Here is a 72,089-nt window from a genome sequence, read left to right as displayed (position 1 = left end):
GTGACAATCTTTAACAAGTCAGTATCGACCTTTCCTGTTTTTGTTGGAACAGGTATTACTACCCTGCTCTCATGTCTTATTGCAGACAGCGCCAAGATCGCAGAGAGTGCAGGCCTTTAAAACTCACCTAGACTAAGTGAGTGTGTGGTAGCCTTTACATATCTTAGGCTGTGTTTATAGTCCCTGGTTTTACATGAATTCTTAGATGCTTGCTTGTCTATTGAGGAGGATATTTACTTACCTCTTTCCGGTTTGGGAACTAAGATCCATCAACAATTTTGGAGTTTACCAACGCTCTAAAGCATGGTCATTTACGATCACACTGAGGATCCCTTGAGATCTATCCTGACATAATCTTGCACTATGAAGTAAGTGGCAATATATCCTCTGGACAATTCAAAGCCCCCCCCCCTCCCCCTCAGCGCAAATGGTGATACATGTTCCCTTTTTGGTTTCAGCTCATTTTGAGCTCTCCTTTCTCGCCTTCTCTGACACAAGAGCCCAAGGGTCTACCATTCTTAAATTGTCCAGCCTCATTCATCCAGCTGGTCTTAATCAGTAAACATTCATTGTTATCACTCATCATTGTTTAGTTTAGCACTCTCCATCACCAGACTAACATGAGTCGATCTAATTGTGTTTAGGTCTCTCCCTTTCCGTCCTGATGAAGACCCCAGGTTAAGGAACAATTAACCTTCATCTTTCAAAGGGGTCGAAACGTCAATTGTCCTTTTTAATCTTTCAAGCACGGACAACAGAAATTAATTATCTATGTCAGAATAATGCTATGTTTGTTTTGTATTGATTTGCCTTCATATGGCTAGATAGGTTTCAGCGTTCTTTGATGTATATATTGCACATTGCCTTTCCTCTTCTACAACCCTCACAAGCGCACATTCTTTCCTGAGCACTCTATTTCCCCTTTTATAGACCCACACTCTTAGAAATGTACAGACAATCATGCTGTCCTCTATAATCATGCGATGATTAGATAATAAATTGTATTCATTTGATCTGTCATGGTGATGCTTTGATTCCTTTTCATGTTAAATTAATCTCCACTGGGACCATCTTTTTGTTGTACTGTACTTTACCCGGGTCCAGTGGTATTTCGGGGTCACCTCATTGTTGTATAACTCAGAGAAGAAGACCGGCAAGCAAAGCAGATTTTTTTGTTGTAATTATTTCAGCCCCCTTATTTCAGCCCCCTTGCACTGCCTCTCTGCTTTGCCCCGCCCACGTGCCTCCCATGCTGCCACATCCCATTTCCCTTACACAGCCTCTACTGGTGGTGAGGGTTTTTAAAAATTCAGGGATGGGTGGAATTTAAATGTAGAAAGGGGGTTTTAGGAATGAGTAGTTTAGGGTTATGAGGCGTTCTTATTTTTTATTTTATTTTTTGAAGAGTTTTATATAGCGCGAACTAGACCTGAGATATTGGGTATCAGAGCGCCTTACATGAGCACCCGTTTCGTTACAGATGGACACATACATTTTTGTTAGGCACAGGGACATTAAGTGATTTGCCCAGAATCACCGGATGTTGAGCGTCATTGCCAAGACTCGAACCCGGTTCCCCAAGCTTTAAGGTTGACTGCTTTAGCCATATGGCTACATCCTGGCTGGCGTTTAAGGGCGGTGAGGGTTTGGGTGGAGTTTGAGTGTGCTGACGTGTTTTAAGGGGTATGGTATGGGTGGGGTTTATAAGTAGAAAGGAGTTTTTATTGTTGAGGAATGGGTAGCGTTATGGGTAGAGAGTGATTTTATGGTCAAAGGATGGTGGATAAATGGGCTAAACTAGCTTTTAGGCTTTAAAGAAGAGTGTAGTTTAGTTGTGGTGACAGGTTTTTGGGGGCAGGGATTGATGGTGTTTAGAGGTTGTGAGAGGTCAGCGATGGATGGTGTTTATGGGTGGTCATAGGTCAGTGACTTAAAAGCATCCAAAGTAATTGTAAGCATCTGAAGTAATTGTTTGATAATGTAAAAAATATAAATATGAAAGAATGTCCCCTAAAGTAAAGCCCTAAAATGAAATGAAATGTCTCAAAATGTCACACAGTTGGTCATAGGATTACATGTGTGGGAAAAAGTGTGATGGACCAAATCAACCTCCTGTCTCCCTCTTTTTGTATAAGTGCCCTTGTTTCATCTGGTCTTTGGTGGCATGTAGGCAACAGCAGGTGACAAACCCCTTCACTTTCTACAGTTCCTAAACCATGCCTTTGTCGTTGTCCCTTAGCAAAAATAAAAGTGTTGAGCTAAGGTGGGGTGCAGCGGCCAGGGCAGCTGACTTCGGAGCACAGGGTTCACGGTTTGATCCCTTGTTCCGGTTGCAGCTCAGCTCAGCATCATGTGACTCTGGGCAATAGCTCACCTAATTTCCATGATAGCCCTCAGCCCCTTGAGACCCGTAAGGGTGAGTACTTTGCACATTATGAATATGAATTTACATTTACATTTTTTATAGTAGGTGAGTATGCGACCCTGTGATATCATTTGAGGTCAAGGGTGCGAGATGTCACTTTGATTGTTCCTGGTAACTTGGTAAATCCACTCACATGAATCAGTGACATATGTTTTAGAAAGAAAACGTCATCTTATGTTGTTGCACTGGTTTAGGTACACACCTGTTTATGGGAATTATTTGCAGATTCTTTTGAGTAGGGAAAACCAAAGCACCTTTGTTGTATGAAATCTGATTTTAACTGATATGGTAACTAATCATTTTAGGATTGTCAAGTACCTGTCTTCACACTATTTTGTATTATTCATGCACAATTATTGGAAGTATTTGACTTTCATTATTATCTGGTGCAATGTGTAAACTGAAACAAATCAATGAAAATACATTGACAAATGACAAGACTGGTGCCACGAGGACAGGTCATAGGGGTTAGGGAGTGGGCTGGATCTTGATTGAGTATGTTGGGTGTGCTGAAATACTTCCATAATCTTGTATAAACAACTCTGTTGATTGTAATGGGATAGGCTCTTCAAGGAGTAATTCTTTATTGTTTGATTATTTAAAATCTTACAATATTACAATTTCATAAAATGTGCTGGAATAATTAAAACCAATTAATAAAAACAGTTACACCATAAATTTCATTTGATTTCATTAAAAAATTACATTTTAAAAGTTACTCTCCTAGTTTTCTTTTTGCTATTAGTAGGAACCTTACAAAGGTAGCGTTCAAGCTTATATCATTCGATTGGAGACAACTTGTCAACGCATGCCTACATGTCCTTATTCCACGTGCATTAAACGGTAATTTGAGTAAGGATCTTCTTTCGTTTTGGAGTTCAGGACAAATACATAAAAGGTGGACAATATTCTCCTCACCCTTATTACAGAGTCTGCATAGTGTACAACTTTCAATGTTTTTCCACGGGGGAAGATGACAAAGTCCCGGAAAAATTCCAAATCTCGCTTTAAGAAGAACTTGTTTATTTTTTTCTGACCAGGGTGTTTCCAAGTATTGTTGTAATTCCTTTTTTTTGTAACCATTTATTATTGTCCAACCATGTTTTCTTTTTGTCAGGCTATCTTTGTCATTTACGAGGGATAGTTGGTTTGTAGTTCTATTGAATATTTTTTTGAACAATGCATTGCTGATCGTATTTTCCCAGATTGTAATAACCGCAAACTCCTCTATCGCTTCCTTAAGATAATTCCATGCAGTTGACTTTAAGTTATTATTTATTTATTTCCATAATAGCTGTGATATCTGGTTTTCATGATCATTTTTTATCCGATTCCAGGTTTTAATAAATTGTCCCTTTCTCGCATAGTATTGGTTGATTAAACCAAACTCCAGTCTAATTTGTGCAGGCGAGGCAGTAGTTGGGAGATGAAATAATGCCTTATATGTTTTAGATAGGGCTTTATTTATTATTTCAGTATCCTTTCCCATTAATCCTTCACTGCCATAGGTGATGGTTGGTAGCAGTCTTGCCATATAATCTTCAGAAGTGGCCCATATGTGAGGTTGCTAAGTGACTTCTGTAAGATTCTATACGCTGCAGTCAATGCGTTTGTCTTCCATTGTATGTCCCTTTTTTTGTGGCTGATAGTTACCCTTCTCATCAAAAAGCACACCCAAATACTTATATATTTCAACCTGTTCCAGTTGGGTGTTCTCCATGTACCATTTGCTTTTATGTCTTACGTTTTTATTCTTGGTGACTACCATGATCTTGGTTTTTGTTTCGTTTATCACCATCCCATTTTCCTTTGCGTACATGAATGTTCGATTGATTAGATGTTGTAATCCAACTTTAGTGTGGCTTAAAAGGATGGCATCGTCTGCATAAAACAGATTAGAGATATGCTTATCAGCTCTTCAAGGAGTACGCATGGGTGAGGGATTGTGTCGAGTTTGGATTGGATGGTGCCAGCTGTCGCGAGTTGGCTCTGAATCATATAAATTGTGAACAATGTTTGATCGCCAACACCCATGTAGAGCTGCTTTTAGACTTCTAAGTTCCATGTCCGCAGCTCAAGTTCTTCAAAATGTGTTGGGAAAGACATTCTTCCTTGTAAAGTAGCAATGATATCATATTCCACCTATTGTCCAATGCTTCTGCCCTATATGCCGAGCATTCATTAATTTCAACAAGGTTTCATGACAAATAACAGGGATAACCAAATAATTGCCAACATTCCTATTCAGTTTCTGGGCACTTGTACTGACTCTATACACTTCAAAATGGATCATCACTATTAAAACGGTCACGTTAGTATTTAAATTCAGATCGCGAGCATATGGAGGGAGACGGAGAGAGTGCGCTGTGGGTCCTGCGGCCACAACGTATCTCGCGAAATCAGTGCGGGTGGGATCGCTGGTGCTGGAGAGTTGGGCCTGCCCCTGGTAGTGACGGAGCGTCTGCTGAAGCGTTGGCAGCTGCCAGTGGCATCATCGGGAGGTTCCAACAGCCCGATCTCGCCCATCATCTAAGGTAACGGGCTAGGGCTGGGACGCGGCATCTCGGACGGCCGCCATCTTACCGCTCCTCCCACATCAGCCGGCCTTGTCTCCTCTGTGACTGTAGCCTCCTGCTCAGAAGGACGGATAATGATTGGCGGTGCCGGCGCCCCCCCCCCTGTTGTGCTCGGCCCCACACATACAAAGTCCACGATCCTGCTGCCATTCTGGGCGCCAATCATCAGTCGCAGCTGCCTGACTTCAAAATGGCGCCCGACGGACTCTCCATCTGACACGGGCCGAGTGAAAGGGGGTGGCCTCGGATCCAGACATCCTTGCCCACTCCACGGAGGTAGGCTGCCAAGCTCTAAGAAGACTGCTGCCACTGAAGGGAGAAAAGGGCACCATTAATCAGTGCCGGGTGGATGTCTCTGCCTCAGGGCATGCCTGACCTTTTCATGTCGGCTGTGGCGGTTTGAGCACCCAGCTCAGTCTCGTGCAGCTACCTTCCCCACACATCTAACTTGCATCCGGGATCCCCCGGTTCATATCTGACTCGGTGGGGGACTGAGGAATAACGGACACCGCGGAGAGAGGAGAGGAGAGGTGTATTGCAACTGGCCCTCTCCTGTTCACCCTTGCAGACCAGGCCCCCTCAGGTAAGACATGGTGCAGCATGCGAGGGAAGCCCTGAGCAGGAGTCCACAGTAGCCCAGTTTACTCCACGACGAAGTGGCCCAAATGGGAGTGGATGAGCGGCCGCTGGGATCACCTGTGAGAATCCTCCACTCTCTCCCATTGACATTGACATTGACACTGTCTCCTCTGCTTCTCCCTCCCCTCCAGCGAAGTTCAATTGACAGTGACCATCCATGGAGCTCCTTTGAGTTGGCCAGGGAGACTGGGAGGTTTGTTGGGCGCCAGGCCCTAATGTGATTATGAGGTGCCAGGAAATGTATCTCATGTAGTATGATCTACGCACACTGTCCTGATCACCTCTAAGTATGTTTTTTATGAGTATGTGACTATCTTGAATATTATGGTTTATGCTAGTGAGATTATGTTCCACCCTATGCTTTATGCCCCTAATGTTAGTGATGGACGAGGGGGACTGGGAGGCTTGTTGGGCGCCAGGCCCTAGTGTGATTATGTGGTGCTAGGAAATGTATTTCATGTAGTATGACCCATGCTCCTTGTCTTGGTTACCTCTAAATGTGGTTCTTATATTTATGAGATTATCTTGCATATTATGGTTTTTGCTAGTGAGATTTTTTTCCACCCTGTGCTTCATACTCCTAATGTTAGTGATACTCAGGAGGCTAGGGTCTAATATTAGACTGTTGAGATTATGGGCGTACATTGCGTTTGGCGCTGAATGTGTTGCTGTGCATAATGTGGTTTCTGTTACAGACTGATGCTAGGTACAATGTTTACCAGTGGTTACTGGTGGTACGTTTATGATCTGTTTTACTTTTACTAAGTTTGTTCTGTGATGGTTCTGACAGTGGTCCAGTTGGCCCTGTCATGTGTAAACAATTCCCTGGAAAATATGATCTAGTGCCAGGTGGCACCATGGATAATATGTGATTATGTAAGTAAAGGGCCCATCAAAATACTAACAGAATCATAGTGACTCCCAAGCAGTAAAGCTCTCTCAACTACTGGAATTTGTGCCCCCATCTTTTCCTGCTCAGGAGTAACAACCTGTTCCTAATCCCCTAACTTCCCGGGCTGCACATTAGTTCAGATATCTTCACCCGACATCTGGAATATGTGCCCCCTTTTTGACCTTATACTTCTCCTCACCACTGCCTTCCTGGTAACACCGCTCTCTTATCCCCACCTCCCCCTCCTCCTCATTCTCCCATCATGGCCTCCAATCGAGTTAAGTCTGGAATTAATTGCTACAAAATCATTGATCTTCCTAGCCTGCCTAAAGCTGCAGCAAAACGTTTCAAGCGTAACACCATGGAGTGTTTCCCTGATTCCCTTTCTGTCTATCAATTTTACAATGGTTGTCATGGGGGGGCTCAAGAACTATTTCATTTTCTTCACTCACGACATCCCCTCCTGGTCAACCAGCTTACACAACACCCTTAACGTCACCTCCTCCTCCTCTATCCCTAATGGGAAACAGCTAAAAATGTCCCCTTCTGTGTGTTTCAACAGCTCCCTCACTATCTAACTCTATAACAACGGTACAGTCATGATCCAAGCCAAAGACACCTGTCTCTCTCTTTTCGACCACCTCTTCCCTTCCCTACGGCCCTCCCCTGTTGTCCCTTGACTCTTCTTCTAACTCCATCCATTACTCCCTTTCTCCTCCCCTGACCCCCCTACACTCCAATAGGCTGCACCCTCGGGAGGCACAGGTCGACCCTCTTCCCTACCCCTCCCCTGTGCCCTCCTCTCCCATTTTCCCCCCTCACAGTATACCCCCCTTCATCACTTCAGCCAGACCTCTAGCTAATTTGCACTTAGGTCGATCTGCACCATCCAAACTCATTTCCTCCCCCCTATCCCTACCTGCAACCCTTCATTTTAGTCCACCTCTCCTCCAACCTTCCCCCTAGTTAACATTCCTTACGTCCCCCTTATTCCCTCCTCTTCACCTCTTCTTTTTTCCCCTCCTCCCCTTGCTATGCCCCCAGATTTCTCCACAAACCCATTGCATCTCTCTCCCTCCCACAACACTGTGCTACCTCCTTTCCCCCTTTCCCCCCTCTGTAACCCCTTTCTTTTCCCTCCCTCGGGCCTAGCAAAACCACTTCCTTTCTTCAACTTTCGAATCTCCCAACCCCCCTCACAGCCACCTCACCTAGCTTACAGGACCTCCTCAACCCCCTCCCCTTGCTTCCTCCCAAACCTCCTTCATTCCTATGTCTCCACACATTCCTCCCCTCTCCCTCCGCCCCACCGCCTCGCTCCTCACCTACCTCCCCTAGCTATGTCCTTAATTCCTATCCTTCTTGAAACGCCAACAAAGTCAACTCTCCTTTCACCTCTGATGCACCAACACCCACTCTCAACCACCACATTTCCCCACCTCTGAACCCTATACCCCAACTCACCTCCCGTCCCCAGACTTCCCTCTGCCTTCCACCGCCAATTACACCCCCTCCTGTTTCCATCGAGCCTCCCAACATGCCGTGCTCTGCCCTACTTTCTCTGGAAAATAAGCTAGGCTCACCTCCCTCTCCCAACTTGAAGCTACCACTTCACTTTTAAGCTCCAAGATTTCCATTTTTCCATACGCCTCAATTCCTTTGAAAAACACTCACCTTCCCACAAGATGCACCTTGCCCCGCACCCCATAATAGCCAAGCATAACCTGTTGTCTGCAAACATCGCAAACTCACACAAGCCCTCGAACGCCATCCTTCTTCCACTCTCATCTCCAAGTAACCCTACTATCTACACTATTCCGACTATCTCCTCTGTCAGAACCACTCATCCACCTAAACCCTCCCGAGCACCCTCGTATAAGTACAACATCCCTATCACCCCTCATAGCCCAAATGCATCCGTCACCAAAACAGTCTCGACAGAGCTGCGCTGTCTGCTCCACAACTGCAGATCTGCAATAAAACACAAACTTGAAATCTCCGACACCATCATACTTCACAACATTGACATGCTCTTCCTCACAGAGACCTGGTTTGATGATACCTCTCACTCTATGTTTGATCTCCTAGGACCCACAGGCTATTCTATACTTAGAAATGACAGAATTGACAAAGATGGGGGAGGTGTTGCAGTCATCTTTAGAAACTCCCTTCAACTTAAGGCTTTTCCTAACAGCTCCTTCCTCACTTTCGAATGCCTATCCCTTGAACTTCAACTGCACCACCGCTCACCCCTCAGATTCCATGCCATTTACCGCCCGCCTTGTAGCGGCCCCTCGATTATGGAGGAACTCACTGACTTCATTAGCGACCAATATTCGCAAAGTGACAATCAGATCTTCGTGGGTGACTTCAATCTCTACTGGGGCTCGTCTCAAGACTCTTCTGCAAATTTTCTGGCCACCTTCCTTTCTGCAAACAATCTTATTCAGCACTGCACAGAAACAACACACTCAAAAGGCTCAATCCTGGACCTTGTTATTTCGAAAACAGGCATGCTTACTACCGCTACCCCTATTCATGTAGACTGGTCTGACCACCTCCTCATCCCATTCTCCCTTCACCTGTCACACTCTATAACTCTCGGCCAACCTAAGAGGGCTACCTTCTGGTTCCGTGATACTAAAAATATTGACCTCGGTACCCTCTGTGAATCAGCTTTGATATCACTTCCAAGGCCAGACCCGAATCTAGATGTTAACAAACTCACCTCCCAATGCCTCACAGTCCTTGCAGTCGAAATCAATAACGTCGCTCTTCTCCAAAGCAAAAAGAAAAGGCCAACTCCCTCAGCACTTTGGTTTAACAAATCCCTCTATGAAAAAAGGAAGCACTTAAGACTCCTGGAGAAACAATGGAGACAAGCGCCCTCCACCGATAATTTGGCCACGCTACGTTCAGCTAGATCCGAATACCACAAGCACATCTTCATTGGAAAAGCAGCGCACTTCAGAACCCTCCTCGATCAGCCAAAAATAGACCCAAAAAACTATTCGATCTCAAGTATCCAAACGGCTCTCCCCCAACCTCCAACTTGGAGGATTATACAAAGAAAGCAGCGGAGTTCTCTTTATTCTTTGACGAAAAAGTGAACTCACTTGTGGATCAGGTCAGTCATCCTCCCCCCCCCCCCCCCCCCCCCCCGGAGGAGCGCAAATCCCTAGCTATTTGGCAGAACTTTGACCCCCATCTCCGAAGATGCCCTCCTCAAATGCATCCTCGAAACAAAGCCCTCCAACCATTCTCTTGACCCCATCCCTAGTGCCATTGCCATTGACTTCTGTACCCATTCTCTGTCCTATTGGACCACTCTGGTTAACTTCTCCTTCTGTCAAGGCTCCCTACCTGTTTCCTTCAAAACTGGGCAGGTCACCCCTTTGCTTAAAAAACCCACTGCTGATGCAAACGACCTCCACAACTTCCGCCCCATCACTAACCTACCTTTTCTTGTGAAAATCACAGAAAGATGTGTAGCGAAACAACTCTCTCGTCATATCAAGGACAATGATCTTCTTGACAATTTCCAGTCCGGCTTCATTCAAAACTGCAGCACTGAAACAGCCCTGCTGCAAGTGATTGATAACGCGCTGCGGATACTCGATTCTGGGGAGTCTTGTCTTCTTATTCTCCTTGACCTTTCCGCAGCCTTTAACACTGTCAATCACAACACTCTCCTTAACACTCTTCAACAGAGAATGGGCTTGGAGGGCACTGTGCTTAAATGGTTTGCTTCCTTCCTCTTTGATAGATCCCTAATGATCAAAATAGCGAATAGTCTTTCATCTACTTTGGCGGTAGGTCAAGGTGTTCCTCAAGGCTCTATACTTGCACCCACATTGTTCAATCTCTATTTAGAACCATTGGGAAATCTCCTAAGGAAATCCGGGATCCACTATCATCTCTATGTGGACGACACTCAAATCTACCTCAAGGTGACCTCCACCCACGATCTCTCCGTCCTAAGCTCTACTCTCGACTCCATTCAAAACTGGATGTTAAACCTGCAACAGGACGACTATCAATCCCATATGCGGGAGGCCATAGCCCACTACTGGGAGGACAATGAGAGGTCGGGCTCAGATGTGGTGTCCCTCTGGGAGGCCATGAAGCCTACACTCAGGGGAGTAGACATCGCCTGGTGCGCGAAGGCCCGTAGGACGCGGGGAGGGGATCTGGAGAAGGCGGCGGGACGGGTCCGCACCCTAGAGACACGTACCGCCGAAACCGGGGCGGAGGAGGATATACGACGGCTGCTGCAAGCGCAGCGGGAGGCGGCTTCCCTGCAACTTGAGGAGTCTTGCCACATATGGCTCGCAACGCAGAGTAGAATTTACCAATGGGGGGACAAATCCAGCTCAATGCTATATCGACTGTGACAGGGCGCGTTCCAGGCGCAGACGTTGCCGGCGCTAAGGGCGGAAATTCCTTCTCTGATCCAAGGGCCATTGCCGACAGCTTTGCGCATTACTACGAATCACAATACGCCCCTAGGGATTCTCTCCCTGCGGAAGACGTGGATAAATTCTTAGCGGATCTCCCGCCTCGGGGGATTTCCGATGAGGAGCGAGATCGTCTCGAGACTCCACTGTCCGCGGAGGAATTAGGTAAGGCACTCGGTGAACTAAATGCTGGGAAGGCCCCCGGGCCGAACGGTTTCCCCTGCGAGTTCTTAGGAAATATCATCTCCAGCTAGGGCCACATTTCAAGAAGGCACTGGATGCTGCCATAGAGCTGGGTCATCTGCCGCCTGATTGGAGACACGCCGAGATTGTGGTGTTCTGCAACCCGGGTAGGCCACCGGACATGCATGAATCGTATCGCCCTATTTCACTTCTGAATATCGAGGCGAAGATCCTGGCGAAGGCGCTCGCCAACCGTCTCCTTCCATTAATCACCACTCTGGTCCACCCGGACCAGGCCGGCTTCATGCCACACAGGGCCATCAGACACAATATCAGGCGGGCCCAGGTGGCCCTGGAAATGATGCGAGCCGCTGGCTCTCAGGTGGCGCTCTTGTTAGCAGATATTGATAGAGCCTTTGATTCGCTAAGCTGGGCCTACCTGCAGGCGCTCCTACCTCATCTAAATCTCAGCCCTCATTTCCTTTCGTATATACGACTGCTCTATACTGACTTGACTGCGTCTGTGCGGGTGGCTGGTGGCGGGTGCGGGTGGCTGGTGCGATTACCCGACAGGGGTGCCCACTATCGCCGTACTTTTTCGCTCTTGCGATGGAACCTCTTGCGGCGTGGGTGCGTATGGACGCGCAACTGAAGGGGGTTTAGTGGCAGGCGGGCCGTCGGACAGGATTGCGCTTTACGCGGACGATGTGCTCTTCTTTCTTACAGATCTTAATAGATCGGGCCCAAGAGTTCTTGACATCATGAGGATATTTGGTGAAGTCTCGGGGCTTAATCTCAATGTAAGGAAGTCCACCTTGTGGACCCTGGGCAGCGGAGTGGCTCTTGGCAATTGGGCATGAAGCGACAGGAGGCATTAAATATCTTGGAGTCTTCATAACAGACATCCCTAGCGTCTCGTGGGAGCGTAATGTTGTTCCGGTCTGGGACAGGGTCCGTTCAAATATGAAAACTTGGTCCCGCATGCCCTTGAACTTATATGGCCGGTCGGCCATCTTTAAGATGCTGGCTCTCCCTCGTCTGCTTTACCAACTGCAGAACCAACCCTATCCTATCACGCCGCAATGGTTCCGCCAGGTTAACTCGGCGCTGGGCCGCTTTCTCTGGGCAGGGGGGGCTGTACGCGTGGCCCTTCGCACCTGTTTCCTTTCAACGTACTGTGGTGGCCTAGCATCCTCGGACATCCTATCCTACTATCAAGCGTCCCACTTACTAATACTCAACGAATGGTGGTATGGGGATCGGGGTGACCCGGCGTACGCCCTGGAGCGCTATTTAATGGAGCCAGATACTTTGCACCCGCTATTGTATTCGGCGGAAAAGAGGAGGAGGCTCCCAGTGGTCACGCAGTTGGTCTTCCAGGTTTGGCATCGGGCCCTCAGGCGTATGGGATGGTGGAATAGGCTGACAGGGGTGACCCCGCTATGGCAGAATGGCCGCCTGCCGGCCCTGTTGACTTTGCAGGGATTTCGCGTCTGGGTCGCGATAGGGATCTCGGCGCTGGGGCATGTCATGAGGGGCACAACCCTTAAATCCTTTCAGGAACTGAGAGATGAATATGATATGCCGCATACCCAGTTCTTCCGATACCTGCAATTCCGCCACGCTATCTCCCCTGCCCTGGTGGGACTGGACTCCCTGCCGGAGTTCAGTCCGTTAGAAGCCAAGATATTTATGGGAGAATTGACAGAAAAGAAAATATCCTGCATCTACCAGTCACTGGTTATCCACTGTTCCTCCTCCCTAGATGGATTGCGGTCTACCTGGGAGCGGGATGTTGGAGAAATCGACGAGGAGGGATGGAGGGAGGCCCTCGCGGCCCCGAGGGAGGCGGCCATAGCCGCACGGCTGCGCTTTATCCAGTTTAAATACCTGCACAGGGCTTACTACACGAGAGAGAGGCTATGGCGAGCAGGATTGATTGCCTCCCCCGATTGTCTGAGATGTGGCAGGGAAGTGGGCACGTTCCTTCATACTGTGTGGTCTTGTGGGGCACTGGAGAGGTACTGGAGGCGTGTATGGGACTGCCTGGATAAGGTACTGGGTTGGCGGCTCCCGCGTACGTCGCAGCTGGGCCTCCTGCATGTCCTGGAACAGGTGGGTGGTAACATATACAAAAGACACATATTACTCCTGGGTCTTACGGTGGCCAAGAGAGATGTGGCCCGCGCCTGGAAGGACCCTAGGGCTCCCCCGATAGAGGTATGGAAACGGGGCTTGGACTACTACATGGGGCTGGAGCGTCCAGTGTGTGAAGCACGAGGCTGCCCTAGAAAGCACTATAAAATCTGGAAGAGGTGGGCGGACTACAGGGGCCTGTGGCTGGAGCCGCCGCCGCGACAGGATGCAACTGAAGACATATTGTCCTGAGAACCGGGGTGCGGGTGTGAGTGTACTATAACGTTTGCATTTACTATTTAGCTTGGATCAAGGTGACCGTCGTGAACAGGGCTAGGGTGGGACCCGGGAGGGGGTGGCATTCAGGGGTTGGGGGGATATGGGTAGTTTAAAGTACAACGTTGATCCTGCTTACTGTATTGATTGCAATGTTTTTCTTTCTTATTTTATGCTCACAGCCACTCCGGTGTTCGGAGTACTGTGGATATCATGCAATCATATTTGACTTATCAATAAAAACTGGTTCTGAAAAAAAAAAACTGGATGTTAACTCATCAACTGATTCTGAATCCCTCTAAAACTGAATTCCTCCTCCTCTCCTCCTCACTTTCTCCTCCCCCGTTCAATCATGGATGGATCAGATGAATCTACTTAACAATAAACCCATCATTGTCGACAGCGCAAAATCCCTTGGTGTCATACTCGACATAAAACTCAATCTGCTCTCCCACATTAATTCCCTTGCAAAGTCTGCTCGATACCAACTGTGCCTTCTTTGGGGGATTTGTCGCTTCTTCCCGGAGCATGACCTTAAAACCCTGGTCCAATCGCTGGTTCTCTCCAGACTGGACTACTGCAACTCTCTTCTTACTGGCCTCCCCAAATCCCACCTGTACCCCTTAAATCTGTTCTCCATTCAGCAGCTTGTTTCATACATGGGGCCAAAAGAAGCGACAGCTTCACACCCATTTTATCCACCCTTCCCATTGAGGCAAGATCTATCTACAAGACTGCCTGTATCACCCACAAAGCTTTGCACTCCTCCTCTCCTCGCTACCTGGCGAATAAACTGAAACTCTCTGAAGACTCTAGACCATCACGTAATGCGGAAAATCTTTTGCTTAAACCTCCCACTTTCAAGAAGGAAAGATCGATGGCCCAATCCTTTTCAGGCAACGCGGTGCGAATCTGGAACTCACTTCCCCCTCAGCTCCGGACCACCACCACTTCCCAGGCCTTCAAAACTGACCTCAAAGCTCTCCTCCTTCAAAGACACTTCCAAAGTTAATTCACGCCCTCTCTATTATCTGAAGGAAGTCCTTCCTTTATTGGAAATTCTGTTCTACATGACCATAGAAGTGCCTTACCAATGTGTTCTTATGGTTTGAGTGTCTGCCACTTATTGCAGTATTATACTTCGACTTGTATTGTGTACTCCTTTGTAACATGCACACATCACTTTCCCTCGTGTAAAGTATTGTTTGCTACCTCTTGTATTTTATTTTGTTTCCTTTTGATACATGCACAAGTGCCACCATTGCCTCCTGTAACGCAACGGTTGTTCTTGTGTTTTGAGTATCTGCCATTTAGTGCAGTATTATACCTCTACTTGTACTTTGTACGCTTTTGTAACATACACACATGACACTTTTTTTTCCTCCTGTAACGTTTCGTTTGCTACCTCTTGTATTTTGTTTGCTCTTGATACATGCACAATTGTCACTATTGCCTCATGTAACTTTTGCTTTTGTAACATGCTGACTTTTAACTGTTCCTCGTGTATCACTACTGTTCCTATTGTGAGGCGCTCTGACACCTTCGGGTAAAGTCCGCGCTATATAAAAACGCATTAAATAAATAAATAAAATATGGAGCCCACATTTATTTATTATTATTTTTGCCTTTTTCTATAGCGTAAAGGGAACTCGACCCGAATATATTAGAGCACGTTGTAGGAGCACCAGTACCATTAAAAAAAAATTCGGCGCGGGAAGATTAAATGATTTGCCCAGAATCACAGTGAGAGCGGACACCGAAACAGGTTCCCGTTTCGAAATCGGCAGCTCTCGCCGCAACGCCACGTCTCCTCTATGGGCAGCAACGTCTGGTTTTTGACACATTATTGCAATAAAAAAAAACAGAGAATAAATATTCCGGCAGCTTGCAAACAACAAACCTTTTGGCCTTGCCAATGCTTGTATTCTTTCTGACCACATGTAATTTCAATCGCTCCAATAGGCACTCGTGTCCGTCAATGCTCTGCACCCTCACCCATCCCCCTCCTCTCACTTTCCCGCGCCAAAACAGCGTGTCTTGTTCTATGATTATAAACCGCTTTTGTTTTCAGTAGCCCGAGTTTATTTTTCTGTCTCGTAGTCAGGGGTGAAACAGTATTTACCAAGTCGCTGTTTTTGACTCTGAATTCAGCATTTACAATTACAATGTTGTAATTCTTTTTCCCGAGCTATGCATGGTGTGTGTATATATTTCTTGTACAGCCTGTCTTGCAGCAACCACCTTCGTTTTCCTGTTAGTTGCTCCCTCTAGCGTCAGAAAGCCAGACACGACCTTAACATCTGAAATACTCTCGATCACTTAAGCCAACAAGCACTGGCAAAGCCAATAGTTCTTGGCTATTCGAGATCTATGGGTTCGCAATGTTTTTTAGCCATGTTGCAAATGGCTGAAAGTAAAGAAAATAAGCTTTATGACACATTCAACGTTGATTGCGTTACAGCATTTTTTAAATCACTTACAGCTATGCTGCACTGAAGCCAGTACTGCTGTATAATCTATACTATAACATCCTTGTAGATCTATAGTCTGGGTGCTGCAAGCTCACACCTGTTAACAGGCAAGCATGTATTTACAAGTTAATCGATGTGAAAGAAAGCAAGAAGCTAGGGTGTCCTGCACAGTTAACTTTTGGGCCACCTTCTTTTTAAAATACATTCTGCACAAACGTGTAAAATATGAAAAATTGTAAAATTCCAAAAATGTATTTTATCTACACGCAAAACTGTTTTATCTTATTTGTAATGGTACATCAGACTAAATCAGTGCAAGTATTTTTTTTAAGGAATAGTTTTCAAACATGAATTTTGAAATGTTCATGCTTCCACTCACCTTGACAATGTCAGTAGTGAACTAAGAGGCAAGTCAGTTATGTGCAATCGCGGCTCGTGCAAATAAGAGCGGTGGGGTGTGGTGGAGCAGGGGAAGTGACAAATGACGGAAAAGGCAAAATAAAATAAATTAATACATTAAATCACTTACCGTGCACCGCTCTTATCTGCACAGGCCACAACTGGTTATGTGCACCTTTCGGATGGCCTGGGTTCCTATTCTATATAGACAATATTGCAGCAAAACCAGACATTGGAGAAGTTTTCATACAGCGCACAGCCTGAAGTTATGTGTTTCAAAATCATATTATATGTAATAATAAAGAAAAAGCATTGGCAAAGCCAATAGGTTTTGTCAATACAAAATCTATTGTCTTTTTAAATGTTTTTTGTACATGTTACAGATGACAATAATTAAAGATGTGATATGATGGAAAGAGCTGCCGACTTTCGGTTCCGGGCTTGAGTCTCGACGCTGGCTCCAAATTCTGTGATCCTGGCCAAATCATGTAATCTCTTGAGTATCATAAAAAAGTGTCTATGAGCAATGTAAGGGCGCTCTTACAAAGTGCTGCATTTACTAGTAAAATATAGAAATATTCAGGGGGGGCATGGCCAACCGGGCTAAGATGGCGGATGCAAATTGAAGAAGCTACGCGTTGCTGCCCTGTTATCCGACTATCATACTGCCACAATGCCGGGTTTGTCCTGTGCCTGCTGGTGCCACTATTGAGCAAATTACGGCTGCCAGATGAGATGGTGGGGGATTACAATGCGCTGCCCAGTGGACGGGCTGGCCTGCTGCTGTAGGGGCTTGCTGGGCTGTGACATTGGCGGTGTTTGGCAGCCGCCTACCTCTCACGCTGTGTTCCCGGCCATACTCACCTTCCCTTGTGCTCCTACTATTCACTCCTAATAAAAGATGTGGCATAGATGAAGGCTGTGGGTGGCCTAGCGGGCCTAGAGATTACTGGGACAGATTGCAAGAGCTCAAGGGGAGTTCCGATGTGCTGTGTGGCCGGGGCCTTAATTCTTCTTTGACACTGGACTAGGGTTGTCTTTTTCATGGCGGTGAATACGGCTGCTGCTCCCTAGGAGGTGGACTGTTGGGCGGAGCTATCGGTGCCCCTGGGGCCATTGCTGCAGCCAGTGGAACATTTGTGACCTATGAATTAATTTGAATCTTAATTTCACAAATTCTACTGAGAGGATTTACACCAAATCACAATAAGCAATCTTTCAGGACCAAGATCTAGGTGTCTACCAAATTTGGTGTAGTTCTGTTTAGCAGTTTTTGTGGTATTGATGTTCAATTTTCCAATGGAAAAATGAATGTAGAGAAAAGCGTTTTGGGACCTCACCTCTTCCTCGGCCCCCGCTTGATGGATCACTCCAGAACCTTCCAGAGAGGAGATGAAGTGGGTGAGACTTTTTTTTGGAAAGTTTCATGAAGATTCGTCAAACAGTTCAAGTTCAAGTTCAAGAATTTATATAGCGCACTACTCACCCAGAGGGTCTCAAGGCGCTTGGGGGGGGGGTTATTATTTATCGAATAGCCAGGTTTTAAGTTCTTTTCTGGAGGAGATGTGGTTCTGTGTAAGGCGGAGGTGAGTGGGGAGTGAGTTCCAGGTCTTGGCAGCCAAGTAGGAGAAGGATCTACCTCCCATTGTGGATCTTTGGATACGCGAAACTGCGGCGAGGCCTTGATTGGAGGATCTTAGTTGGCGGGTGGGTGTGTAGAAGGATAGTCGAGTGTTGAGGCATTCGGGCCCTAGTTTGTAGAGGGCCTTGTGTGCGTGGGTGAGGAGACGGAATGTTATTCTCTTATTGACGGGAAGCCAGTGGAGGTCTTTCAGGTGGCCGGTAATGTGATCTTGGCGAGGGATTTCCAAAATGAGTCTCGCTGATGCGTTTTGGATGCGTTGGAGTTTTTTCTGTAATTTGGCTGTAATTCCGGCGTAGAGGGTGTTTCCGTAGTCTAGGCGACTCGCAACCAGTGCGTGGGTGACAGTCTTTCTTGTTTCGGCGGGGATCCAATGGAAGATTTTTTTGAGCATACGAAGTACGTTGAAGCAGGAGGATGAGACGGCGTTGACTTGTTTGGTCATCGAAAGTGAGGAGTCTAGGATGAAGCCAAGGTTACGTGCGTGGTCTGTGGGTATGGGTGCTGAGCCCAGATCCGAAGGCCACCATGAGTCGTCCCAGGCAGAGGGGGATGAACCTAGGATGAGCACTTCCATTTTGTCTGAGTTAAGTTTTAGGCGGCTGTTTTTCATCCATACGGCTACTTCTTTCATGCCTTCGTGAAGATTCCTTTTGGCGGTGTTGGGGACTTTGGTGAAGGAAAGTATCAGCTGGGTGTCGTCAGCGTAGGAGATGATGTTAAGGTTGTGTTGGCGTGCGATGGAAGCGAGTGGACTCATGTAAACGTTGAAGAGGGTGGGGCTGAGTGATGATCCTTGTGGTACACCGCAGATGACTTCGGTGGCTTCTGATTTGAACGGGGGAAGTCGGACTCTCTGAGTTCTCCCAGCTAGGAACGAGATGATCCAGTCCTGCCAACGTTAATACTAAACCCCACAAATCAATTTCATAGATGGCCATAGCACCTTATGGTGAGGTCATAGACTCCATTGAAAATATATATTTTGTTTTACTAATGTCTTTGCCACTATTAGACAATTCTGCAAAACACCTTTCAGAAAAAGTTCATCAACTTGGATTTTTCATTGCAAGTTTAGTGCAGATCTGTCAAGCAAGATCTAAAAAACAGGTGAAATTTCATTTTTTTTAAACAGATGTTATTCGCCAAATAGCACATATGCACCTATGAAGCAGAGCTCTGTAACCCAGAAATTTCTGCATAATAAACGTATATCATTATGACTTTAAGCATTTACATATTTAAATGCGACACGCTTCTCCGGTGATGCGACGGCAAAAAGTTGTGACGAAGACACGCTTATCTGGTGATGCGGCGGCGGCCTCTGCGGCGGCAACGTGCTTCTCCGGCGATGCGACGGGAACAACTGGGACACGCTTCTTCTCGTTGAGTCGCACTCCCAGCGACACGCAGGCTTCAGCAGACAGAAGTCCCAGCAAGAACATTCAGGGTGGAGCTGGTGGTGAAGTCTTGTAGCCCTGGGACTTCAGCAGGAGGCAAGCACAAGTTCAAGCCCTTGGAGAAATATACTGCAAGATGATGAAAGTTCTTTACAAGTTCCTTCTCCTTTCCTTGGCAATGAAGACACCGCTGCCGGCTAACCCAGCAAACTGGCAGAGGGGCAGTCCAAACTCCTGCAGTTTCCTTGGTCTTCTCCTTGACAAAGGTTTGTCTTGTTGTTCCGGTAGTGATCTAAAGTCCTGGGGTCTGGGCCAAACAAGTTCTGGGTGCATTCTGCCAGTGCACACCTTCTTCCTTTGTCAGTGTGGGCCAGGGGCATCAGACGCAGAAAGTGGAGCCAGCATTGTGGAAGGTAAGCACAGCCCTATTCAGGCCCAGGTGCTACTCCTCCCACCCCTCTTCATGCAGCCTTGTGCTGACTCACTCTGTCTCTTGGAGCCCCCCAGCCCCTATCACTCACAAAACGAGACATACAATACACAAGCTAGCAGAGGCAGGCTGGATGGTTAGGCATAAAAATACCTACTTTCTAAAAGTGGAATTTTCAAACACAGAATGTTAAAAACAACTTTACTAAAATATGTATTTTATTATTCTGAGTTCAGGCATACTAAACTCGAATTCCCACCATGTTCCCTGGGTCAGTTAGGATTATAAGATGTTATAATGAAACTGCCCATTCTGGCCTATGGGGACAGGTAGCCTTGCAATAGTGAAACACGAAATAGGCTGTAATTCACTATCAGGTCATGCAATAAACACATCAGGGCATGACCTACCTTTTACATACATTGCACCCTGCCTTAGGGCCTACCTTATGGGTGTCTGATATGTAGAAAGGGGAAGGTTTAGGGACTGGCAAGTGGGTGTACTTACCAAGTCGACATGGCAGTACTAGACTGCACACAGACTCTGCAATGGCAGGCCTGAGACACACTTTACAAGCTGCTTCTCTGGGTGGCACAATCAGTGCTGCAAGCCCACTAGCCACATTTGATCTACAGGCCCTGGGCACACATGGTGCACTGTACTAGGGTCTGACAAGTAAATCAAATAAGCCAATCATGGAGTCACTAATCCATTTTATCAATTTAACAGATTGAGCACTTGCACTGTGGCACTGAATAGGAGAGGCACAGTGCCCAAAGTATCTGTAGGAGAGTAGGGTCTGCAATCCTATGATCACCCCAGATTGTTTGCTTTTTGCTTCACTGGTTTACGACTTCTCTGGCTGTGGGCCTGCTAATCAGACCCACAGCCTTGCTGTTCTCTCACTAAATTGACACGTGTACCTTAGGTGCATTTACCAATTGGTACTGGGCCACCTTATCAGACCCTGTAACTCAGGGCATAGGAGTACCCAGGGCCTACCAGGGGCTGCAGCATGTATTATGCCACCCCTGGCTGGCCATCTAAATCTGACACAACTGGCTGCACGACAGCTGGGGCAAGGTGGTGTAATCACCCTTTGCTGCAGATATAGTATACCTATATCTAACCCTAAAATGGACACATAGATTCCTATCAGTCACTCCTATGGCAGGCCTTGACAATCCTGAAGGCAGAGTGCTTGGAATCATGTGAGATGGTGCTCTGGCATGAGCTGAGCCCGCTTGCAGCTTGCGGAACCAAGTCCTAATAGCTGTTCCATGATAACGCATACCATATACTCTTAAATGCATTATAATCCTCGGGGTTATATGCCAACTCTGGTATCGCTTTATCAAAGCATGTCGAGTAAGGTGTCATACGAATTGGAATACTAACCCCTCGCCAATTCTGGCGACGGGGTTAGCATTCCACCCTTCTAGAGGGACACGACATGTATGTAACTGTGAACCCCGGTTAAAGTTAACTCGAGCCTCAGCATCACAAAATGGATTCTGCCACCACAGACACAAGTCTGACCTCCTGCTGCTGGGAGTCCTTCCAGCGAGGGGAGCTTGGACAAAGGGTTTCCTGTCAGGGGCGGTGCAAGCACCATCCCAGACAGGGTTTTGTGTATCCTGGGTAGGCAGGGCTGAATAGGAAGGTGACTGCAAGTGGCACCCGGTGCTCACTATGCATCTGCCGGCTAGAACCAGTTCCAGGGGCACTCCAGCACCTGAGCTGGGGAAAGTCCGGCCTGGGAGAGGGGTGTAACCACCCCCCTTCCTGGTCCCACCCATGGGCAGGACCTAGTCCCGTACCAGCCCCTTTCTTTAGTATAAAGGCGGGAGCGGGGACCCTTCCAAATTAGATCATCTTTGAATCCTGAAACTACTTTCTATGAAAGGAACTCAAGACTTCTTCTTAATATTTCTCCCTTGTGACTAAGGAGTAGTCACCCTGCATCTGCGGGCACCAACTAAGAACACTGCGGTTTGCTGCACGTCCTTCCTCCGGAATCAGACCGACCAGCACGATGAGACCCGGCTTCCCTGGCACCTCTGACCTCTACCTACATCATCAGCCCAGCTGAGATCCGTGGGTGTGACGAGACCTCGAGGGACCGGCCATCTTCAGAACTGCACGACTCTTATCCAGCACGACCGCCGAGGGATCCTCGAGCGATTGCTTTGGGGTTTGAGAAGCCCTAACCCTGAGCAGCTCCAGCACCAAAGTCCAGCCCCCCAGCATCCACGAGATCTACGTGGGGCCCTTCTGCTCTTTGCTGCTCACCGTGTTGTCCGGCTACTTGCCTGCTGGCTTGTAGCCCTCTTGACGACGACTGACGACACTTTCATCGCTGGTCTGGTTGCTCCAGACTTGCCCTTGCTCCCCTCCAACAGAGGAGCACCCCGGACCCTCCTGGTTCACTCCAGACGCCATTTTGAGTCCACCGCCTGGGATTGCATTTGCCAAGAGTTGTTGCCCCAATCCTGGGTCTAGCGACGTCGACAGCAGATACCTTCGTGGGACAGCTCGCACCTCCATCCTGGTCGCTGACAACGCCTCCTGGTCCGAGAGACTGCAGAGCCCAGCGTCGCCCACTCACCTGGTCGAGGTGACTTCGTCCGGTGCCATCCTGGTGCCCATCTAATCACTGGCTAGTGATTCAGAACTTGGTCCCCTGTGCTTACAGGTATCCTCCATCACCAATCCAGGCTTGGATCACATCGAACTTCATCACTGGTCGCCTGCCAGCAACTTCTTCTTTCAGGCTCCATAGACTGCAACGAGGATTCCCGACGTCTTTTCAGCCCTATGCAGCCGCAGCTCCTGGGCTAGGTAACCTGACATTTCAGTGCTCCAGCATAGCTTAACTATCTAAGTGTCCAGATCCTTTTTCATTTCAGCTCTACCTAGTCGGATTCGTCCGATAACACTAACTTTACGAAATCTAGCATCCATAGACTTTGTCCCGCATCCCGCGCGAGAGTGCACACTGTGCACCCGATCTCCCTAGGCCTCCTGCTCGTAATCTGAAGGTTCAGTAGTCCAGTCCTAGCGATCCTAAAGCCTTTGAGACTAGTTACTTACCTGCTAGTATTTCGCATTCCACTTTTGTAGTATATGGTTTTTCGTGCCCCTCGGGCATTTGGGTAAATTGTGCAACTTTCAGAATGTCTTTAAGAGCTTTGTATTGTGCTTAGCGCCCTGTCCTCATAAAGAGTCCAGGGCTGTTGTGTTCTAAATAAATATACTTTTATTTTCATAACAACTTGTGTGGTGTCCTTTCACTTGGTGTTCAAGGGGTATATGTGATGGTATAACAGCTGGCTTAACACGCCCTCTAGAGTTTAGCCTAAAGACTGCTCTTGTCCATGCTACTAGGATAGCTGGTCGAAAAGGTTGACTTACAACCAATCATCAATAAGGGTCGTTTTGAATGATACACAGTGATCACTAGAATAGTGAACACTACATATCAGGCCAACTTCTCACAGTATCTAACCAGCAAAAACATGTCAAAAACAGAGGAGGCAATCAGTGAAAAATGGAAGGGAGACTCACGCCAATGGTACCAGGTCTAACACTGGGCTTATGAAGGACAAGGGTTGGACGTGGTCTTCAAACTTATTGACAAGGCAGACTATCGTTATGCAGAGGTTCTGTGTCTCCTCCAATGCTCAGCGATAGCACATCAGTATGGAAGAATAGAAAATGGGCAGAGGAGTAATTGAGTTGCTGGGCCTCCACACTAAAATAGAAGTGTGATGAGGGACAAATGTGTAAGGACTATGAATTAAAGATAAGGCAGCAAAGTGGACAGACAATGACCTAATGACTCAGGTTCTTTCATTCAGTGCTCGTATGTTTGCATGAGACTTGGATACGTTGATGTGTTCTGCTCATTCGGGTAATTGCACATTGACGAAATCACACTAATTATGTCCCCATGCAATTCACTGTATTCCCAGTGGAGACAGATCCAAATGTCATAATGAATTTCCTTATTAAACCAATAATAAATTCCATGAGGCTCTATTAACCTGTTCACCGCAATATTCTCCCGGTGGCATTCTCTCAGCAAATTAAATTGTCAGTCCACATGTATCCCTTGCGGGATCTTGTTATTGCTATAGGTACGACATTGCAGCAAAATTCGATACCCACTGTAATGAGTCGTGTGATCAAGAGAAAAACTGCATTTCACTTCATGACATATCCTGCTGTAACCTTCCCTGATCTGTGCCATTGTTGAGCCCCTGAGATAAGGTTGGGCAGCATCAGGAATTGCCCAGAGAGATACCAGTGGCAATTTTTAGAGCATTTTCTGTGTAAATTTACCTTGTCTCATGTATGCTATAGATGGGTTCTCGTTAGCGTGTCCCGGTAACCACCTATGGCATGATCCACCTTTCACTCACTTGCATAGTGCTTAAAATGTGCTTTTCCACTTTGAATATATTTCTGTTCACTAGATTGCATCTTTTTTTGTAAAGGACAGTCAAAACCGATTTTACTTGACAGTGAGAAGAAAATTGAATGTCTTAATGTGATACATTGTCAGAAGGAACCTTTTAAAAGCACCTGATGGAATTGGCTGATCACCGGGTGTCCTGGAGTAGATTGCAGTCATGTTAATTTTCGGCTAATGTGGCCTGGACAACAGGTGACCATACTAAACTCAAAGTGTGCCTTAGACAGCACACCTCCTGGGAAGTCCTGTTGAGATGTGGCTGGCACGAGCGCATTCCATATTGGTCAGAACTAGGAAAGAGTAAATGCACCCATGGCAGTGCCAGATAATTCACGAATTAAACTAGAAGACATCACAGACAGGGACTGGACATCACACGCCTGGTTGGTACTAGACGGTGATAAATGGGGTTTATCGTAACTGACACGGTGAAAATATAGGAAAAGCCAAAGTCATCCAGGAGCTGATTCATTCTACTGGATGACTGAAACTTCCAGTGGCAGTCATTAAGTGTAGCACAAATACGCTTTAGAGCAAAATCAGATGAAAGCACAGTAATTTATTTTATCCTAAAATCAAAATTCGATGGAATCAATCACTGTAAAAAAAAAGACCAGAAAGGTTCCCAAATTGAAAGAAGATATAAGGGTGTATTGGTAACTACCGATATCAGAGGATGAGCTCTTATCTTGGATGAGGTCATAGCACTGAGAGACACATAGACCAAAAATAATCACATAGGTTGGTTGACTACAAGGATCAGTCGTCAGTTACAGGTGGCGAATCACAGCCAAGGGCAGGCAGTTGTAGAGTATCTTAGGCTACAGTTCCTATGATGTGTGTGATTTAATGGAAAACGAAAACTGAGAAACCACATTGGAGGAAACCAAATCATAGAAAAACTATTTTAAGGAAAGACAATTTTAAGTAGATACAAAAAGAAAATTACATTTGAAGGAAACATTTTAAAGGAAAGATCATTATAAGGAAAAATCCAAAATTACATTAAAGTTGGGTGGAGTTTAGGACTACTGTTGGGTTTTTGGATTCAGGGATGGGTATTGTTTAGAGTGATGAGGGTGTTTAGAAGTCTGGAATAATTGGAGTTTGGGCATAGAAAGAGGTTTTTAGCCTTATCGCCGTGGGGCTAATTCCCCCGCGGCGCGTGGGGGAGGGGGCCTGCGTGCGGCGGCGAGGTGCTAATGACGCTCTCGGCTCGTCATGCAGCACGGTGGCCGTGTGCTGATGGCGAGCTGAGCTCGTCATGGCCACGCCCGCTCAATGGAACGCCCAGCACAGCGGGGTAATTATCCCCGCATGGGCGTTCTGCGGAGGTCATGACGAGCTCAGCTCGTCATCAGCACACGGCCACCGTGCTGCATGACGCGCTGAGCTCGTCATCAGCATGCAAGGAGTTAAGGTGCAGAAATGGGTGAAGTGTAGGGGTGGTGAGGGTTTTTTAGGGTTCATTGATAAGTGGTATTTAGGTGTGCGAGGTGTTTTGAGGTTTCAAAGATGGGTGGAGTGTAAGAGTTGAGGGGTTTTAGGATTTATGGATGGGTGGAGTTTAGGGTTTTTTTTTTTTTAAAACCTTTATTGTAGTATTCAGTAAAAATACAAGTATGGGCCTACAACCACGGGGGCCGGCCGCTAGACAAATGAAAATCTCCGATATCACAGCTGACACAGCTCATCGATTCAGAAAAGGGGGTGGTGATGAACAGAGTGTCTGAATTAAGCAGACCACTCTTACCCAGTCCAAAGATCAGGGCTTGATCCATCACCGTTATTTATCTCACTGCACCATCCCAGCTCAGAACCTGGCTATATGCAAATCAGTCTGTCCCTGGCCCAGTGCATCATGGGAACAGGGCAGACTAAACTACCAAGCCAATTCTTCACCAGAAAGGAGACAAGCTACCGGGGACCGGTTTCTGGCATTTCAGCCGTCTTCGGCCCGGCTTGCTTGAATCCTGATGGTGCAGTGAGAAAGGGACTCATGTCTGAGTATACCCTGCCACACCTATAGTGGCCAAAAACGATTCAGAAAAGGGGGTGGTGATGAACAGAGTGTCTGAATTAAGCAGACCACTCTTACCCAGTCCAAAGATCAGGGCTTGATCCATCACCGTTATTTATCTCACTGCACCATCCCAGCTCAGAACCTGGCTATATGCAAATCAGTCTGTCCCTGGCCCAGTGCATCATGGGAACAGGGCAGACTAAACTACCAAGCCAATTCTTCACCAGAAAGGAGACAAGCTACCGGGGACCGGTTTCTGGCATTTCAGCCGTCTTCGGCCCGGCTTGCTTGAATCCTGATGGTGCAGTGAGAAAGGGACTCATGTCTGAGTATACCCTGCCACACCTATAGTGGCCAAAAACGATTCAGAAAAGGGGGTGGTGATGAACAGAGTGTCTGAATTAAGCAGACCACTCTTACCCAGTCCAAAGATCAGGGCTTGATCCATCACCGTTATTTATCTCACTGCACCATCCCAGCTCAGAACCTGGCTATATGCAAATCAGTCTGTCCCTGGCCCAGTGCATCATGGGAACAGGGCAGACTAAACTACCAAGCCAATTCTTCACCAGAAAGGAGACAAGCTACCGGGGACCGGTTTCTGGCATTTCAGCCGTCTTCGGCCCGGCTTGCTTGAATCCTGATGGTGCAGTGAGAAAGGGACTCACGTCTGAGTATACCCTGCCACACCTATAGTGGCCAAAAACGATTCAGAAAAGGGGGTGGTGATGAACAGAGTGTCTGAATTAAGCAGACCACTCTTACCCAGTCCAAAGATCAGGGCTTGATCCATCACCGTTATTTATCTCACTGCACCATCCCAGCTCAGAACCTGGCTATATGCAAATCAGTCTGTCCCTGGCCCAGTGCATCATGGGAACAGGGCAGACTAAACTACCAAGCCAATTCTTCACCAGAAAGGAGACAAGCTACCGGGAACCGGTTTCTGGCATTTCAGCCGTCTTCGGCCCGGCTTGCTTGAATCCTGATGGTGCAGTGAGAAAGGGACTCATGTCTGAGTATACCCTGCCACACCTATAGTGGCCAAAAACGATTCAGAAAAGGGGGTGGTGATGAACAGAGTGTCTGAATTAAGCAGACCACTCTTACCCAGTCCAAAGATCAGGGCTTGATCCATCACCGTTATTTATCTCACTGCACCATCCCAGCTCAGAACCTGGCTATATGCAAATCAGTCTGTCCCTGGCCCAGTGCATCATGGGAACAGGGCAGACTAAACTACCAAGCCAATTCTTCACCAGAAAGGAGACAAGCTACCGGGGACCGGTTTCTGGCATTTCAGCCGTCTTCGGCCCGGCTTGCTTGAATCCTGATGGTGCAGTGAGAAAGGGACTCATGTCTGAGTATACCCTGCCACACCTATAGTGGCCAAAAACGATTCAGAAAAGGGGGTGGTGATGAACAGAGTGTCTGAATTAAGCAGACCACTCTTACCCAGTCCAAAGATCAGGGCTTGATCCATCACCGTTATTTATCTCACTGCACCATCCCAGCTCAGAACCTGGCTATATGCAAATCAGTCTGTCCCTGGCCCAGTGCATCATGGGAACAGGGCAGACTAAACTACCAAGCCAATTCTTCACCAGAAAGGAGACAAGCTACCGGGGACCGGTTTCTGGCATTTCAGCCGTCTTCGGCCCGGCTTGCTTGAATCCTGATGGTGCAGTGAGAAAGGGACTCATGTCTGAGTATACCCTGCCACACCTATAGTGGCCAAAAACGATTCAGAAAAGGGGGTGGTGATGAACAGAGTGTCTGAATTAAGCAGACCACTCTTACCCAGTCCAAAGATCAGGGCTTGATCCATCACCGTTATTTATCTCACTGCACCATCCCAGCTCAGAACCTGGCTATATGCAAATCAGTCTGTCCCTGGCCCAGTGCATCATGGGAACAGGGCAGACTAAACTACCAAGCCAATTCTTCACCAGAAAGGAGACAAGCTACCGGGGACCGGTTTCTGGCATTTCAGCCGTCTTCGGCCCGGCTTGCTTGAATCCTGATGGTGCAGTGAGAAAGGGACTCATGTCTGAGTATACCCTGCCACACCTATAGTGGCCAAAAACGATTCAGAAAAGGGGGTGGTGATGAACAGAGTGTCTGAATTAAGCAGACCACTCTTACCACAACTCAGACACAGCTCATCAGCCGACAACCCAAAGGTCCGGCAGCGATTCAGGATAAAACTTGTATTAGAATGCACAACTGGATTTCAGGATGAGACAGAGGTTTCATTTTATATTTTATAAGAGAGGATCAGGTGCCATACAATCAAACAGAATGCAGGGGACAGGGTAAGAAACAGGATATGCATGTAATAACCACTATAATGGAGAATTGGCGCCAGAGCATATAGATCGGTACAAAAGAACACACAATATACATTCCATGTTGCGCCAGTACTCGGAGCCTGCCCACCCAGGAATCAGGATATCATAAGAACATAAGCATGAAATACAAGCACACAATAAGAATCCGAATGATTTGTAGCTATACTGATCCTTTAAGAAAAGAGAGAGAAGGAAAGAAAGGCCATAGAAAATAAAAAAGGCAAAATAAAAAAAAAACCTCCAGCCCCCCACCCTGCACCCCTGCAAATGGCTACAGCCTGACCCCACTAGCAGCGTGCCTGTCGCCCCTAATAACTAAAACCCCAAAGGTAGGAGAAAGAACGAAGGAGGGCATATCCATGTGTGCTCCCAGCCCCTTTAGACCCCCCGCCTGAAACAGATACCCCCTATCACTAAAAGACAAGTTTATGACAACAATATAGAAGAAATTAGAGGGTACTGTGAGACACCGCCCAGCCTCTTAGAGCAAACAGTTGCACGCCCAACACTTGTGAAAGCCATGCTAACCCTTCCTGACCCAGTCGATCTTAACCTTGCCCTTCCGAACAAGAACACGAACCCCTCCCAGCGAGACCCAAAGGCACACGAAGAAGAAATAAAGGAGAAGAAAGTCATCAGAAATCAGCACATGGCTACCGGCAGGCAGTGAGTCCACAGGAACTGTAGACGCAGACGAATTCTCCCTCCTAGTTGAACAGTCCCAATGTGTCTTGCACAGGAGTCGTAGCGTCACCAGGGAAGGAGACAATGACCACAAAATGAATGGAAAGTCACAAACAAAAGTCTCTGGGAGGGGAACGCCTGACGATATCTCCAAAGCCGGTGGTGGTGGAAGGTTTAGCAATACCATGACATCCTCGGGAACACCGTCTCCCAGGGCACCGTCCGATGGTTCCAATACTTGTTTCCTCACGGGGTTCTCGCACGGAGTCAAAATGGCCGCGGTATGAATGGCTGCAGATTCCTGGACCGACAATAAGGCTGGGCCCGGTTCCACCAGGAGCATCTCAGATAGGCGCGTGTCCAATTTGCTCAACAAAGTATCCACATGTGAGTGAAATGCCCAAAGTTCTGCCAGTATTGACCTCAGCGATGGCTCATGCACCGTTCGATCCATAGTCTCATGCCCGATATCAGTCACAATCACCTCCCCGGGTGAGTCTGGCATCCTCGGGGGGGACAGACAGGACCACGAACGTGCAAATGCGAAGGGTGACCAGTCTTTGTTCGCAGCCACGGTCAACCCAGTTAAGGCTGCAGGCCAGAGACCCCGAACCACCGAACCCCGGCAGGCGCAAACCGGGTCCGCGGGACGGGGGCCCCCGCCCGCAGTCGTAAGTAAGCAGACTCACCCCCCGGTCGATGCTGAGCAATGAAAACGATCGCTGCCAAATTCGTGCTGAATTAGAGCCTCCACTCCGGTCGACCGGACCCAGCCCGATTCTCCTGGCCGATGTTGTTGCACTACAGCCCAGCTGTGAAAGTACTCCAGGCCCCGGGTTCACCGATGGAGTAGGCCGCAAACTTCAACTCGATGGAAATTCGTCAAACAAGCCGATAAAAGTTTCCGGATTTCACCATCGGAGTGCGGAACAGTTCATGCACACAGAGACTAGGCGTAAAGTCAGGATAATATACAGGACATCGTGGCGGGTTACGGAGGTCGGCGAAGCCGGGAGCCTAAGCAGCCATCTTGCTTGCTGACGTAGCTCCTCCGCTGGTGAGGGTTTTAATGGTAAAATTATTGGTAGTGGCTGGGGTGGTGAAAAGTTTTATGGTTCGGGATGGGGTTACGTTAAGGGTGGTGAGGGTGTTTACGGATTCAGGGATGGGTGGAATTAAAACATAGAAATAGAGTTTTAAGGATGAATGGTTTTGGGTGATGAGGCGTTTTTATGGGTCATAGATGGCTGGCGTTTAAGTGCGTGAGGTATTTTTAGGGTTCAATGGTGGGTGGAGTTTGGGTGTGCTGAGGTGTCTTAAGGGGTAGGAAATGGGTGGGGTTTATACACAGAACAGAGTTTTTAGGTTTTAGGAATGGGTAGAGGGAGGAGTAAGTGAGTTTATGGTCCAGGGATGGTGGATAATTGGGGTAGAAGGGCTTTCAGGCTTCACGGATGAGTGTACTTTATTTCCAGTGACGGGTTTTAGGGGACAGGGATTGATGGTGTTTAGAGTTTGTGAGGGGTCAGCAATGGATAGTGTTTATGTGTGGTGATAGTTCAGCAAATTAAAAGAATTCAAAGTAATTATTTGACAATGTAAAAAACATAAATGTGAATCATGTTCCCTAAAGTAAAGCACTAAAATGAATACCTTCAAAAAAACTGTTTCTGAAAGTAAGACTTGCAGCCATTGCATTTACACTTAAAATAAGCAGCCAAAAGCAGATTTTGACCAAAAAAAAGACATTCTATAAATTGGTTTCTTGGGAAAATGTAATTACCATTCAATTTGAAGATATCCATTAAACAGTTTAGATGAAATTGTTTCTCAGTAATGGTAAACTATGAAATCATTTTCTATGACATCACATGCAACCTACAATCACATACAAAGCTAAGGTCACTGAGAAATATATGACACAAAAGGAGGAATGCTATGTGCATAGATAACGAGCAGGGTGCATATTAGCAATCTGCACTAGACAGAAGAACGTACAGAACGAGATAATATCAACTAAGAATGAGTATTTGAATCTGGGTACCACAGTTCAGGGAATCAGAGTGGAATTCCGTAGGTTTTACATGAAATTATACGACTCAGAGAAAATTAGCAAGGATAGCGGTGATGATGCAATTAGGGAATATTTTGCTGCTTGCGGTTTGGAGAAATTCTCCTCGGAGGATCGGGAATTTCTGTTTGCTGCCTTTTCGTCCTTTGAAATATTTAAAGTGCTTAATGAGCTTGCAGCAGGGAAAGCTGCAGGTCCAGGCCAAGTTTTATAACGTTTTCTGGCACTCTCTTGGGGAAGATTTTTCAAATATGCTTTGTCAGATACAAATGGGGGAGCCGCCCCCAAAATCCTGGGCACAAGCCAGTATAGTGGTATTCTTGAAGAAGAAGATAGCCACAGACCCAGGTTCATATCGACCAATCACGTTGATGAACAAGGATACTAAAATATATTCAAAGGTCTTGGCAAATCACTTGAGTCTCGTCATTGGAAGAGTTATCTCGCCTAGACAGCACGGATTTATACCTGGGAGGGGTACTACAGTTCACGTCAGAAGAGTCATCAAGCTCTTCGACACAGAGTCAGTCTAAGGAGACCCTATGGGACTTATACTTCTAGATGCAGAGAAAGCATTTGATCGGGTCTCCTGGGACTTTCTGAGGGCGGTCCTCGAACAACTGGGGGTTGGATTGGCTTTTATTAAAGCTCTACGAGTATTATATGCTTCTCCCATAGCCAGATTGGTACTGGCGGGAGGACAAACGGAGGAATTCAGGAGAAAAAGAGGGACCAGGCAGGGCTGCCCCCGCTCTTCATTATTGTTTGCCTGTTATATTCACCCCGTTAATCCGCAGAATCGATGCTAATCCCAGGATAAAATCTATAAACCGTTATGGGATGGACACCAAGATCCTGGGCTACGCAGATTATTTAGCAGTTACCACACCAATGCCGGAGTCAGCATTAGCTGGAATAATGAAAGAAACATTGGCCTTTAGGGAAATATCAGGGTATTCACTTAATCAGCATAAAACCCAAATTGTAGTTAATGAATATCTTAGGCTGAACGACCCTCCGGTCGCGCAGTCAGAAATGTATTTAGGAGTAAGTATTTCATCCAATATAGGGGAATTTATGGAGTTGGATCTTGCCCCGGTTATCCAGAAGGGATCACAGGACTTTGCCCAGCTTAATAATCTTCACCTATCATTAATAGGCCGCTGTAATGTGGTGAAAATTATTTTTTTGCCAAAATGTTATTCCTTTTTAGAGCAATACCTTTGATATTCGAGACAGTATGGTTTAAAAAGTTGGACAGGTTGGTAAATAGATGTATATGGGCATATGGTAAAACAAGACGGTCCATGAAGTTTATGTCTCTCCCTGGGTAGAGAGCAGGATTATCGGTCCCAGACTTCAGATTATATTATTTAGCATCAGCACTACACTACATGTGTGCATTAGTGTGGTACTAGAAACCGCTTTGACCACTGGAATCAGGGGACGGTACCAGATATTTACGAGTTATTGGTGGAGAAGGACGCTAAAAACCTGCACTTAAAGTTTATCAAACCTAGTTACTATAAGAAGGTGAGATTAAAGACCCTACTGGCAGCAGGCCAGTGGTGGGAGACGATAAAAAGTAAGACGGAGATTGGGAGAATACATTATTATACCCCCTATATATCAATTCAGCATTACCAATAGTTTTTCATGATTGTATAATGAACAATGGAAAGACTTAAGGGTCGTTGCGGTGGGGGACTTAGTCAATGTAGCTGGGTTTAGGTGATTTTCAGAGCTACAGGACCGATGTGGGGTAGATAGGAAAGATTTTTTTTTTATATTTACAGGTACGTAGCTATTTGGGGAAGAAAACAGGGAACCCAAACAGGCTACCTAAAAACGCCATGATCGATGGTTTGAGGGATGAAGCTGGATGCACCATTATTATAATTTATAGTTAGCTGATCGCCATGTAGCCAGATGGCTTAGAGAGGCAGGCCCAAAAATTGGACCCAAGGCTTGAGATAAAAGGATCCGGTTTTCTTGATTCCACAGACAAGGGACATAATATACTCTGTTCAGCAAAGTTACAAGCACAGCACTTAAAAACAATTTAAGACTTGTATTATACACCAGATAAAATAGCAAAGTGGGGTGGGTCTGTGGGTATCTCTTGTCCCTGTTGCCAGGCCGCCAGGGCAGATGTGGTGCACATGTTTTAGACCTGTCTGCGACTGGATGTTCTTAAAAAAGGTATAGAGCAGTTCTTAGAGTTAACCCTGAAGGATAATGTGGTTTTAACCCCAGAAGTAATATTACTGGGGGTTAGTAGCACAGGATCTGATGGTGCCTAACTGTATGTTATGTTTTTGGCAATGGCAGTGGTTAAGATTTGTATCGCCAGAGCTTGGCTAGGCCCGTTGGATCCATCTTTATCGTAATGGCTGGCTCCTCTCCACTTTCAATCTGGAGAAAGGAATTTATGAAAGAAAAGGCCCAAAGGCCCAAAAGCTAGGGAAAATAATATGGGCTTCAATTATCGGTGGAAGGCGGAGGTCGGGGGCTTCTGAAATAATAGCGAAGTGAAATTTTGTGCATGAAAATAATGCTGCTATTATTGTACAGGTTCTTTACCCTAATGTTTATTCCTTCTGGAATAATAATCACCTTTAAAAAGTAATAATGAATTGAAAATATCATGTATACATGAAAGTAATGCTATTACAAAATGTATACGTTTTTATTCCAATGTCTATTTTATTGATTTAAATTTATTTATGTGTCCCAACAAATTTTAAAAAAAAAAGAGAGAAATCTAATCATTTTAGGACTCTCACCTACCTGTCTACAAGCTATCTTGTATTATTCATTACAATTATTGGAAGTATTTGACTTTCATTATTATCTGGTGCAACCTCGGTTTTTACATGGACAATCAACTGTCCATGAAAAGCCAAATAAATCATGTCATCGGCACCTGTTTCAGTGTAATGCGCAGTTTGCGTAAGGTTTTTAAATGGATCCCTACTGAGGCGCGGAAACCATTAATCCAGGGATTAATCATAAACAGAATGGATTACGGTAATGCCCTACTGCTCTCAATAAATGAAAACCTTCTAAACAGGCTTCAAGTCTTGCAGAACACTGCTGCTAGGTTAGTCCTAGATCTTCTGCAGAGATCTTCCTCTGCTCCCTGCTTAAGAGCTCTACACTGGCTTCCAATGAAAAAACTAATTATTTTCAAATTCCTTTGCTTGGCACATAGCATATGTATGGAAACGGCCCAAAATACTGGTCACAAAAACTATGTTGGTACCAGCCACGTAGAATGCTTAGACCCATCAATGATGCACTGCTCACTCCTCTCAGAATCCACGCCGCTAGAAAAGGCGGTCGATCCTTCTCCTTCCTTGCACCGGCATCGTGGAATAAAATGCCCTTATATCTACGTTCTACCCCCAACCATAGCTGCTTCCGCAAGAATTTGAAGACATGGCTATTCGATAACTAAGCCAGCATCTTTCTCAGGGCCGTTTGCAAGCGCCAAGAGACTTTTGTAGTGATGTGTGCGCTATACAAATGCCCCTGACTTTTCTTGACTTGATAATATGTTAACACCTTCGCTGCAGCGGCTATTCCGCCGTAGCGCTAAGGGGGTGGGGGGGGGCGCGCGGCGCGCAAATGCTGGCGACGGAACCGCTCCATCACTAGCTGTGGTTGAGCTGTGCTCATGACGGAGCGGTTCCGTCATGGCCCTACCCGCTCAATGGCGCGGCGAGCGGGCCATGACGAACTGCTCCGTCATCAGCACAGCACCACCGCGGCTGATGACGGAGCGGTTCCGTCATCAGCACGGAAAGAAATCAATGAAAATACATTGAGAAATGACAAGACCGGTGCCACGAGGACAGGTCATTAGGGTTAGGGAGTTGGCTGTATCTTGATTGAGTAGGTAGGTTGGTTGTGCTGAAATACTTCTATAATCGTGTATAAACAACACTGGTGATAGTTATGGAGTAGGCTCTTCGCCTGGGAGAGGGATGGCTCCTGTAATGCACCGTTTGCTACCTCTTGTATTTTGTTTGCTCACGATTGTCACTTTTATCTCATGTAATGTAACGTTTGCTTTTGTAATTTGTTCACTTATAATTCTTCTCATGTATCAGTTCTGTTCCTATTGTGAAGCGCTCTGACACCTTCGGGTAAAGTCCGCGCTATATAAAAACGCATAAATAAAAAAAAAAATAAGATGATCCGACATCGATACTGGTTCCCCAGTTTCAACGTCGGCAGCTCTCGCCGCAACGCCACTTCACCTCTATGGGAAGCACCCTCTTTTTTGGCACAAGCTTAGAATAAAAAAACAAGACAATAAAATAACTATTCCCGGCTTGCAAACATCAGACCTTTTGGCCGTGCCAATGCTTGTTTTGTTTCTGCCCACATGTTCTTTCAGTTGATACAATAGGCACTAACGTCCGTCAATGCTCTTCACCCACCCCCTCCCCCTCCTCCCAGTTTCCCGCGCCAAAACAGCGCGTTGTGATTTACAAATGCAAACCGCTTTTGTTTTCAGTAGCCTGGGTCTATTTTTATGTCTCGTAGTCAGGGGTGACACCGTATTTAAGAAGTCGGTATTTTTGACTCCGAAGTCAGCATTTACAATTTCAATGTTGTAATCCTTTTTCCGGAGCTCACGGTGCATAGATTTCTTGTACAGCCTGTTTTACAGCAACTACCTTCTTTTCTTGTCAATTGCTCCCTCTAGCGTCAGATTGCCAGACACGACCGTACCATCTGAAATACCCTCGGTTACTGAAGCCATCAAGCAATGGCAACACCAACAGGTCTTGCCTGTTCGAGATCTTTTGTTTTGCAATGTTTTTTAGCCATGTTGCAAGTGTCTGAAAGTAAAGAAAAGAAGCATTATGACACATCCAACGTTGATTGCGTTACAGCATTTTTTAAAATTACTTCCAGCTATGCTGCACTTAAGCCAGTACTGCTGTATAATCTATACTATAACATCCCTGTAGAAGTGTAGACCTATAGTCTGGGGGCTGCAAGCACACTCCTGGCTTTGCATGCGCCCCCTGTTAACCGGCAAGCTTTTATTTACAAGTTATTCGCCGTGAAATAAAGCAAGAAGCTAGGGTGTCCTGCGCAGTTAACTTTTGGGCCGCCTTCTTTTTTAAAATTTGTATTTATTTATTTTTATTTTATTTATTGAAAGTACAAGAGCTAATACAGAGTAGAAAACGGCAGAGTTGGAGCACCTCCCCCTCTCAAGCCCTCCCCCCCCCCCCCACGGTGCAACAACAGCAGAAATCATTTATGATGATGAAAAGTTCAGGTTGGTACGGAAACTTTCCAATTATTACCTAAATCAACAGTGATAAAAGGATAAACAGATGAGAACTACATTGTACCAATTCGAAAAGTTTGTAGACACACTGTCAAATTCCTTATTAATATATTTGAGTAATACCCGGCCTAGAGCTACTACCAGAACAATGATCCTATTGAGCATTTCCCAATGGTCTAATAACAACAGACTTTCCTATCCCCTGATATCTTTAAATAGCTCAAAAAATCCAAAAAATCAATAGGTCTGATTCAGTGCGCCAGGAATCACTAAGTATTAAAAAGGATTAAAAAACGTAGGCCAGTTCCTACTGTTTAGGAGTCCCACCCTTTATGTCTGTCCAAGCCATGTGGTTAAGGGTTCCCAGATTTCGAGGCCCTTCTTTTTCCCCTGGATTCCCTTCTTAGAGAATATGGCCTTTTCCATATGACAGGTCGATATCAATCGGGCCAACCAATGAGAAAATAATGGGGGATTCAAATCCTTCCAAGATGAGGCTATACAGATACATAGTATAGTCATAGCCACAAATATGAGTGCTCCTCCATTCCTTCTGTTGATTTCATCTTGCATTCCCAGCAGAACAGTCATAGGGGTCAGCTGGATATCTTGAGCAAGGACTTTAATAAAGAAGTCCTGCACCTGTCCAAGTAGAGGTGCCAATTGGGGACATGTTGCAAACATGTGTATTGAGTCTGTACTAAACTCTTGACATCTAGGACAGAGTGTTCCAGTCCCCGTCCCCCATTTGGCAACTCTACTGGGTGTAATATACAAGAAAAATGCGGTCTTATAAAATTGCGCTTGCAATTTAGCAGACAATAAGTCGCTCTTGGAATATTGCGCAGCCTGATAAAAGATGTTGCAAGACATGTTCAATTTAGTCTGCCATTTGTTAGCTATAATAGGAATGTCATTGGGCAATAAGCTAATTAATGTGGCATAAATGTATCCAATCCTAGGTGTGGTGGGATTTTTAAATTGGTCAATAAGATCCACCTTTGAAAATTCCACAGGCCCACCAGTCTTTCAGATCAAAAAATCTCGAACAGCGATATATTTGAAGGTCTCTTGTTCCCTCAGATGATATTCAGCTCTGTGTGTCGAAAATGTTTTGATACCTTCAATTGTTATTAGATCACCCATTTTTAATGTCCCCGTTCTATACCATTCCTGAAGATAAGAGGCCGCAAAAATCTTTGGCAGATTAGAATTGTTTTTGATGGGGGAAAAGTAGTTCAGTCTGCCTAGTCCCAAGATCTTACCGACATTAAAAAAGACCTTGAAAATATTAATCAAGGTCTTGAATCTTACCCGTTTGTAATATCCGAATGAGAGTTGTCGCCAGAGACACCCCCAAGTTTCCTCCCCCAGCAATAGTTGGAAGGGAGATGGGAGACCTACGGTTAAAGTGTATGGTTGATCCTGAAATAACTCCCCACGATACTGTAGGACTGAAGCCCAGTAATAAAATCTTAAGTTTGGGAGCACCCTGCCTCCTCTTTCACGAGGAAAAGAAAGTTGCTTGAAAGCTCGTCTAGGTCTGGAGTATGCCCAGATGAATTGGGAAAAAATCTGCTCGAATCTCTGGAACATTGCTCTGCTAATCTCTGGGGGAATAGCCCTAAAAAGTATAATAGTTTGAGGAAATAGGTCATTTTAATGACATTACATCGCCCCACAATGGTTAGATGTAAATTATTTATCCGTTTGAGCGCCCGTTCGGTTTCCGTCGCCAGCGGAATTAAGTTTTCTTCTACTATGTGCTCGATGCTTGCTGTTAGATTGACCCCAGATATTTTGCTTTCTGGACCACCCAGCTGTCTATCCAATTAATTTAGCTGTTTATGATAATCTGGGTCTTGCCTTGATTGAGGGCATAACCCGTGATTTTCCCAAACTTTTATGCCTCTTGTTCTAACGCTCTAACTGCATTTAGAGGGTCGGGGGTCATCACTGTCAGGTCAACAGCATAGGCCAAGATTTTAATATCTAGCCCGAATCTGCTCACTGCACAAATATGTTGATTGTTTTCTATTGCTTTTATAAGGGGATCTTTATACAGAGTGAAAAGTAGAGGTGAGCATGGGCAGCCTTGACGAGTCCCCCTTGAGATTATGATCTGATCCGTCGCTTTCCCACTGATAAAAATAATAGCAGTAGGATTGTGATAGAGGGCCTGTATGGCTCAAATTGCCTTAGGACCAAAGCCCATCTTTCTCATAACAACCTATAGGAATGACCAGGAGACCCGGTCAAACGCTTTTTCAGCGTCAAGCAGAATTAACACCATCGGGTCCCCTGATTCTTGAGCTGCGTCCAAAAAGGTGATAGCCCTGTGGATGTGTTACGTTGTGCTTTTTTTAGGAATGAACCCATGTTGCCACTGCGAGACCAAGGGCTCTATTCTTAGGGACAATCTCATTGCAAAAATGTTAGCATACATTTTTGGATCACAATTTATTAGAGTAATAGGTCTATAGGATCCCATTTCAAGTGGTGACTTGTCCTTCTTAGGGAATATTACAATTCTGGCGTTAGACCAGGAAGCGGGTGGAGATGCCCCGTTAAAAATAGACATTACGAGTGATGTAAAAAAGGTTTTTAACAGCGGGGCAAATATTTTGTAGAACTCAACCGGAATGCAATCATTACTGGTCGCTTTCCCATCAGGTAAACTTGCTAGGGCTTTGACTATCTCATCCCATGTGGGAGGGTTCTCTAATTGATCGTGATCCTCTGTACTGAGTTCTGTTAGAGTGATCTGATCGAGATATGCCAAACTTTCTTCATCTCTGACATTTACTGGCCCAACATTATCTTCAGAGTAGAGATTCTGGTAGAATTCACAGAATGCCCTTCGGATTTTGATTGGATCTTTCGTAACCTCCCCTAAATTAAGTTGTATAGCTAGGATTTCGCTAGCAGACATCTGCTGTCTAATTCTGAGGGCCAATTGATGACCAATACGATCCCCACATTCATATATCTTCTCACTGGCAGAAGACCATTTGGCAGCAGTTTCCCTATTAGAGCCTTACTGGCTATTACTTCCAGTTGAGCAGTTTCAGTATCGACTCCCAATTGAACTGCTACGGTTAACCTCTCCTCTGCCATTTTCATCTTGTCTTGAAGCTTCAAGAGTTGCTCTTTTCTGTTCTTCTTCATGGAGTACCCCAAAGTCTCCCCTTGAATGCCCACCTTCAATGTGTCCCATACCATTTTCACTGTTGCGGACCCTGTGTTGAACTCTAAAAACTTTCTGATCCATTCCTGCATATGAGTTCTATATCCCTCGTCATAGAGCAAAGCTTTTTCAAAACTCCAGTTTGAGGTTTCCCACCTACTACCCAGCCCACTAATAGTTAGAATGATAGGATTGTGGTCTGACATGAATCGTGGGGAGATCTCTTAACCCCTTCCGTGCTTCGAACGTCCAACGGTCGTCGCATGCACTACCTCGCTGGTGCTGCGCACGACCGTTGGACGTCCGAATCCCGTTAGCGCGATCGAACGTCCGTACTGGGGCGGAATGTTCGACGCGCTAAACGGGTTAAGAACAATCTTGGAGGTTGGAGGAAGAGACCAAAAAATAATCAAGTCTCGCAAGGGAGAGGTGCGGAGCTGAAAAGTATGTATAACCCGGCTGAGAAGGTTTCAAGGTAGCCCACACGTCGCTGAACCCATGAGCTTGCATTAGGTTGAGTAAGGCCTGATGTACTTTAGGTTTCCTACATATATATGGCCAATGGTCATTTACCTTCCAGTTGCTGGGTAAGTTGATGTTTAAATCCCCACAGATAGTAATTAGAAGTGGCCAGTGAGCTAGCTCTCCTGTGATCCAGTTAATGACCTCAGGATCATCAGAGTTACTTCCATATATAGAAGAACATAGCGTAAAAACCGAATTGGGAGGAAGATGGCATTCCTCAATGATCCACCTAACTAGGGAGTCAGACTTCACTTTGTTTGAATTCAGTGGATGTCTGTTTTGTGCGAGAACCCCTACCCCTCTTGTCTTGGAACCCTGTGTTGTTCCTCTAATAACCCTGAATCCCAAAGAGTGCAGCAGGTGCTTCTGGGAGCTTTCCACATGCGTTTCCTGAAGAGCAATTACTTCCGCCCCCAATAGGCGCAAACCCTGAGCTACTTTTTGTCTTAAAAGGGCCGCCTTCTTTTTAAATACATTCTGCAACAAACATGTAAAATATGAAATATGAAAAAGTCTCTTCAGAAATTCCAAAAATGTTTATTCACCTGCATGACTGTTCTATTTTATTGATAGTGGTACATCAGACTAAATCAGTGCAAGTATTTTTTTTTAAGGAATAGTATTCAAACATGAGTTTTTAAATGTTCATGAGTCCACTCACCCTGACAATGCCAATAGTGAACTAAGAGGCAAGTCAGTTATGTGCACCCTTCGGATGGCCTGGGTTGTTATTCCACATGGACAATATTCTAGTAAAATCAGATGTTGGAGAAGTTTTCATGCAGTGCACATCCTGACGTTATGTGTTTCAAGATCTTATTATATGTAATAATAAAAAAAGCATTGGCAAATCCAATAGGTTTTGACAATGCAAAATCTATTGTCTTAGTTAATGTTTTTTGTACATGTTGCAGATGACTATAATGAAAGATTTGATATTATGGAAAGAGCTGCCAACCTGGGTTATCCTCACCGGTGTGGCTGGGTGGGGGGGGGGCTGTCCGCCCCAGGCGGCACCCTTTTTGAGGCGCCGCTGCACGGGAGACTTCTTTGGGGGCTGGGCTCGGAGTTGCCAACTTTACAATCTCAACTGTATTGATTCGCCGGCCTGCTTTCACTTTCGTGAGTCCATGGGAAGGAGCCTGCTGAACTCAGAATGGCTCCAGGGGGCTGATCTTGGCGGCGAGGTAACAGCTGGCGCGGTAATTATAAATCCCGCGGCCCGCTGCATCACGCGCGCTCGACCCAGCCTGTCTCACCATGGCCTGGGTGGCGGCAGGGTCACTTAAACACCTGGCTGGGCAGACTGCGGCGCCAGAGTGGTTCACTCGCGTCGCCAGAGCACCCGGAACTGTGCAGCTGAGGTGATCTGGGCAGCCGAATGAGCCTGATGTTGGAGGCCGGACAAAACAGGGAGAGGAGTGCTGGTGGAAGGCATCGCGTGAAAATCAGGTCGCAGATGAAATTTATTTTCAAGTAAGTGTGTGCCCAGCCCTGGTCCGGAGTTCGAGAGGGGCCGCAGGGCGTAACTTGCTGGCAATAAACAGTTCCAAATTATCTGTTCTCCCGGGTTTGGTTTGCATTCCGACCTAGGGTGACCAACTGGCATTGGTGCAAATTCAGGACAGTGAGTGTAAAAATTCAGGACAAAGGGTCAAAATTCAGGACACAAATTCAGGACAGGAGGTCAAAATTCAGGACAAATCTTCAGGACAATAGATACGTTTTACAGACACATAAGAGGTCCCGCAATAGTATATAAGTAAGCCCAGCCATTTCCAAACATATTCAACCTTTTGCAAACCTATCCATCATGTATCCTTCCATCTATCATTTCACTCATCCATCCCTTCATCCATCCTTTCACTCATCTCCATTATCCATCCATCCATCCATCCACCATTTCACCCTATCCATCTGTACACTTATCCATCCACTCTTTATCCCATCCATCCATTCACTCGTCCATTCAGCCATTTCCCCTTTCACCAATCCAGCCATCCTTTCACTTACTCATCCTTCCACCCATCCACTATTTTAGTCATCCATCCATCCTCCCTTTCTCTCTCCATCGACCCTTTCACTTAGCCATCCTTCCTTCCATCCATCCATCCACCCACCCATCCATCCATCCATCCATCCATCCATCCATCGATCCATCCATCCATCTACTCATCCACTCATGAATCCATCCATTGATCCTATCACTCATCCATCTATCATTTCACTCCTTCACACATCTATTCATCCTTTTGTCCATCTACCCTCCCTTTCACTCACTCATCCATCCTTACATCCACCCTTTCACTCATACGTCCATTCATTCACCCTTGCACTTATCAATCCATCAATCCATTCATCATTTCACTCATCCACCTACCCACCCATCATCCACCCAAACATCCACCCACCCACTATCTACCCACCCACTCATCCATCCTTTCACCCACCCACCATCCAATCCACTGATCCATCCTTTCACCCACCCACTAATTCATCCATCCTTTCACCCACCCACTCATCCATCCATCCATCCATCCATCCATCCATCCTTTCACCCACCCACTCATCATCCATCCATCCATCCTTTCACTCACCGACTCTCCATCCATCCTTTCACCCACCCATCATCCATCCATCCATCCATCCATCCATCCATCCTTTTCCCTCATCATCCATCCATCCTTCTACCCACCCACTCATCATCCATCCATCCTTCCCCTCATCATCCATCCATTCTTCCCCTCATCATCCATCCAGTCTTCCCCTCATCATCCATCCATCCTTTCACGCACCCCCTCATCATCCATCCGTCCACCCTTCCCCTCATCATCCATCCATCCACCCTTCCCCTCATCATCCATCCTTTCACCCACCCCCTCATCATCCATCCATCCATCCCCTCATCATCCATCCATCCATCCTTCCCCTCATCATCCATCCTTCCCCTCATCATCCATCCATCCTTTCACCCACCCATCCATCCATCCTTCCCCTCTATCCATCCCCTCATCCATCCATCCCCTCATCTATCCATCCATCCATCCCCTCATCCATCCATCCATCCCCTCACCCATCCCCTCATCCATCCATCCCCTCACCCATCCATCCTTCCCCTCATCAATCCATCCCCTCATCCATCCATCCTTACCCTCATTCATCCATCCTTCCCCTCATCCATCCTTCCCCTCATCCATCCTTCCTTCCATCCATCCATCCTTCCCCGCACCCATCCATCCATCCCATCCATTTATCCTTCCCCTCATCCATCCATCCATCCATCTCCTGATCCATCCATCCTTCCCCTCCATCCACCCCTCCATCCATCCATCCTTCCCCTCCATCCATCCATCCATACATCCTTCTCCTCATCCATCATCCTTCCCCTCATCCATCTTTCCCCTCATCCATCATCCAGCTACCCTTCCACCCATACATCCAGCTATTTACATTTTCTCTCCATCCTTCCCCTCACTCATCAATCCATCCATCCTCTCTCATTAGCCATTTATTCATTCTTTCATTCATCCATTCACCCTTTCACTAATTCATCCAGCCATTCACCCATCTCTTCACTTACTTACTCGCCGACCTTTCCATATTAATTTTGAGCTGAGCCCTTTTGAGAAGAGGCCCATCAAGAACTTCACCCTCGCTGCAGGGACCGTTCCAGGACTGGGACGGAAGCCACCCAGGGAGGAGACAGGATCCACCACAGGGGGGGACAAGAGCCACCACAGGTGTGGGTGGACTGGAGCCACAACATGGGGGGACAGGAGCCATCCCAGGCGTGGGGTGGACTGGAGCCACCACATGGGGGGACAGGTGCCATCACTGAGGGGGGGGCAGGAGCCATCACAGGAGAGGGGTGGACTGGAGCCACCACATGGGGGGACAGGTGCCATCACTGAGGGGGGGCAGGAGCCATCACAGGAGAGGGAACACAGGGGTGGGCATGCAGTATTCTAGTATCATCGTGGGCTCCTCTCCTGCACAAGACAACGAGAAGACAGGCTCTCTGTCCAAAATGCCATCCCCCACTGTGATGTACAGTACTTACAGGAGATACTCTAAGAGAACTGATTGAACTGATTGGCCTCCATACTCTGTTAATCCGTGTGGGTGCGATTGTGCCATTTCTTTATTTTCTTACATTATAGACTGCATGTTTGAAGAACCGAGGTTTGCTTACAATTTAGTGACAGTAATTACGCTCTGTGAAGAGAACCACGTGCTGCCTCGGTGTAATCAGAGGTGTAATCTGGCCGAGTCTCGGATGTTTGGGGCCCTGGGTAGAAATGGAATGTGTGAGCCCCCCTCTAAATAGCAGAGACATGACACATTCAGGGCTGTTTGCATGTGAATGGATGTCGCTGCTCCTGAACCGGCAGCCCCTCCCTCTCAGTCACCTTCGAAGCACCTCTTAACAGGTCATCAAGGGCTGAGGTGTGAGGGTAGCCATCCCGCTGTGCCTCTTCAATGCTGCGGGGCATCTGAGGAGCTTTGGTGCAGCATCGGAGTGAAGAAAAGAGGTGGGTGCAAGCTGTGCCGGCTTTAGGGTGGAGCAACCGGTGCCCTGTTAAAATGACGGACAAATGGCGTCCGTTAAAGATTCCTTCACGGACAACGGACAGACGGCTGAAATTACGGACTGTCTGTGAAATTTACGGACGGTTGGTCACCCTATTCCGACCTCCTCCAAGAACAAAGCGCGGCGCGTTTAATGATTTGTTTGTTGTGCCATTAGTCCCTGGAGATCAGAAGGTGTGTTTGAATTTTTTCAAGGCGTGGCGGAAGAAAGCTATCTATTCTATAAAAAATATAAATCGCACTTGAACTGTCCGATTTTTCCACCAAAACGTCATGATGGCTCTGAGGATTATATTTTTCACAGAAGCTCGAGCCACGTTTTGTATGACCAGAGAAATGGAAATGAAACACGCCACCACGCATGGAGAGGTGAATAATGGGGTAAAATCTACGAGGGTGTGTGTGTGTTTTTTTTAAATAGATGTGCACAGTTATATACTGCTCTGTTAAGTACCATTTCAACATTCAACTTTTTAATTTTTCTTGAATGTCAAAATAACTTTTTAAACTGTATGAAAGTTGATCGAATTTTTTTCAACTTTCGCTCTGACTTACCCTAGCTTAGCAGGACTGCCTAGTAAATGCGGTTTGTTACTAAACCTGACTCTTAAAGGACGATTACAATCACGCCACACACATAAAGGGAACGTCTATGGCAGGCCAGGCTTTAAATTGATACTTGTATAGCGCACTACTCACCCGCAAGGGTCTCAAGGCGCTTGTACGAATACCGCTGTGGAACCCATCCTGGCTTTCCCTGTGAGGCGTCCACTCCTGGGCACCCCCAGGGTGAAGGCCAGGCATCCTTAGCATTGTGGGGGCCGTTGGGGGCTTTTAGGAGACAGAGGAAAAGAGGGAGAGAGAAAACAGATCAAAGTGCGAGGGAGGGAGAATGGTGTGGCTAGAGAGAGACATAAGCGATCAGAAGCAGAAGAGAGAGGGAAGAGACAGAGAATCGATGGATGAAAAGATAGAGAGCAAAAGAAGGGAAGGAGCAGGGGTGGCTTGGACATTTTTGCCAGCCCTGCTCCGAGTGAGCTTCCAGCTCTATGCGGAGGTTTTTGAAATTTTTAAATCCATTGGGGATTTGTCAGGCTCGGCTCCCCAGAGCACAGAGGAGCTACTTCACAAACCTTTTGTGGTTTGACCAAGGTAGGAGTGTCCCATCCCAAGTCCATCCATGGCTGCTCAGGCAATGATGGGGTGAAGAACGCCATTCCCATCTCTAACCCTGCCCCATCGGAGTCCACACCTCATCTCTCGGACTGGCAAACCGATGTGCCCCGTCCAACGTTGGCTTGCAGCCTGAGCCTGCCTGCCTACAGCCAGCCCTGCACTCCAAAGTCGCTGCCTGCAATGGAAAACCCAAAAGCGCAAGGCCAGAACTAGTTAGTTATGGGAGCCCAATCTACTGCCTCTGAAGATGTCCAGGGTTTCATCAGCAGGCAACTGACATGCATACCTGGATGATGGTAAGACAATAAGTTGACAATAATTTGACAATCATGTGATGTGGATACATTCACATAGTCATGATGGGTCATTCACATATTGAAGGATAGCCACTGATGAATAGGACATCAGCACACTTTGTAGCATTGCTGAGTGCATGCTCGAGGCAGAGACTCAAACTCTAAACGCTAGGCTATTTTCATGCTGTGCACAGTACAAGCTAATGCACAGACAGGTTGTAAATACGCTCCACACCAGGATTGAATACAGTTAACACTTGGTTATTTGTATCATTTATTCAGTCTAGGTAAACTTGCTGGCGAGTGTCACTCATAGTCGTTGAAATGTCACTCATCAGGTAGTATAAATGGCGCAGAAGCAGAAGCCCAGGCCCAAATTTACCGAAGGTAAATAAAAAAGCACACCGCCTGCTTTTGAAGAACAGTTGCAAGGTTTTTTAGTAAGGAGACTTTAGATTTATCACTGCTTGAGTTGAGAAGGGAGCCTGTTTTGTGTTTCCACTGACCTCTCCTTTATGAAGCCAAGCGAGTGAAGGTTTCCATAAAGGCGAAACAAGTCAAGTGAAATACATTATACATTACAGCGGTTGGAATAAGAACTGGGATGAGTGGGTGCCAGAGAGCAGAGTACTCAACTACGTGGAAACCAACCTGCAGAAGCAGAAGGAACATCAGAAGGCTAATCAGGAGCAGTATGCAGAGGGGAAAATGAGAGGTGCAGCACCAAAGAAGGCTGGGGGTCCGCAGCAGAAACATGTGGAAGTAAAAACGAAGAAAAATAAGCAGAAAACTCCAGGGGCTGGAGAAGGCAGTAGTACGAGTGAAGCACCTCAACCACCACGTAAGAAGAGAGCTCGTGTAGACCCCAGCGTGGAAAATGAGGAAACGTTTATCGACAGAGTTGAAGTTAAAGTAAAGACTCCAGAGGAGCTCAAACCGTGGCTGGTTGATGACTGGGGCTTGATAACTAGGCAAAAGTAGCTCTTCTATCTCCCTGCTAAAAAAAGTGTTGATGCCATTTTGGAGGATTATGCAAATTACAAGAAATTGCAAGGCAACACAGATAACAAGGAGTATGCAGTGAAGGAAGTGGTTGCTGGAATTAAGGAATACTTTAACGTGATGCTCGGCACACAGCTGCTGTACAAGTTTGAGAGGCCACAGTATTGTAATTCTGGCTGATCATCCAGATGCACAGATGTCACGCGTCTATGGAGCGCCTCACCTTTTAAGACTGTTTGTCTGTACTGGTGAAATGCTTGCCTACACAACTCTGGATGAGAAGAGTCTGGCTATATTATTGAACTATTTGCATGATTTTCTGAAGAACCTTGCAAAGAATGCACTAGTATTGTTCAGCACCAGTGACTATGAAGTTGCATCTCTTGGAACCAACCCTGCCTGCCATAGACCCTGCTTGGAGCGAGAGAGGTAAGAGGAGAGCAGCAGCAGATTCACAGGGGTGAGTGGCTGAGTCTGTGGCCCATCCATGATAGCTGCCAAGCTTTCAGATTGCTGTGTGTGGCACTTTCAGAATTTCGTTGTAATTATGAGTGACATTTCATCATCTAGAAGTCACACTTTCTACGGGGCAAAAATTAAAATCCCTCATGTATGTGCTTGTAACTTGCATGATCGAGGTAACTATTAGCAGCAATACTATGTGTCTCTCGGACATCTTTCAAGTGCTCACCGGCCTTTTCCCCAGCACCCCCCCAGGGGCGGCAATCTGAGGGATAGCCCCGGGCGCCACAAGCTCTGGCTACGCCCCTGGTTATCCTGCTTGATTCTGAACGCCGGCTTAAAATCCTGTGATCCTGTGTAGGAAGCTGGCTCTGTATAGACTATACCAAAGTGAGGTATAGTATGCACAGAGTCCATTGGATCCCCAAAGGTAGGCAGAGGTAAGAGTAGAAAATACCTTACTCTCTATTTGTGGCAGTGTGTGCGAGCAGTAAGGCTTTATCAGAGGGTAGTGTTAAGCATTTATTGTACACACTCAGGCAAGAAATGATATCACACACTCAAAGACTGTACTTAGACCAATTTTTTTGTATAAAAATATTATTTAGTTATATTTTATTTCTAGAACCAACCAGCCCTGGTGCAGGTAAATTAAATGATACTTTGCAAGAATAATGCAGTTAAATACCATTTGAATGCAGTTGAATGCAATTGGATTGGTTACAAGTAAGTCATTTGTTTGTTAAACAATTGGAATTACTTTTCAGTTAGTTTTCAGATTGCTTTTCAAGTTACTTTGCAGATTACTTTTTACGTGACTTTTCTTCTCATTGTGATATGCCTAGATATCCCACTGCGACATTTCCTACAGATAAGGTAAGTAAGTCAGTTTTTGTACATCTGCAGTCTTTTAGGGTTTTATACACTTTGAGTGGATTGTGGATGGCAGACAGGACCTAGCTGAAACCCAACAGAAGGACCTTGCCGCATAGGCGTGGTGCCATGGCTGATTGTGTGGCTTAGTGGCCTGCAGGGTTGAGTGCGGCTGGACCAGAGACGAGACCACCCAGAATCCGACCCACTGCCTGCAGAGAGGACGCAGTGAGCAAGGAGGTGGTGGGGGATTGAGTTGCGCTGCATCAGTGGATGGGCTGGCCTGCAGCTGTATGGGGCTTGCTGGGCTGTGACATGGGCAGTATTCAGCACCTGCCTACCTCCCATGCGGTGTGCCCTGCGATACCCACCTGCCCGTGTGCTCATGCTATTGAGTCTTGATCCAGCGCCCCTATGGAAAATCTGTCTCAACAACACAATCCAACACCAAGATACTCACCATTAATCGTAAACTCTTCACAAGGACCATAAGTAACCGAGACAAATATTGGGCAACTAAATCATGTGACTTAATTAATCGGAACTATTCACAAACTATTTACATTTTATATACAACTGCAGTTTATCATCATCATAATTATGAATATATAACGGAAACATTAAATTAAGTCACCTAGGTAAATGGATCAACTAATGATAACTAGACTAAGAATAAACAAGACCAGCTTGTCATTTCAAAATCTATTTTATTAATTTTATTTTCAAATAAAGAGCATTCTTAGAATTAGAAATCTTTTTATTAGCAAGTTGAAAGCATCATTTAATAAAGGTAAAAGGCACGTTAGACTGACATTTTAAGACAGATCAGCTTGCAGAGAATTAATGTTGAAAAGATCTCATTCCCTAAAATCTACTTCCCTGACTAAACTCAATTAAACCTAAAAGGAAAAGTCATTAGTTCTGTTATCCTTACGTGAGTCAAAAGTCCGACAGCACTTCACGCCCTTCAGGATTCAGGAACGAGCCAGAAAGCTCCTCCCAAGGGGTCAGGTTTTATACCTTTTTTCTAGCTAAAACTAATTAATTCAGACTAAAAGAATACTTTTTCTCCGTCATTCAGCATTTCTATTGGCTGACAGCCGTCAGTCTGTATGAGATCATAACCTTTTCAATCCAAAGTTGTGCCTTTCTAAAACGTCTTTGTCCTTTGTCCACAGGCGACATTAGCTTCCGAGAATTTTGCAACATCTTATTAAATAACAGTTGGCTGCTTCCTCAGCTTGGTTGTTCTGCTGTTTCCTGCCCTTGAAGTTATTCAACACAGAGCACATCTTGCACAGTTCCATTTATTTATTTTCTGACAAATATCATTGGCAAAACTTTTCCACTCTTAGCTGTGCTCGGCTCATCACGACAGGATTCCAAACACCCTTTGAAAAAGCTAGGCCTCAGGCCTCTTTCTCGAAAGCTAGTATGCAAAGAAACACAAAACATTAATTAATTCGAGTAATGAAGATTATTCTGTTACCCTCCACCTTGCTAAATTTTAACCCATTAGTTTATGTTATCTAGCTTTAAGCACATGAATGCAGCATTTATAAAAACCTTCTTCTTATAGGCCTCCAGGATTCTCCACGAGCCTCTGCCACATATAAGACACGACATAGACAAAAGCACATTTAAAATAAGCACATGCCATTAATTAAACAGCTGCAATTAATGTTGACAAGACAAATAGACAAGGTTAGTTCATTATTTTTCAACGTACTTGCAAATGCAACAAAGAGCACATAATGTTAAACCCTTATGTCGTGTATGCATTTTAATCTAGGTTGTTTAGTACATTTCCGTGCATAAACTTATTAATATGATGAGTTAATATTGAAGTTTAACTTTGCGAGTCAAAAACAAAATTTCTTTCTAAAACTCGTTTCATCAGTCTTAATAAAAGATGCTGCATAGAAGGGGGCTGTGCATGACCTATCGGGGCCTAGAGATTACAAGAGATTGCAAGAGCTCAAGGGAAGTTCTGATGTGCCACGTGACCAGGGCCTGAATTCTTCTTTGTGGTTGGGCTATGCCTGTCTTTTTCATGACGGCGAATGTGGCTGCTGCTCCCTTGGGCGTGGACTGTTGGCCGGATCTATTGGTGCGCCTGGGGCCATTGCTGCAGCTGGCGGAACATTAGTGACCTAGGAATTAATTTGAACCTTCATTTCACAAGTACTACTGAATGGATTTACACCAAATCACGAAAAGCATGCTTTCTGGAACAAGATCTAGGTATCTACCAAATTTGGTGTAATTCTGTTCAGCAGTTTTTGTGGTATTGATGTTCAATTTTCCTCTGGAAAAAATGAATGTAGACCTGCGTTTTGGGACATTTCTGCGAAACACTTTCCAGAAAAAGTTCATCAACTTGGGTTTTTTATACCACGTTATTGCAGATCCATCGAGCGGGATCTAAAAAAAATAAGGTTTCTAAAAAGTGAAATTTCAATTTTAACTCCCGTAAGATTCTTTGCTCTTTTATACAGAAAAAAAGCCAAACAGAATTATACCAAACTTAACATATAAGTAGAACTTTACTCAAGGAAGTGCCTTTGCTAGGATGTGTGGAAATCTACTCATTAGATTTTGAGAAATTAGCATTTAAAAAGTATTTCGGTCTCAGCATGAAAAAGTAAACTTCTAGAGATATCTGTAACTGATTTTGTGGGCGTCCAAAGACCCAAAAATAAAAAAAAGACTTGAATCTAATTGGGGAACTGAACTTTTTCACCTGTTGTCCATTTTGGTTCAGTGAACCGAAGATGGTCCTGCAGAACCAAAGCACTCTGACTTCAAGCTGCCCTCCATCTATCATCCTAATGTATCACTCCAACTACTGGGGTCTCCGCCTCTGCTCCATCACCAAACCCCTCAATTTTGTCCTTCCCAGACTACACCTCACTTGAGATGCCTAACTCTCTGGATTCCTTCTCTACTTCCTCTGACAATCAGTCCTTTTTCTCTCCACGTATTTAGTTCACTCTTCTACAAAGCTGCGATACCCCACCCTCTTCCTAATTTTTCTTCTTATCTTAACCCACAACTCATGCCTTCAGAGCAAGAGCTTAGGCATCCTCATGCTGCTCCACATAACTATACCCTATTTCAAACTCAGCATTTTATCTTCACAGGCTGCTGTAGCTTGACTGCAATACCATGTCCTTATTTCATAATACCTAAATAGGCTCAGAGCTGTATTCATATTTTTTCATTTATAAAGTTTTATGTAGTGCTAATTTGACCCTAGAAGGGTATCAGAGAGTTTTACAAATGATTCAATAAGTAGAAAAGAGACAACCAAGAAACATAAATTCTGTGTGAGAAAGTGGCTCTATATATACTGGACCAGAATAAGGTACAGTGTGTATAGAGTCCACAAACCCCAGAGGTATAACAGAGGTTAACCCTTTCTGTGCGGGGGCAATTCCCCTGCTGTGCTGGGGGAGCGCACAGCGCCCCGGTGCTCATGATGAGCAGTGCTCGTGTGCTCATGACGAGCTGAGCTCGTCATGACCACACCTGTTTCCGTGGAACGCTCAGCACAGCAGGGGAATTATCCCCGCATGCGAGCGTTCCACGGCTCATGACGAGCTCAGCTCATCATGAGCACCGGAGCACCGTGCCTCATGACGAGCTGAGCTCGTCATGAGCACGGAAGAGGTTAAAGCCAGGTGTGACCTTACTCTCTAAAGTGGTAGCTTGGTCGAGCAGTAAGGCAGTACCAGAGAACAGTGTAAAGCATTTGTTGTACACACTCAGTAAGCAAAAGGTTTCACACACTCAAAGACCGAACTCCAGGCCAATTGTTTTTATATCAAAAGATATAGTTGTTTTATTTCTAGAACCAACGGGTATCAAAATATACTGTTCTCAATATGAGAGGTCTAAGATGAGTACTTTGCAGAAAGGCAATAAACTTTGTAAATACAATAGGTACAGGGGTTGCAGTAGGCAACACAATTCTACACACAGTTTAGAATTGAGCTCAATGGATTTCCTTATATAAACACAGTTGATTACTTTGTAGATTACTTTGGTAATTCCAGGACTGGCTCCTAGGTGCAGTCCTGGGGTCTACGCTGAAAACAGTTTATCAAAAACGTTTTAGGTATTGTAGTGATTTTTCAGGAATAAAAAGCTATTTTAAAAGTTCACACTTAGAAACTTTTCAACAGAAATCTGCCAATGTTATCCAATGGGAGAAAAGTCAGGTTGCAGGTAAAGTACGATCTCGTTACTTTTGTAATCCAGTACTGGGCTCCTGGGGCCAGCACTGGGGTCTCAACTTAAAACAGGTAAGTAATTATGTTTCAGTATTTCGTCTGATTTTTAAAGAATATTTTTAGTTTTCAAAAGTAGACACTAGAAATTTCATAGAAAAGCAGACAATGCATTCCTATGGAGAAAATACAAGTTACTAGTAAACCCGCTAGGGATTACTTTTGCGGTTCAGTACTGGGCTACAGGGTGCAGTACTGGCCCCTCTCCTGATCACAGGTGAGTATTTCAGAATTCGGATGATTTTATATGAATATTTTACTTTTTCAAAAGTAGACAGAAGATTTTTCGAGTCGAACCAGTCAATATTATTCAATGGCAGGTAAGTGAGTTACCGGTTTCCTGGTGAGTACTCGACTGGTGAAGTTGTGGTTATGGGCATAGACTCAGGGGTCCCCCAGTGTCAGGTAGGTACAGTTGGTTCACCCTCAGCGGTGCAGGGGCGGCCGGGTGCAGCGGTAGTTAGGCCCAATGTTATCCAACGAGGGACAGGGGGCCTACGGTTGGTGGCTGCTGGCTAGCAGGCCATGCGGCTGTGGGAGCTGGGCTCCTTGTCACTTGCTTAGGACAAAGGGGGAAGCAGGGTAGGACAAAGGTGGCACAGCCAGCGGTACTCGGGGTGTCTCTGGATGTCGGAAAAGCTTACCCTCAACTGGTTGCGGTTGGGGGGGGGGCCTAGTTCTGAGTCTGCAGGCGTCATCTGGTTCATCGAGGAGGATCTTTGGGCACTGGACTTTGGGTCCCAGTCGCAGGGGGGACGTCCTCATGGTATTGGATCACTCGGGCACGGGCCAGGCTTGGCGGGTGCAGAGTGGGCTGGTTCTGAGCTTCCTGGCGGGCACCAGGGGGGTTGTTGCAGAAGAGCCTCAGCAGATGGGAGTCCCAGGCTTTAAGAGGGTCAAGGCAGGCAGTCCTCTGGGTGTCCCAAGATTGCTGTCCACAGGAGTCGCTGGGCTTTAGGCAGGAGCAGGTTCCAGGATCGCCAGGCCGGTAGGGCTGGGGCCAAGTCAGTTGTCGTCCTGTTGTTAGCAGCTGCACGGCGGGTCCTCTTTCTCTTAGTATTCTTTCTTCTTTTCTTTTCGGGATCTGGCGAAGGAAGGTTCAGGGAGCCCATAAATACTGAATTTAGGGGTGTTACAGGTAGGGCAAGGGCAGGGACCAATTGTTCCCTATCCTGGGGTGGGTACACCCCCTAGCCTGCTCCTCTCCTGTGGGAGGGGCGCCAGAGTCTAGCTGTTATTGGGCAGGGCTCCCCATCTTCAAGATGGCTGGAGCCCGGGGTTGTGCTTCACCTCGTCTCCCCCACCTGAGGGGTGGGGTTGGCACAGGCTGGAACACCACCCTTCCTGACGTAGTTTTTCCCGCCAGTATTCCCGCCAGAGTGGGGGTCAGAACTGGTGGGGGCCAGTTGCTGGGTACAGCAAATGGTCTGGAGAAGCTCACAGAGGCGGCATGCCTTTGAAGCTTCCCCCTGCCCATCCTTGGGGAGGAGACCTAGCACCTTGTCCAGGATGTGCATTGTTGCAGGCCCAGGAGAGCGGGGGGGCTCTCCACCCAAGGGTCCAGCAACATGTCTGCTGTGTGGTAGCGTCTGCAGCCACTCAGCCCAGATGTGGATTGTAGGTTAGGTTTCAGGGGGCATCTCTAAGATGTTCTCTGGTGCATTTTACATTAAATCCCACACTGGCATCAGTGCAGGTTTAATGTGCTGAGAAGTTTGGTACCAAACTTGTCACTCTTCAGTGTAGCAATTATGGTGCTGTGGAGTTCGTAATGACAACCTCCCAGCACCATATACTCTTAATGGCATCACTGCACTTACAGTGCCCATGAATGGCCCTGGGTACTGTAGGGGCACAGGCTCATGCACCTGTGCCCACACCTCTGGCATAGGGCACCCAGCTACAGGGGTGACTGAAGTATGCCAGGGCAGTGGGTTCTGTGGGCATGGCACACAGGGATGTGTGCCATGTTGACTCTTTGTTTAGTTTTGTACTTAGACACTCAGCCTGCAAAGGCAGTGTGTGGGTGTCAGGGTACAGGGCCCCTGAGGGTGGCACAATAAGTGCTGCAGTCCTCAGTAGTCTTCTCTGGTCACCATGTCCTGGGTACCTAGGGTACCATTTACTAGCGGCTGATAGGTGGCCAGAGATGCCAATTGGGTTTTAGTTTCAACACAGTTTTTAGGGAAGGAACTCAGGCCCTGGGTACCTGGTTGGCAGGAACCCAGGGCACACTCAGTCAAAGTACATCAGCAGTTCAGAAAAAAGTGGGGGCACACCAGTGCAAGAAAGATGGCACTTTCTCACATGCTGACACTATCCGTTGCAAATCGGGAGTATGACAGTGAGTTAGAAACCAGGACTGGTGCACACCCTGGTTGGAGAACTACATCGTATCAGTATACAGAGAGTGAGTTAGTGGGTTCAGGGTAGAGTTTTGTTCATTAAAAGCAGTTTGATTTCTTTTTTGAATGATGTGATTGAAGGGTTCAGTCTGATTTCAGGGGGCAGGGAGTTCCAGATTATGGGGGCAATCCGGAGAAGGCTTGGTTGTAGGTTTTCTTTTTCTGAAATTTTTACGGTTTCAACAGTAAGGTGATTTCCTTCTAGATGATCTGCCACCGCCTAACAGTTCCAGTTTATCAGCTAGGTACTTCGGTGTGTTGAAGTGTAGGGCTTCATGGGTCATGCAAGCAATTTTCTTCTGTATCCTTGCCTCATAAGGGAGCCAGTTTAGTCCCTTCAGATCTGTAATGATGTGGTTGTTCCTTTTGGATCCAGTGATGAACCTTGCAGCAGAATGAAGGGATGGCCTTAGTGGAGGCAACTTGGATCGTTACAGACCACATAGGGTAGCACTCCCATAGTCTAACCTGATGATCACTAGAGCTTGCACAGCTGATTTAACCCGTTCCGTGCTCCCGTCGGCAAACCGCCGACGGGAGCACTCTTACCCTGGTGCTGCGAACGGCCAACAGCCGTCGCAGCCTCGCCCACTCTTTAGAACGCCCGCACCGCGTGGAATTGCCGCCGCGGTTAAGAGGTTAAGGTCGTTGAAGGCGCGGAAGGGCTTTATTTTTTTTAGAATGCTAATTTAAAAGTTTACTCCTCTGGTGCTGAGCTGATGTGTTCCTGCATGTTGAGATTCTTGTCAAGTGGAATTCCCGGTGATCTTGTGGAATCTATAATGTGTGGAAAACTGTTAAATGTTTCATTCAATCTTCAATGTTGAGGGATTGTTTTGGTGGGCCAATTAAGAGGAATTCGGCTTTGAGCGAGTTCAGTTTGAGTTGGTTTCTGGTTAGCCAGTTTTGGGTTTTCAGCAGAGTTGGCTGAATAGACAGATATCTTCAGGGGAGGAGATTTTAAGGTATAGTTGGGTGCCATCTGCATACATGTGGTATTGTAATTGGAAAATTTCAGAATTTTGTTTAGAGACTCAATGAACAAGTTAAAGAGAGTAGGTGCTATGGTGGACCCCTGAGGGATGCCTAAAGTGACCGGAGTGGTAGTAAACAGGGATTGTTTTTTTTTTGTTTAAATTTGTTTATTAGGGGGCGTGGCTAAGATGGCGGGCTAGGAGGACGTGGTTTACCTCGGCTCCCCGGCCCAAAGCCCGATTTCGCCTACATCTGGCGGTGGCGACCTCCAACACGGGCGATTTCTGCCCAGCGTAGCTGACTGGTGACCGCCTGCGGGGGACCGGCCTCCGGCCCGGAACAGAGATTGCAGCGGAGGGACGGCTGCTCCGGCCCTGCGCGGGAGGCGGCCGCCATTGCGGGGGACCCGGAGTGAGGACCCAGCTGGCGTGGGTGAGAGGCCGGCCTGCGGGCAGTGTGGCGAGGAGATAGCGTTGCCGGCCCGGAGGAAATCCAGTGAGGTGAGGAGTCCTCTGGGCGGTGTGGCACAGCGGCCGCCCGATTCCCGACCGGCGGGCTAGCTCACCCGTGTCCCCGGTTCGGGCCTGGGCGGCCCGACAAGGCCTCGCTACCGGAGGAGCCGGGCGGACCTCGCCGTTGGACCCACTTTTGCTGCAGGCGCCGGCCGGGACCCGGCGATTGGGCGGAGCACCAGAGGCGGCCAGGGGTGCTGACAGCCGGCCGTCCCGCCGGCCGGTGATCCAACGCGAGGCCCCGGCTTTGGGCCTAAACGGACTGGGGAATTGCACCTGGCCCTCGCCGGCGGAGCCCCGCTGGCGGCCGATATCTGCAGAGTCCTGGCATTCCCGCCCAGCGCAGGCGGCGGCTGGGAATAGAGGCCACCCTGTACTTCACCGGCGGGCGGCCTGCTTCGAGGACCCGGCGCTGGGCCGAGGCAGACCTGGTGGCCGCACCTGGCCCTCCCTGGCGATACCCCACGAGCAGCAAGCACTGGCCGGAATTCAGCAGGCCCGAGGAGCACCAGCAGCGGCCGAGGGAAGGTGACCGGACACAGGGCCCCAGATTTTAGGCCTCAGCAGACTGGACAGGCTCCGGTGACCTGGTGCGACAGCGACACTGCGTGGCCCCGGGGGGGGGCCCGAAGACCTCATCGTGAACCCCGGGTGGAGACGGGGCTCACTGCACAGCGCCAGGAGGCACGCTTTCCAGGGCCGGGGCCTCACAGGAACACGAGGTGAAGAGGCGCGCCCCTGTGGGCCCCGCGAGGCTCAAGGCCAGAGACAGGTACAGACTGTGGCATCCCCGGGGGCGGGAGGTAGGAGCCTCATTACTGGCGCTGGGACTGCATGCCGCATCGGGGGCCCGGGGTCCTTCACTGAGCGCCCCGCCACTGTCCTGGAGGCCGACCTGGGGCCTGCACGCCGAGTCGCTAGCTGAAGGAGGCCCCCATTGAGCCTGCGCACCCCCTCAGCGACTCAGGGACATTGGAGCGCGTGAGAGTCCGTACAGGAGTAGGATCTTCGACGCACGTCTCGGGGGATGGAGGGATCGAGTCCCCGGCGGGAGGAGGAGGAGACGCTTGTCGGGGCCAGATCAGGAGTGGAGGCATTGTTCTCGGCGGGAGCCGGTGTGCCCCGCGGACAGGGCCCAGACCGGAGGGGGTGGCTAGAGAAGACGGAAGACAACAGCTGCACCGGCGAGTAGACCGAGTGGCCCCTTGGGGATCGGAGCGGCCGCGCCTGAGCCCACGCATGGAGCGGCCCGGGCCTTAGCAGCAGCATGGCCAACGCAAGTCGCAGGACCAACCGCACCATCACGGACATGCTGCATAAACCTGCTACCAAAGGGGGGAAGACTCAGACGCCCCCCTCCACCCCAGCTGCTGCTGGGACGCAACCTCAGGATGAGCAGGACGCTCCCATCACTCGAACTTTTCTGGAATCACTATTCAATACCCTTAGGGAGGACTTCCAGGCTCTTAAACAAGATATTGCCGAAGAACAACGAGAACTCTGTCGGGATCTAGATGGACTGGGAGAAAGAGTGGCTGCGGTGGATGAAACCGGCCATGCACGGAGTGAAGAGCTAGTACACCTGCAGCAGGAAGTTCTCCGCCTCCAGGAGCAACAGGTGGGCCTGCAAGCGCACGCTGAAGATCTGGAGAACTGCTCCCGGAGGAATAATATACGGTTGCGGAATGTCCCACTGAACGCTGAAGGGAACAGTGTCACGGGATACCTGCAAGACCTCTTCCGGGAGATACTGGGTGAGGCGGAGGACTTCCCCATTCGCATTGACCGGGCTCATAGGGTGGGTCTGCGGCGACGGGCCCCGGCCCCTCCGCCTGACATCCTGGCTTTTCTTCCAGACTTCCCGTTGAAGGAGCGAATCCTCCAGGAGGCCCGACGGAAGCAACCTCTGCAGTTTCGAGGAGTGAATGTGGCATTGTTCCAAGACCTGTCAGCTATCACGTTGCAGAAGAGACGCAAATTCAAAGTTGTGACAAATTTCCTGCGCGACAAAGAGATACCGTATTCTTGGGGCCACCCGTTCCGGATCATTTTCAAATGGCAGGGGAAATTGCACCAGCTCCGCTCTCTCAGAGACACCTGCGCCCTCCTGGACATCGAACTGCCGGACCTCTCAGACACGGAGGAGGGACTGCCCCGCGGTTCTCAGGATGGGGCGGCGCACCGCGATCAGGCAGGCTGGCAGAGGGTGGGCCGACGGCGCAGACGGGGAACACGCCTGAAGCCGGACCCCGAGACTATGGCTCAGGAACAAGCAGCGGCTATCCAGGAAATGGTGCGGGACACCGCTATTCCCCCGTGAGCAGTTAGTTGGGGGTCGCTCATCACAGATTGCCTTGGCGGGAGGGGGGTCGGGGGGCGGGGTGGCGCTGCCACTGCCACGTTCCCTGCAGATACCTTCTACGGACTGGTGATGTCCACCGGGACCGGGACTATGGTTTGTTCTCTTTGGTTCCAGGTTTGGATTCTGGTTGGGGGGATGGGGCACGAACGGGTTGGGCTTGGAGGGGCATGCTGGTTGGGGTTAGGGTGGGTCTGTTTTTTGAAGGGGAGGGTGGGGGAGAGGGGGGTGGGGTACCTTCTTGTCCGCGGAAACTGGGAGCCTTCACTGCACCTTTACCTCTCAGGCCACTGACACGCACTGCCCTTGAGAACGCACGCTCACCACATCTGGTAACATGTCTCCACTGACTATCATCTCCCTAAATGTCAGGGGGCTTAACAGCCCCAATAAACGCAGGGCGATCCTCTCCTTCTTAGAGCGCGCACAGGCGGACATTTGCCTTCTGCAGGAGATGCACCTGCTGGCCAAGGACCACCACAGGCTTCGCTCCCGCGCCTTCCCTGAACAGCATTTCTCATCTGCGTCCAGGAAAGTCGCTGGGGTGGCCATACTGGTGGCGCGATCATTTAAGGGACGAGTGCTGCAGAAGGAGGCGGAAGTTAAGGGCAGGTTGCTACTCCATCGCTTTCTTGTGGCAGGGCAGACACTACTCATTGGTTCCATATACGCCCCTAATGAAGGTCAGGAACGTTTCTTGCACTCTGCGCTTGAAGCAGCTACAGCCAACATGCACCAACACCTACTACTGGGAGGGGACTTAAACCTGGTGTTCCACAATATCGCCGATCGCTCCAATCAGAGGGTAGGTCAAGTGGGGGCATTGTCGACAGAGGGCCACGCACATCTTGCAGATCTGGGTCTTATTGATTTGTGGAGGCATTTTCATCCCCACGACACAGCCTACACGCACTACTCGGCAGCCCATAAATCCTATGCGCGGCTAGACTACCTGCTTTGCTCCGCTCAACTGACAACGCGTGCGCTCGGGGTGGAGATACATCCGGCCTCCCTATCAGACCACTCCCCGATCTCTGTATCCCTCTTAGTGCCCGATTCACCCAGCCCGCAACGTCACTGGCGCCTGCGCGACGGCTTGCTGCACAACTCCTCCACAGTGGAGAAGATCAAGGCGGCAATCAGCCAATTTCTCACACATAACGCTAACGATGACACTTCCAAAGCTACCCAATGGGCGACTCTGAAAGCTGTCCTCCGGGGCGAGTTTATTTCCCTGGCGGTAGCCAACAATAGGGAGAGCGCGCAGAAAAGGGCCGAGCTCACACAGCGCGTAAAAGAACTCGAGCAACCACACCAACGCACTGGAGCGGCCAGGGCATGGCGCCAGCTCTGCACTGAGCGAAAGATGCTTGCCGCGCTTGACCAGGATGTTGCAGAATTCGCGGCCATACGCCTGAAGCACGCCTACTACACGGGTGGGGACCGCTGCGGGAGGCTACTAGCGTGTAAACTGCGGGAACAGAGGCAGCAGAGGCATATCCACTCCGTCCGCACTGCTCGAGGTGAGTTGCTCACCGAGGATGCTGCCATAGCGGCATCGTTCGGGTCCTTTTATGCAGATTTGTATGAAGCGGACGGGCTAGATGTGGGATGCAGCAGCGAGTATCTTGATGGGGCGATCCTCCCATCATTGGCCAAAGCACAGTCTCAGTTCCTCGACAGGCCCATTGGCCTGGAAGAGGTCATCTCGGCGATCTCCCGCCTCAAGTTGAGGAAATCCCCGGGCCCCGACGGATTCTCGGCGGCCTTCTATAAGACCTTCTGCCAACAAGTGGCCCCCCTACTACGGGATCTCTTCAATACCTTTGATCAGGCCGGAGCTATCACCCCAGACCTCCTGGAGGCGGCGATATCAGTGATCCCCAAAGCCGGTAGAGACCCCACCCAGTGCGGATCCTATAGGCCAATATCCCTACTGAATGTAGACCTTAAGCTCTATACGGGTATCCTGGCGAGCCGGCTAGCACCATACATGCAACAACTTGTCGAGCCCGACCAGGCCGGCTTCATCCCCCAGCGACAGACGAGTGACAACACCAGACGTGTCCTCCACCTCATTGAGGCAGGCTCGCGCACGAGACCGGGATGTATGCTTCTTGCCATTGATGCCGAGAAGGCATTCGACCGGGTGCACTGGCCCTATCTTGACCAGGCACTCCAGAGATTTGGCCTAGGAGAAACGACCCGGAACAGGATATTTAACTGCTACAAACTACCCACCGCGACAGTTCGGGTCAATGGCCACACCTCCCCACGCTTTCCAATAGGACGGGGAACTCGGCAGGGGTGCCCCCTATCCCCGCTCTTGTTTGCGCTCTACATGGAGCCGCTGGCGCAGCGAATCAGACAGCACCAACGCATTAAGGGTATCCCCTTCGGGGCGACACGCACAAAATCAGCCTCTACGCTGACGATGTCTTGCTCTCTCTGATGGACCCTATGCAGTCTCTGCGGGCACTTCTGGTTGAATTACACTCTTTTGCGCAGGCCTCCGGCTTTAAAATCAATGTGGGGAAATCAGTGGCCCTAAATGTGTCCTTACCCCCCGACGTCTTAGCGGACGCCAAGGCAGAGTTTGACCTGCAGTGGTCCGAATCCACGGTCCCCTACTTAGGGGTACTGCTGGCACAGACGGTGCGGGGCACGGTGGAAGCCAATTACACCAAATTGAGCGAGCAAATTAGTGAGACGCTGCGGAAGTGGAATCGCCTTACGCTTTCCTGGCTTGGACGTATCGCGGCGGTCAAAATGACCCTTCTGCCACAAGTCCTATACATCTTCCAGACCCTGCCCCTGCGTCCACCGGCAGGCTGGCTCCAGAAGACGCAAGCGGATTTGGCACGCTATGTTTGGAACGGCCGCCGCCCTCGCTTTAAGCAGAGGATAGTGATTCTTCCCCCTGCGCATGGCGGCGTAGGAATGCCGGATCTCACCCTGTACTTCCAGGCGGCGCAGCTGCGGACCTTGGTGGAATGGTACCAACTGGAATCCAGTAAACACTGGCTCTTCCAGGACCAGGCGGTCGCTGGTCGGCCCCTCCAGGGTATATCTTTCCTGCCGCGATGCCATAGGCCCCCTAACCTCTACGCATCCTATATCACGAGCACGGTGATGAAAGTCTGGGATCAAGTGGCGGTCCGGGGAGAACTTACTTTGTTTCCCTCTCCGCTAACACACATCTTCGGGAACCCCGACTTCACTCCGGGCCTAGACCCGCAGCTCTTTAAAACATGGAGGTCCACTCCCTGTAGAGAAGTCGGACACATGTTCAATCTGGAAGGCATACTCTCCTTTCAGAAAGTAAAAGAGGACTATGGAATCCAAGAGGCGGACAGACTCCCATATCTACAGGTCAGGCATTGGGTCCTTCAACCCTCCGTTCGGCCTGGGGTACAGCGCTTCCTCACTCCCTACGAGAAGTGGCTTCTCACGCGCACGTCCGAAAAGAAACTACTCTCCGACTTATACCAACATTTGCCTCTCCCCCACATATGCACATACCATCCGGGGAAAGCCAGGTGGGAGGAGGACCTTGGGAGGCAGCTCAAGCGGAAGGAGTGGGAGGGGATCTACCACAGAGCCAGACACTCGGCCTACCACACCGGCCTCACCGAAACCCTGACTAAGGTGGCCATGTATTGGTACCATACTCCAGCGCGTATCCATCGGTGGGATCCCAAGGCCAGCGACCGATGTTGGAGGGGGTGTGGGGAGCGGGGCACCCTCGAACACCTACTTTGGAGTTGTGAGAGGCTGCGACACTACTGGGACACCATCCTAGACCTCGTAGATGCACACTTAGACACCCAACTCCCTAAGTTCCCTGCCTACATACTTCTTGGTCTGCCGAATGCACTAATGTACCCCTTGAAATCCATGAGGGGGAGGTTGATTACCATAGCTTTGGGTGCTGCGGTACAGAACATTGTGGCGCGATGGAGAGACCCACAGCCCCCCGTTCACCTGGGTTGGTTGCACAGACTCAGGACAATTTTGGGGATGGAGAAGTTGTCCCTGACAGCGGCGGGACGGAGTGAGGAGTTCACAGATATCTGGCGGCCGTTCTTGTCTTTGCTTACCGGGGAATTTCGGGAGCTGAGCTGCCCCCGATACCTGCGGCTGTTGCGCCTCGCAGACACTCCGCTGCCGGAGCCTAGGACGAAGCCCGGCAGACGTAAAGCCCAGTGTGGGAAAGAACAGGGTCCGTCCCTTTCGGACGGCTAGATGGGTTGGGGCCTGGGGAGGTTTACTCAGCGGACAAGAAGGGGGTGGGGGGGCAGGGGGGGTTGATTGGGGTTGTTAGGGGTTGTTGGGGGTTGTTTGGGGCTGCTTTAAAGGCATAGATCATTTCAGCTTCCGACACATTGCACTGCTTTATGACGCGGCCGGCCCGTCTGGGTTGTAGGCGGCTTGCTGTGTTTAATGACTCTGGCCGTTAACTGTGCCTGCTGTGTTTTTACTTCAGCATTGTATGGATGTGGCCGGTGCTTCCCGAGCCCTGGTCGGTATACTTTTTGCTCTGAATAAACAGATTTAATACTAAATTTGTTTATTAGATTTAAAAAATTTAGATACAGTGAAGCAAAGTTTCATAGGTGAATTACATGCTTAGATAGACTAATGTGGTTTTGGCAGTTGGTTATACATTGGTAGTGAATGTCATTCATAATTACAGCTGATCGTTATTACAGACCCAGGAATTACATGCATATTGAGGTAATCTACTATGATTGCATGTGTTAGGTAAGATGCCTATGAACATGTACCCTGGCTTGGGAGTTACGCCTACCTTTGGTGCCATTGGGAGTCGTAGTTTTCTGCCCCCTCGATTGGGCTATATCCTCTGCAAACCAGTGTTGATACTAAACTGCTGGCCTGTATCTCTAACTGGTAACCTGGGTGTTGAACTGGGGTACAGATATGGGGTCAGCAGGGGGTGATATGGGGGAGGGGAGCAGGTCCTCTATTCATGTTTGCATGGTGCTCTGGAAGTCTACGGTCTACAGGCGGTTATTTCCCCTACATTATCTTGGGGTTGTGCTCACGTGCAAGAGCTGCCGTAGGGCGTCCCTTGCTTGTGTGTGTTCCGATTCATCGGGTCTGTCACGGGATCCTATTGGTGTGATGGATGGAGTCTGGGTTTGGGGTGCTTCGACTGGTTCGTTCCGTGTCGTTTGCTGGCTAAATAGGTACGGTAGTTGTGCCAATTCAATGGAAATATGGTGTTTGCGTGTTCCTTTCACTTCCTTGTCCCGTATCGCTTCCTCCTCTGCTGCACCCCACTTCTCAACTGCTCCCACCCAGGCCTCCAATGGGGGTCCTCCTGGGGCTCACCAGTACATGGCTATTCCTCTTTTTGCCAGGAGTAGGGAAAGTGACGTGAATCTGACCTGTACTTTATCAGTTTTTCGTCTTCTAAACATGCCTAGTGCACACGCCTCCCATGAATTGACCCCTGGGATATTCGTGTTCGCGCGGAGTGTCCCATGAATGTAATGCCAGTACTGTTGTAGTGTGGGACACCCCCAGAAAAAATGCTTAAAGTCCGCTGCTGGAGCCGAGCATCGGGGACAGAGGAATTGCGTGTCTGGATAGAAGCGTTGTAGGCACCCTAGCGTTAAGTATGCCCTGTGTAAGATGTTAAATTGTATGTTCTTAAAGCGTGCATTTCTAGAGACATTTTTGGGGTATTCTATAGTCTGCTCCCACTCCTTGTCATGCAGCGGCCGACCCATGTCTTCCTCCCATATTTGTTGCAGTGCGGTCAGTGGCTTGAGTAGCAGTTCCTGGACAGCTTTATACAGCCATGTGTCTGCCCTCCCCATAAGTAATATGGTATGTATTACTGGGTGTGTCGTTGGTTCTCCTGCGCTCGGATCCCAAAACTGGCGACTGCTGGCTATAATTCGTTTATGCAAAAGGAATCATACTCTTCCACTAGCTGATTGTAGGATCGCAATCGCCCATCCTTGAAGAGGGAATCCAGCTCAGTCAGTGAGCTGGCGGTCCACACCTGCAGGGTTCGGGCTGTGTAATATTTCTCATTGTTGGGGAACCCTACCAATAGAAGCAGTGGGGAATACAGGGGTTTCCCTCCGGACATGCGATGTATTCGCAACATACAGGTTCGCGCTATCGACACTTGCAGTGGGTAGGAGCGTTGGTGCTTAGTTAGTGCCAGGCAAAAACATGCGCCTAAGTGCCGGCAGGGGTATGTGTTCCACGTCAGAGGTTGTCTCGCCCATGTGACGCTCTGCATTCCTGTGCAAGAACCATTGTAGCTGTACCGCTAAAAAATATGCTTCAAAAGCTGGATCTCCCAGGCCCCCCCGATCCGTTGGTAGGAGTAACTTAGACAGGGCTACTCTTTGTCGGCCCACTCCCCAGATCAGAGAGGTGAGTAGTGTATCCAGCTTTCGGAAAAAGGGGCGAGAAGGAATGACTGGGAGGTTAGCAAAGTGGTACAGTAATCTCGGGACAATGATCATTTTGGCTAGCACCACTCATCTGATGGGGGCCAGGGGCAACATCTTCCAGAAGCTTACTGTCGTCCTAATTCCTGTCAATGCCTTATGGTGATTTCCTTCGTAAATGTCCCTGGGGAGTGGTATAGTCATACTCCTAGATACCTAGGTGCATCACTGCTCCAGGCAAGCCTCTGCTCCCCTATTATAACATTGAGGGGGACTAGGTGTTGACTCAGTGGGTAGATTGTGGATTTTCTCCAATTTACTCTGAGGCTTGAGATTTCTGCAAATTTCCGTCCAGATTGGGGTCAAGTTGGAGGTCATGTTGCATACGTATAGTAGTAGGTCGTCCGCGTTTAGTGACACGCTGTGGATCGAGCCCGCTAGTGGGATACCCCAGGTCCCTCCCTCGCGACGCAATCATATTGCCAGTGGTTCCATGGCCACAGCAAAGAGTAATGGGGAGAGGGGACGTAAACAGGGATTGGTTAACCTTAATTCTTAGAGTTCTGTTGTAAAAAAAATGAGGCAAACCAATTTAGGACAACCCCTGATAATCCCATTCTTCATTCAAGTAAGTCAAGGAGTTTGTCATGTTTGACTGTATCGAAGGCTGAGGATAGGTCTAGGAGGATTAGGAGGCAAGATTTGACTGATCTAGCATTTTAAGCATGTCATCAACTATGTGTGTAAGGACTGTTTCCATGCTGTGACCCTGACAGAGCCCAGATTGGAATTGGTCAATAAGGGGGAACTGATCAATGTGATTTCATAGTTGGGTATGGACGCATTTCTCAAGGAGCTTTGCCAGAGAGGGAATGGTAGAGATAGGAGCAAAGTTATCTGGGTTCGTATGATCTGCTGTGGTTTTTTTTAGAATGGGGAGTTACCTGCCCTGATTTTAGGCCGTCTGGTAAAGGTCCTTGAAATAGTGAAACATTCACTATCTTAGTCCAGAGATTCAGTAAAGAAGTTTTAATCTCATTGAAGACGTTAGCTAGTAGAGGGTCACAGAAGTGGTTTGACGGTTTAAGTGTATTTAAGATATTAAGAGTGGAATTTATTTCAAAGGTTTTTTAAGTGTCCCACGACGCATTGTTTTTTACTGTGAGTCCTTGTTGGTTTGGTGGCTGAATGATCATATGCTGGCGTGGGCTATTTGGAGGTATCATCGGGAGGAGCTCACTTGCTGTTTGGAGATCACTTTCAATCTTTTTTGACTTTTCAAGAAAGAAGGAGGCAAATATATTGCAGTTTGGCAGTTGATGAGATCCTACTGTGAAGGGGTTGGGTTTTTGAATGGATTGATGTTTGATAATTTCAAACAGTTTTTTTGGCCGATTTCTGGCTTTGTACAAATGATCTCTGAAGAAATTTGCTTTTGAGTTTCTGACGTGTTTATTGTTGGTGTAAGGTGTTCCACAGTGATCGCAGGTACTTCAGGTGTTCTAGTGATGGTGAGGATCTCCACACTCATTCAGCTTGTCTCAAATTGCACCTTTCTTAATTTTGCCTCCCAATATCCCATGGTTTGGAGTTTTTAGTGGGCAGTCTTTTAGCTGTAGAGGTGCAATTAACTGTATCAAGAATGGTCGTCATGTAGTGGTTTGTAAGGTCATGGACATCTGACATGTCCACTGGAGGAGGCAAGACATTATTGCTGAGGGATGTCAAATCATTAAGGTTTATGTCAAGAGTGATCCTTTTCCATTGCCTGCGTTTCTTGAGTTGAGGTTTATGTGTATTCCACATGGGATGATACATTCAAGCTGAATGGAATTTGCCTTAGCAATAACTATAGTTCCAGGGTTGCACCCATGTTGCGCGTAGGGCAGATTTGGTTTAGGTTGAGGCCCGCTAGGAAGGATTTTAGGCTGTTAACTGAGGGGTCATTCAGGTCATTCCAATGAAGGTTGAAATCTCTGAGGAAGATCTAGGAGCAGTTTTGTCCTATTTTGGTAGTGAGGATTTCCATGATTTGTTCAGAGAATGAAAGGTTGTCGCATGGAGAGTGGTAGATCACATGTAGTGAGCAAAGTGGTTTGTTGTTACTCAGAATGTTTAGGCATAGGTATTCACAAGAGGATAGCTCGATGGTTTGTAGCTGATACTTCAAAGTTATTGTGATGTATGCAGTCAATACCATCACACTGTCTGTTAGGTCTGTCTGATCTTATAATGTCATAGCTAGGTGGGACCAATAAGTCTAGGATTGGAGCAGAGGAGTTATTTCGCCATGTTTCTATTAAGAATAAGAGGTCAAGCTTCTACACAAGGATGAGGTCAGCGATGTCCTCTGTGTGTTTCATGGCCGATTTGCAATTTAGAAGCATGCATTTCAGGTGTGATTTGGTGTCCGCTGAGGTTGTCTGTATGATGGGGACTTGCTTAAGGTTGGACTTATTTACTTCTCTAGGGTTAGGCCTACGTTCTCTGTGTGAGTTGAAAACAAATGTTAGGAAGGGAGCCAGGTAGTCTGGGTTTTCATGGTGTGCAGGATTATATGTGAGGAGAGGGGTGTGTATGTCACTGTCCGATAGTGGATCCTTAAGCCTGACAAGGCCTCGTGGAGGCGTTGTGGTAGGGTATAGATCGCCATCTTGTGAGAGAGGATGGTGAGATAGTTGCCAACCTGTTGTTGGGTTGTGAGTGGATGTAACTATTACTTTCTGGAGTCAAAGTCAAAGTCAAAGATAGCTTTATTCGGTATTTGGCAAACACCATATAAGCAGACACAACAAAATACAATCAAAAACACAACATTTGATACTTAGATTAAAAAGGGAAATCACTGCAACAAATTCTTCTTCGTTACACTTGTCAATCAAATAACCTAATCTTGAAAGCCATAAAATCATTTCATAAAAACATTTGGTACAAAAGTGAATTCATAGGATTATTAAAACGGTTGAGGTAAATATGACATATTTATGTATTATGTGGTGTTATTAGGCACAGAATAATACTCCAACAAACCCTCAACCTTCTAATCATTTCTCATGGTTCCTCTACATTTTATAATGAACGACAAAAATGTTATCACCACTTCAATAGTGAGCTCATCTTGGAGCAAGTACAATCTATGCATGGCAGTTTTACAGCTTCTCAAACCCCACAGCTTTAGTAGTGGCAGCAGGTGTTTTTTCCTCCCCCACTGATAATACTTGCAGAAAAGAATACAATGTATATTGGACTGGGTGGCTACTCCGTCACACGGGCATTTCATCAATTTCCCAGACCAATCATTTGGGACAGGGAACGTTATTAGCCTGAAAAAAGAATCCGTCCTCAATCGTGCTAAAAGCATTCTATGATAACATGAGAAATTTGGCCCCAAATAAGGATGAAGGCCACGATCATGGAGGATCTGGCGATGGGCTATGATGGTAGGCTTATTCCCATCTAGATGATATCTCCTCTCCTCCATTAGACCAAGGCATGTCTCTTTTAATACTTTTTTTGACACTTGGGCACATGAGGTTGGGTTCGAAAAGAATTCTGGTTGGCCGATAGAATTCAGAAATTTTTTAACATAGGCCAGCCATGGCTGTTTGACGCCATTAGCTTGCTGCAGGCAATCATGAATTACTTCCCTATTGAAGGTCGTGTCCTCGCATGTCCAAATCTTGTGCCACAACATGACTGGCGCTAACTTTATCAGATCACTAATGTGGGATCTGTCAAGTTCATTGTGGCATATAGTAGTAGATGTGGAACGCGGGACACCTAAAAGATACCTCAGGAAGGCATTTTCCACCCTTTGGATTTCAGAGCTATCTGCAAGTCCCCAGATCCCCGCCCCATAGACAGCTGTAGACACACATTTTGCTGTATAAATCTTAAGTAGTGTGTCTACCGGTTTCCCGCCAAGTTTTTTCGCAAATTGCTTGACCGCCCCTATTGAGCGGGTAAAGGCCAGGTTCCGGGAGGTAATCGCTGTAGACCATGTCCCCCTATTATTAAAAATAATACCCAAATAAGAAAAGGTTTTAGTCATTGCTATCTTTGAATCGTTAACAAAGGTTTTGCAGTCAGGTGCGTTTTTTCTGGTGGTACATGACATCGTGAAAGTTTTCCCCACGTTTATTTTTAGGCCTCTAGAGCTCATGAAGGTTGCAAAGCCCATTAATGCCTTTTGGAGTCCCCGCTGAGTGCGGGCCATAATCACCGCATCATCTGCGTATAACAATAATGGGACAGCGAGACCATTTATCTTGGGGTAGTCCACCTCCAGATCATTCAAGAAAGCTGCTACCTCGTTGATGTATAGGTTGAATAAAAATGGCGCAAGTATGCAGCCTTGGCGAACGCCTTTTGCTATTGGGAATTTTCTAGTTCGCTCGCCATTTTTGCCAAATCTCACCGTGGCGCCTGCGTCTCTATACAACTCCTGGATAAAGCTTAGGATGTTTTTATCTATCCCCATTGTGGTCAGGGTTTTCCACAATATTCCATGATCCAAACAATCGAACGCCGAGGTTAAGTCGACGAATGTTAGGAACAGGTTCCCCTTTTTTGAACCAATGTATTTATTCATTATGAGGGACAGGTTTAAACCCTGCTCTATTGTTCCCAAACCCGACTTAAAACCATACTGGAATTTTGAAAGTATCCCATTGCTCTTGGACCAGGTTTGCAGTTTGGTTAGCAGCACCCTGCCTGCCACTTTCATTAGGTTGTCTAACAGGGAGATGGGGCGGTAACATTTTGGGTCTTGTCTGTCCCCCTTTTTAAATATTGGGATGACTATTGCTTCATTCCATGTATGGGGGAAACCTAGTTTAGTGTAGGCATTCAGTACATTTGCTAGTAAGGGGGCCCAAAGATCTACATTCCCTTTAAACAAATCAATGGGGACTCCATCAGGTCCCGGGGCCTTTAAACTAGCACTCTGACAAATCGCTTGTTCCAGGTCTGCAGGAGTAAACATTACTTTTAGTGGGAAATTTCCCTGAAGCTGTGGAAGAACCTCTCGCCCCGCATCCATCTCATCTCCCAAAGCAAGTGATTCTTTCTTATAAAGGGAGGTAAAATAATTGACCCAGACATCTTCTGATATGCCTATTTCCAGGGAGTCTACCTTCCTATCCAGGAAGAAGGGGGCATTAATTTCTTTCCAGAACGACGTGTTGTCCCTTAGGGCGCTTGCCTTTATCAGGGCTTCCCACGCTGCATTTTTGAGTTCTTTCTTTCTGGTCAGGAGGGTCAGCTTGTAAGCTTGTCTAGCCTCCTTAACTCGGCCGCTATCCCTAGGGACGGTCTTTAAGGCCTGTAAAAGGACTTTGTGTGCATTGGTACAGGCTCAATTGAACCAGCCATGTAATCTCGTGTCATCCCCTACATTTAATTTTTTAGTTAACTTGGCGTTTATTGTGGCTTTAATCCCTTCATACGCCTGTATTACTAGCTCGGGTTGATGTTTGGTTCCAGACAGGTGGCAAATTGACTAGATTCTTTCTGCACCAGATCTTTCAGAAAGTTTGTGGGTTCAATTTTTGCCCATTTAATGGCGTAGCCATTTTTTCTGGCCAGCGCCACTGAACGACCATGCAGTATATTCATGGTACTTATTTTTTGGGTCCCCGATTTCCCTAATCTAAGGGAGGTGCTAATAGGAAAATGGTCGCTTATTGCTAGATCCTCCGTATCAAAACCCCTCACCCAGCCTTGATTCCTGTTGGAGACTAGAATAAAGTGAATTACAGTGCCTGCCCTGTGGCCAAAAAAAGTAGTCTGAAAGGCTACGGGTGGCTGACAAAGTTCATTTGCAAAGGCCAAATCCCATTCATGCATGAATTGATTTAACAGGTTGCCCCCTATGGAGTGTTCAAAATGCGTGGTAGGGTCCCCTTTTAAGTCAAAAATGCCACAGTTTTTTGTTTGACTATAGGGGCATAGGTGACAATTAAAATCCCCTGCTATAAGTAAGCAGTCTGCCGCCTGCCCACCTCTCTTTAACAGTGAGTCCAATTCCACTATTAAGGTTTTAACCTCAACTTTTGGCGCGTTATTATAAAGATTGATCAGAAAAAAGGAGCGCCCATTTGATTTAATAAACAAGCCCTGTAATAAGCTCCCTACGCCTGCTTTTGGTCCGCTTG

At 47.4% G+C, this 72,089-nt stretch overlaps 1 pseudogene; it reads left to right on the top strand.

Annotated features, from left to right (window-relative positions):
• The first annotated feature begins 45,424 nt into the window (after positions 1-45,424).
• Positions 45,425-48,055, top strand: LOC147661175 (mortality factor 4-like protein 1; annotated as a pseudogene).
• The last annotated feature ends 24,034 nt before the right edge of the window (positions 48,056-72,089 follow it).

This window comes from Lissotriton vulgaris, unplaced genomic scaffold, assembly GCF_964263255.1.
Source record: "Lissotriton vulgaris unplaced genomic scaffold, aLisVul1.2 SCAFFOLD_3046, whole genome shotgun sequence".
In the NCBI taxonomy this organism is placed as follows: Eukaryota; Metazoa; Chordata; class Amphibia; order Caudata; family Salamandridae; genus Lissotriton; species Lissotriton vulgaris.
The sequence above is the reverse complement of the archived record's forward strand: the minus strand, read 5'-3'. Positions and strand labels throughout refer to the sequence as shown.